Source organism: Citrus clementina, unplaced genomic scaffold (assembly GCF_000493195.1).
Source record: "Citrus clementina cultivar Clemenules unplaced genomic scaffold, Citrus_clementina_v1.0 scaffold_9, whole genome shotgun sequence".
NCBI classification, from domain to species: domain Eukaryota; kingdom Viridiplantae; phylum Streptophyta; class Magnoliopsida; order Sapindales; family Rutaceae; genus Citrus; species Citrus x clementina.
This window is the reverse complement of record NW_006261964.1, coordinates 674,563-744,920: the sequence shown is the minus strand read 5'-3', so window position 1 is coordinate 744,920 and position 70,358 is coordinate 674,563. Positions and strand designations below refer to the sequence as shown.

General features: G+C 34.1%; 9 protein-coding genes across 15 annotated transcripts in view; 7 read left to right on the top strand and 2 right to left on the bottom strand.

The window, feature by feature from the left end:
- LOC18031882 (calmodulin) overlaps nt 1-347 on the top strand; it is an 863-nt gene extending 516 nt beyond the window's left edge. Inside the window, exon 1 of the mRNA XM_006419301.2 lies at nt 1-347. This exon is cut by the window's left edge and continues 516 nt beyond it. Within this exon, the coding sequence (XP_006419364.1) occupies nt 1-126 (126 nt within the window). The 3' untranslated portion in view covers nt 127-347.
- Nucleotides 348-669: 322 nt separating this feature from the next.
- Nucleotides 670-3,137, bottom strand: LOC18031212 (DNA replication complex GINS protein SLD5). The gene is made up of 6 exons (XM_006419300.2): nt 2,931-3,137; nt 2,472-2,594; nt 2,243-2,325; nt 2,032-2,141; nt 1,314-1,389; nt 670-1,236 (listed from the first exon to the last, which is right to left on the bottom strand). The coding sequence occupies exons 1-6, from the start codon at nt 3,105-3,107 to the stop codon at nt 1,143-1,145; spliced, it is 663 nt and encodes a 220-aa protein (XP_006419363.1). The 5' UTR covers nt 3,108-3,137; the 3' UTR covers nt 670-1,142.
- A 4,933-nt stretch (nt 3,138-8,070) lies between these two features.
- Nucleotides 8,071-12,217, top strand: LOC18031611 (protein SINE3). 2 transcript variants are annotated; one of them, XM_006419299.2, is made up of 4 exons: nt 8,071-8,285; nt 8,363-8,464; nt 8,556-9,011; nt 11,908-12,217. In XM_006419299.2, exons 1-3 carry the CDS (start codon nt 8,190-8,192, stop codon nt 8,994-8,996), a joined length of 639 nt encoding a protein of 212 aa, XP_006419362.1. In that variant the 5' UTR covers nt 8,071-8,189; the 3' UTR covers nt 8,997-9,011; nt 11,908-12,217. The 2 variants fall into 2 exon arrangements, with proteins under 2 accessions (XP_006419362.1, XP_024044818.1); XM_024189050.1 differs by having other exon boundaries at nt 11,904-12,217.
- A 2,623-nt stretch (nt 12,218-14,840) lies between these two features.
- LOC18031671 (transcription factor bHLH147) lies at nt 14,841-15,813 on the top strand. Its single transcript, XM_024189949.1, has 2 exons — nt 14,841-15,004; nt 15,087-15,813. Exon 2 carries the CDS (start codon nt 15,128-15,130, stop codon nt 15,752-15,754), a length of 627 nt encoding a protein of 208 aa, XP_024045717.1. The 5' UTR covers nt 14,841-15,004; nt 15,087-15,127; the 3' UTR covers nt 15,755-15,813.
- A 12,410-nt stretch (nt 15,814-28,223) lies between these two features.
- On the top strand, nt 28,224-31,871 carry LOC18031205 (probable prefoldin subunit 3). 3 transcript variants are annotated; one of them, XR_002907298.1, is made up of 7 exons: nt 28,224-28,514; nt 28,651-28,708; nt 28,842-28,913; nt 30,196-30,315; nt 30,399-30,500; nt 30,750-31,442; nt 31,636-31,870. XR_002907298.1 is itself a non-coding variant. In XM_006419295.2 (6 exons), the coding sequence occupies exons 1-6, from the start codon at nt 28,339-28,341 to the stop codon at nt 30,831-30,833; spliced, it is 612 nt and encodes a 203-aa protein (XP_006419358.1). In that variant the 5' UTR covers nt 28,224-28,338; the 3' UTR covers nt 30,834-31,533. The 3 variants fall into 3 exon arrangements, 1 of the variants encoding a protein (XP_006419358.1); XR_002907299.1 differs by lacking the exon at nt 28,842-28,913 and having other exon boundaries at nt 31,636-31,871; XM_006419295.2 differs by lacking the exon at nt 31,636-31,870 and having other exon boundaries at nt 30,750-31,533.
- A 10,532-nt stretch (nt 31,872-42,403) lies between these two features.
- On the top strand, nt 42,404-44,135 carry LOC18032092 (probable WRKY transcription factor 48). The gene is made up of 3 exons (XM_006419294.2): nt 42,404-43,071; nt 43,161-43,304; nt 43,420-44,135. The coding sequence occupies exons 1-3, from the start codon at nt 42,575-42,577 to the stop codon at nt 43,895-43,897; spliced, it is 1,119 nt and encodes a 372-aa protein (XP_006419357.1). The 5' UTR covers nt 42,404-42,574; the 3' UTR covers nt 43,898-44,135.
- Nucleotides 44,136-47,390: 3,255 nt separating this feature from the next.
- On the top strand, nt 47,391-49,142 carry LOC112097849 (peroxidase 40). Of its 2 annotated transcripts, XM_024183448.1 has the most exons (3): nt 47,393-48,091; nt 48,177-48,368; nt 48,450-49,138. In XM_024183448.1, exons 1-3 carry the CDS (start codon nt 47,840-47,842, stop codon nt 49,011-49,013), a joined length of 1,008 nt encoding a protein of 335 aa, XP_024039216.1. In that variant the 5' UTR covers nt 47,393-47,839; the 3' UTR covers nt 49,014-49,138. The 2 variants fall into 2 exon arrangements, with proteins under 2 accessions (XP_024039214.1, XP_024039216.1); XM_024183446.1 differs by having other exon boundaries at nt 47,391-48,091; nt 48,177-49,142.
- Nucleotides 49,143-49,205: 63 nt separating this feature from the next.
- Nucleotides 49,206-59,701, bottom strand: LOC18031791 (flowering time control protein FCA). The gene is given in 20 exon segments (XM_024183442.1): nt 49,206-49,539; nt 49,777-49,822; nt 49,902-49,970; nt 50,423-50,461; nt 50,542-50,736; nt 50,820-51,023; nt 51,344-51,901; nt 51,992-52,057; nt 52,250-52,308; nt 52,311-52,411; nt 52,520-52,579; nt 52,733-52,797; nt 52,912-52,991; nt 53,466-53,532; nt 53,649-53,716; nt 53,928-53,979; nt 54,058-54,140; nt 58,323-58,401; nt 58,781-58,851; nt 59,117-59,701. Coding segments are annotated over 20 exon segments (2,100 nt in total). The 5' UTR covers nt 59,247-59,701; the 3' UTR covers nt 49,206-49,531.
- A 208-nt stretch (nt 59,702-59,909) lies between these two features.
- On the top strand, nt 59,910-63,709 carry LOC18031472 (GPN-loop GTPase 1). 3 transcript variants are annotated; one of them, XM_006419287.2, is made up of 7 exons: nt 59,910-60,049; nt 60,657-60,814; nt 61,130-61,268; nt 61,389-61,615; nt 61,889-62,179; nt 62,844-63,049; nt 63,155-63,709. In XM_006419287.2, exons 2-7 carry the CDS (start codon nt 60,719-60,721, stop codon nt 63,474-63,476), a joined length of 1,281 nt encoding a protein of 426 aa, XP_006419350.1. In that variant the 5' UTR covers nt 59,910-60,049; nt 60,657-60,718; the 3' UTR covers nt 63,477-63,709. The 3 variants fall into 3 exon arrangements, with proteins under 3 accessions (XP_006419350.1, XP_006419351.1, XP_006419352.1); XM_006419288.2 differs by having other exon boundaries at nt 60,643-60,814; XM_006419289.2 differs by having other exon boundaries at nt 60,496-60,814.
- Nucleotides 63,710-70,358: the final 6,649 nt, after the last annotated feature.

Here is a 70,358-nt window from a genome sequence, read left to right as displayed (position 1 = left end):
TGCGCTGGTTTTGCTGCTACTGATGACGATATCAAGGCCATGATTAGATTGGGCGGCGGGGATGAGACTGATGGCGTTTCTTTCGATGGCTTGCTCAAGATTTTGGCCGTTGATACTGTTGCCTGATAGTCAACTGCTTTGAATGTTTTGAATTTTCCTCTCGATTTTTATGTGCTGCTCAATTTTGCTTGGGGAAAAAAAAAGGAAATTTATTTATGGAATAATTAATTTATTAGGTCATTATAAGTTCATTTTGTTTGTTTAAGCGGAATGTATGACACAAATGCTAGGTAGTGTCGTCGTGAGCTCGAATAATAATTAATAATGATATGCAAATGTGCCGAAAATGATACAAAATTTAAAATAGAAGGTACAGACGACCAATTTTTGCTTCTTTAATTTTCTTCCTCTGACGTAATGTCGAGAATATTCCAGATCAGACAACGCAGCTATCTTTAACGGGACGACCTGGGATTGTTTAAGAATTAAATTCTCCCCAAGTGAGAATCAATTTGCTGGGTGCTCCAGACATTTGGTATTTATATTCTCTTCTCTGCATTCAATTATTGAATATTCCAGAACAAATTTGTATGTGAATGATATCATGAAGACAACAATTCAAATTTATTTTATAATCTCTCAACATAAACGTAACAACAGATTTGAATTGATCTAGAATGGCAAGATTATTAAACAGGTCAAATTTTTGCCACCCATTAAACACGAATCAATTTAAACAAATATTGCACTATTAATAACGAGCCAACCCACAATTGCCAGCTTAAGTATGGTCGCCAATAATTGAAAATGAGAGTTCAAAATCATTCTACATAAATAAAGTCAGCTCTAAATTTCTGAAGACTGAATAAATCTATAGAATCACGACACATTGGGCTTGTAAAATCCCCACCTGTGTAGAAGATGCAGAACCAAGTTGAGGTCGAGAAACATTTGTGATTTTCTTGAGAATGAGATAAGCTAACTGCTCTGACTTTGTTATAGTGAGTGCCAAACACATTCATTTCATGATTTTCTAATACGAGAATCGTCCGAAGGGAGTTTCTAATTAGCTAGTATAAGCTACGAGGACTGCTTGCATGGTTTTCGCAAAACAGAGTATGATCAAACAGATTGCAGGCTCTTCAGACCAAGTCAATGTCAGCACCAATTTTATCCTCTATTACTTTATAAAGCACAAAGGATACATCATGACGTTCCATCTCCAAGGGCCTTTCACTGAACCAAGGAAAATGCAAATCAATTAGATGATTGTTATTTAAGATCACAAAGCAAATGCAAGAACAGCTTATAACCTGTCAGCAAGCCGGAGAGACACAAATCTATTCCTGGCTTTGCAGGCTATGAACGTGTCCAATTGTGGCTCCGGCACTACAATTAATACAAAAAATAATTGTAATTAGTATTTACAGAGCATAAATTAATTAATCCTAAGTTGCAAAGTTGTGCCAGAGGACAAGATTTTAGATATGAGTCGACAAAGGCCAAAGCACAATGCAAGTAAACAACACCCACATATTTCTCAAGCACAAGAAAAATAGAGAATCAAAAAGGAAAAGGAAAAAAGGAGTTAACCATTTCTTAAACCTAGTCATAGAAACCAAATCTCAGAGAAATCAGTAAAACAATCCCATAAAATAATGCATATAGCTCTTAAGAAGCAGAAACAGTTTTGCTCTGATTCTGTCCAAATAGTAATAAGTAGCATCAATTTAAAACTTAAGAAAATAACAGACGGTCTGGCCATTATAATATTTTGAATGTGCCCGTGTTGAAGATTGCACAAAAGATTATGACTTAACACTTTTGAATAAGTAATGTGTAAAAGAGTAACTTCATTCACATTTTGCAGAGCCATAGAAGTTCAGCAAATACAGGTCCAGCATTCTGCAAAAATAGAGACATAATATGCACGAAAGGTAGAAAGAAACCGAGAAAAGACATAACAATGTAATGCTTAAGAAGATAAATATAAGTATTTGTAATTTAAATGTCATAAATGTAACCGATTACCCATGTCATCCTCTTCGCTTATTACAGATTGCCTTCTCACAGATTGATAATTATCTGGCAACTTCGAGAGCACAGTCTCTTCAAGATGCTTTTCCATATCATCAATACACCTGTCTTCATACAATCAAAAGTCAAAACATAACAAGCTAACAAATATCATGTACTATATTCATTTTTAACAACACAAACACAAGGCACATAGATGATTCACCTTTGGACAAACATTTTCTCTGGGTCAGAAAGCCGGCTCCATAAACTCTCGTTTTTCCAAATATAGAACATATATTTCTCTAGCTGTGACATACAACTACTTCAGAAACATAAGCATAAAATGTAATCTACGCATTTTATTAGAAGAAATTGTAGTAAGTCCTCCTCCCATAGAATAAAACCGATGGGTTAATTTAAACTTCCAACAACACAAACGAGCTAGTGGCTACCTTCTGAAGCCGAACCCGTAGATAGGATCTCAGCAAAAACTGAGCCCTGTCCAAATCCATCTGGTATAATGATACAGTAAGAGGATCCATTCCACTTTCTTCATATTCCTCCACAGTCTCTTCCTATTCAAGCATCAAATTTGTATTCAATAATAAAATTATTACAAATTAAAGTGCAGTTTAATTTCAATCTAATGCAAAAAAAAAAATAAATAAATAAAACATTCCTAATAGTAAGGTGTGCTCGTATTCTACTTTATACTCTGGCTTTCCGGTTACAGTTTTTAAATAAAATCCTAAAGTTAGCTTCAAATATAAAACAAATAAAAGTTCAGTCTGTTGTTTCCTATCAACTGTTTCATTGCCAGTCTGCTACTTCGAATATCACGAAACTGAAAATTAAAAATAAAAAGAAATGACAATGGACTTAGGGTTTTGAAAATTTTTTGGTTAAAATACCATTAATTGGATCTGCTCTTTGGCTCTCTTAACCAACGGAGCCTGAAACTGAAGAATCTCCGGCGCCGCTTTCTCGTTACGCCACGCCGTTTTGAGTAACTCCGCGTCGGTCGTCGACATCAATGTCTCGTAATCGTCCATCTCAGCCGTAGATCCATCTCCGATATCCTCAGCCATCCGATCTGATCAGTCCTCTCTCTCTCTCTCTCCCCCACCCTCCCTCCCTCTTTCTTGCTTTTGAGTTTTTAATTTGTACGTAATTTTTGTGGCAGGACAAAGAGAGGGAAAATCGAAAAAGTAACTGGAGTTCTGGCGCGAGAGATGGAGGAGAGATTGGGTGTATATCGATGGACAGATCGCGAGTTTGTGCGTGAATCTAACACCATCGGATGAGAGCGGGAAAGCGGACGGCTGTGATGGGGTTAGATTCACGCACAAACTTGAGATGTGCCCCCCCCCCCCCCCCCCGGGCCGTTTCAAGGAGTCCGTAAACGTGGGTTGATGATGATGATGGGTTTTGCGTTTGCATTTTATAGATAACATCTGTGGAACATTTAATTAAAGGTTAACTACGGACGTCGCGCGTAATTCTTGTGACTACGATGCGGACAGTTAATTGAAATAAGATATTATTATTATTATTATTAATTTCACTTAAAACGGAATTCAACAATAAATCAAATACAGCTCGTAAAATCAGAATTTTCATTCGGGAAAAAAAGAAAGAAAAGGAATTTGAAAAAAAAAATTATAAATCCGAATTAAACTATCAAAGCAAGGCCTGAAGGCCAGCTAGGTCTTCAGAAAGAGTGCTACAAGGCCGGCTCTATTTTAATTTTTAAATATAAAGTGCAAGCTGCTTCTTAACTGTATATTGGTACATTTAATGCATCAAAATTTCAGTTCAAGTCTTCAATAAATAAATAAAGTGGAAGGGAGATATAAAAAAAAAAAATTTATACGACAAGCTCCCTCCGTTGGAATGCATATAGCATCACTGACTATATTTTACTTACTGAAATTCTATGTATGTATGTATATACATTGGTATTCCTAGATAACATTTTATGTTAGTTATTGTAATATTTTGCCCACTTATTGTAATGTTTTCCCACTCCATTATGATTAAATATCATTGAAATATTATCATTTGACCATTTAATATTTCCTGACATATCACTTTATCATTCAATTTTTTTGACAATTATTTTTTTATTTAATGTTTTAATTTTTTATCATTTTACTACCAAGCCGTTAATTACGTTAATAAATTACATATGTCAAAAGAGTATTTTATGAAATTCAATATATTTAATATTTTGAAAATTTCACAAGGTATAATATTTGCTATTTTATCAGTTAATTATTTTAGATGTATAGAATAATCAATTGATAAAATTATTATTTCTTTGTTTATAATTAATTTTGTATTTTTTTAATTTAGATGGTTAAATTACGCCTACACATTTTATGGGCAAAATAAACTTTTACTATCATTTTTGTAAAAATTTTTGTTAACCTTAATAGTTTAGTAGTAAAATGATAAAAACTGAAATATTAAGTGAAAAAAAAAAGTAATTGTCGGAAAATTTTGGTAATAAAAAGATATGTTATAAAACATTAGATGATAAAATGATAATATCCCAATACCATTTATTGCTAAAAAAAAGACTAGTTATGTATGTATTAGTATGTACTGTCTTAAATATTAATCAACACAGTGGGCTTATATATTCATCGAGTTTGTTATTATGACTGAAGAGGTCTAGACTTTAAATTAACCTTAACTATTTAATCTATTTGGGCATCGGAATTTATCATAATAAGCATTCGTTTTTTGTAGTTTAAAATTTTATGATGTGACATTGTGAGCATATATAACGTGGCCGGGGTTATAGTTCAGACGACCAAAATTCTATGTCATGGACTTTTAATTTAGCTTCCACATATGGCATATATATATACTACAGGCCAGTAAGTGGCAGCAGAAAAAAATAAAAACAAACAGATTAGCAGCAAACGTACAAATCTCGATATTTTTTTCCCCCTTTTCTTTTGTGAATTTAATCAGAAACTTATTTACTCAAAGGAAACTAACGTCGAATCAAGCCAGGTGAGAAATTTAACCAAACTGAATCAAGTTAAACCGTTTCGATTTGGGAATATTAGTTGAGAAAATTCATCAAAGTTGATCGATCTCAGTTTGGTTTTGGTTGATTTTTCAAATAAATGAATTAAAATCAGAAAAAGTAAAATACATAGAATTAATTTTATTGCAAATAATGTGATCTAATAGCCATTCTCGATAGTGTTTAATTAACTAATTAAAACTCACGAGAGTGTTGGCAGATAGTGCTTAATTAAAAACTTGTATAATCATAATCTTACAACTAATAATTTGCATTCAACTTGACAATTCGGCTGTTCTTTTAACGGAATGAGACTGTTATTTTTACTAGTATTATCCTAGTATGAATATTAAAACAATATAAAGATATATATATATATATATATATATATATATATAATAATTACTCAGCTATGCAAAGCTGAGTAGAATTGCATAAACTTAATTATCTAATATAATCAAAGGCGTTTATCACTACAGATTAGATTAATGCTCCTGCAATGCCCGAGCGAGTCTCACTGATCAATGATTGAAACTTATAGCACTTTCTGGTTAATTTGCTTAACGAAATTATGAATGATCGATGAAAATTAATTTATGGCGATCGAAAATTGATGCATATCGTAAAGTCGTAGAAATTGAGTAACGTACAATATAGCTAGGGTTGCATGAATACCTGGGCTAATTTCTTTGATTTTGTTAATAAACCTCAACTTCAGGTTCTTGAAACGAATCATAAACTTAAATTTAAATTCATCGCTTGATAATTATATTATATATTGCATAAATTAAATTATATCCACCAATAATGATGATGCCTGCATGTACGTCTCAGTCCGTGTATGTATTATATATATAAGCAGAAACCACGCCAGTGGTGGTATATATGGATTAATTCATGCTCTCTTTATTTAATCATACAGTATTTTGGTACATGCAGCACAGGCCAAGCAGTACATTAACCAAGGAAAATTAATACATATTCAAGACCTTAACCCGTATATATATAGTGACAGAACAGAATATCAAAAAGCCACACCATTAGTATATATATATGTATATAATAATGAACTAAGCTCCATCAATACAATTGATAAGCTTAATTAGTTTTTGCTGGGGTTCTGGTCTTTGGGAAAATAATGGTGACTCCCAGGAGTTGATCCGTTTGCGTTTCCATATTTACCATAACTCTGGTTTGTATCATCATCATCATCATTTGAATCACTGCTGTCAGTTTTAGCTGAATACGCTGCGTCTTTAGCACCATTGTAATTGGCCTTTGGAACTAAGTTGCTGGGCTCGCCCCCGAGCTGATGCTGATCAGTCACCAGCTTGCGCTTGTCCTCATTGGCAAGCATCCTTGCATCAGCCTGCTGCTGCAGGCTTCCCAGTATCAGCGAGATGGCAACGAAGAGCACAAGCAACTTCTTCATTATATATAATTATATATATATCCTGTTAAGGAGACAGCGACTAAATTAATACGAATATAATTTTAAAAAAGCAGAAATAATGAAACTAGCGAGCTAGCTAGATAGGGTTTTATGGAACATACCAATTATATTGCAGCGATTAAATGTGAAGAATAATGATGGAAGGCAAGGTCAATTTATAGACGATTTGAGTTACTGGTGAAATGAACTAAAATTCTTGAGCACTAAAAAGATTCAGTGGTGAAGTGGAGGCATCACAATGTTGTAGCATTATTGGAAGAGGGATACGGCCACCGAGGAAGTAATTATAATTAATTAATATTGATAATTTATAAGGTGGTGTGCAATTAATCATGGATGATATGTAGGTTTCCCATTTGAGCCACGGTTTTGTATTGGGTGATGCCGGTGCATGCTAAAAAAGTAAAATTAAAACAGATATATTTTTACCCAACAATAATTATATGATCCCTTTTTCGTACAAACCAAGTGAATTAACCATCCATAAACAAATTTCACGTCAAATTCTACGGTCAATTAGCTAAGTGGTAAATAAAAATTTAAAAGAAAAAAAAAAGAGAGAAAAGAGCATCACTATATAAGGACCTACATTATTTATTGCACAATCAAATAATTAATCACAAAATTAAAATAAAAAAAGACAAATGAAGATATTTAATAGACAATTATAATTGTGAATGGATAAGTATGAAATCTTATTATAAGTTTGCATAGGTATCAAGCATTTTATATTTATTTGGTAAATTTTGTGGAAGGTATGGGATTAAAAAATTAATTCGGGTGCTACCCGCCCTTCTATTTTTTATATTATAATTTAATGAATATAAAAATAATAGAAAAAGTGTTGAGTATTTTCAGTACATCAGCAAACTCTGGTTTTTGACACATGTATCTCTCGAACAATTATAAACTATTAAATACATGTATGTAAGAATTAAACGGATAAATAACAGTTTTTATTAGATGCGCCAAATTTTTTTCTCTATATACTCCTCTTAGGCAATGAATATACATGGGATGATTTATCTCTCTCTCTCTCCCCCTTTTTTTTTTTTTTTTGGTTAGCTTTATATCTACTAAAAAATGTTAAGAATTATTTGATTTTTTATATTTATTATTTCACTATTCTACAGTTGATAATCTAGATTTATTTTTTTAAATAAATGATAATTCATATTAATATTTTATATATGCCAAGGCAATTAATGGTGTGAAGGGAGACCAAGACGTTGCTCTACTGGTTAATGATCAGATCAGTCTTACCAAGACCTTTCAAATCTCACATTACCTCATATACTATAATAATAAATTTCTAATAATTCAATATAAAATATTACCCAAAGTTAGTAAATATATATTTTTTTACATTTTTTTAAAAAGTAGGGATTGGGCTTTCTATATCCTCATTCGAACTCGGTTCAGCCGAAATAAAAATTCAATATAATTAATACGTCTATCATTATAATTAATTTGTCAGATAAATTTTACCATATAATAAATACTAATAATTTAATAAAACCGATATAATTTATCAATTTACTCACTTCTGTATCCGCTCTCAATTTAGTCACTTCTGTAGTCCTGTACCCGCTCTCATTTCACGAACTACATTTTGTGAAAAAGTAATAATAATAATAAATCCTCAAACTCTCCCGCCAAATTCAAAGAACCAGAAAGATGAAAGACTTTCAAACTCCACAGAAGGAGCAATCTCGACCGTCCGATGTCTCGAATCGCAGATCCAAAGAGACTCCGCTGAAGAAATCTCAAAAGGTAATCACTGTTCAATCCCAAAATCTCGCATTCAAATTCAATTTCTCACTATTTTTGACATCTCCTGTCCGACACAGATTCTTCAGAAGAGCTTAAACGCTGCGTTTAAGACCGCTTCTGAAGATTCCTCGCCGGAAAAATTCCTCAAGGAGCTGCCCGATCTTCCTACGGTGTCCGAGGTTCCAATATTATTTGCTTGAAAATTTGATTTAATTTAAATTTAATTTTTAATATGATCTGATCGTAACTGAATTTGTCACACACTTTTAGAACTTTTCGAATCCATCACTCTCCGGTTCACCAGAACCGTTGAATCTGTCTGATCTCACTCCATCTTCCACAATCTCTGTCAACAAAAGTGACGTCAAGGATCTCTCAGTCGATTGTCATCAATTCATTGTATCAAACTGCGCAACAATCGGATCCGTGGAGGCGGATGTACTCGCGAATCTTCTCACAGAAGCTCGATTACAAGTTTTGAACTCGGCCGATGTTAATACCAAGAACAAGAAGCTTCTGGATTCGTTGATTAAGATCGCCGTTGACGACTTCTTCGCAATTCCTCAAGAGAGAGATGGCGTCGTAGAACTTGTTTCGATGAAGCATCGTATTGTGTTTGCATGTTTCGTGGTTTGTATTCTTGCTGTATCGGTGATTTTGTTCTTTAATTCGGAGCCTCAACGCGCTTTCATTGGACCTCCGCCTACTTGATCGTTTACTTATGAGGTAATACTTCGCCATTTTGCGCTTTATGTTGAATATATATTTAAGTGTGAATGTGTAAATCTGGTTTTATATGTTTGAGTTTTAAGTGTTTGATAATAGACTCTCTAAAATACTAATCCTCTTTATTTTGAATGACTCAGACAAAGATTGGATGGTTAAATGTACACTCATATCATTTTGGCAGATATTTTGATCATATAATTGTTTTATTACTAGCATAGAAATGGTGATGACTCTCATTTTATTCAACAAATGTGAACTTTAATGAACTCTTGTAAGACAACCGGTGGATGCTAACAGTAATACATGAGGAAGAACAATTCTCTGTGCATCTATTTTAATTGTCTGTGGATGGTAAACGGAGGGGCCATTTCATGTTATTTCTGAGGTCCCCTGTTATGGAGTGAATGCATGCAATTGGATTGCTGAGTACTTCAAAAATAAGTGGCTATAATGCTTATCACATCTCTTTTGCTGATCAAGGAATGATAATGTTGAATTCTTTTCCACTTATACGGTGATGTCCCAGTTCAGAACGTCATTCATTGCTCTTCAGTGTTGCAACAATGTTTCTTAATCTTTTGTTCTAGTTATAGGTCTCCAAAGTGTTTGTAGTCTGCGCTTGATTTATCCCACTACAAATTGTCATTGACAGATTCATATTACCGAGTGTCATTCGTAGTATCACTAGTGAGCCATAACAATTGGTTCCCTCAGTGTTATGGTCTTGTTTGACATTCTTGTAGCTAAGCATGATCTTCTCCGAATATGCTAATTATCTTTATGGATCAACGAAGTAGGCTCATAAGTGTGGACTGAATTGGGCCTGACTTGAAACCCATGCCTAGGTGTTAGCAACTCTCAAGTATCCGGTTTCCTTTTTCAGTCCAGCAACAACAGGAATAGAGCCTTTTGCTGCAGGTTTCTAGTCCCATATCTGAACCCATCCTTAACTGGAAGAGGGATAACAGATATTGTTGTCTGAACACAGGGAGTGACCCTGATGCAAACAATTGAAGCAGTTAATTTGTAGAAATATAGCGTATAAAAAATTTTAGTGTAGAAGTGTACCTGTACGGAGGTTATGTAGTAACTTGGTTATATATTTCTAATATTCAATAGAAATGATGTCTAGAAAGCTAGGGGTCACAGAATCTTGAATTGTTATAATTTATACAGAGGAAATCGAAGTGATAGTTCAGAGACTCTTGACTCATGATGAAACAGAAAATAGAAGTAAATTAGTCAAAAGTGAATGTCAAGGAACCAAAAGTAAGCATGCCTTCATGGTTAAGGTTTTTGGTAATGGTAGAAGCAATGCCTTATAACAACCACAAGTGGGGTCTATCAGATCAGGAGATTTTCGACACTTTATTCCTGTCTTATCGCAGTTTCTATTCATGTAGTTATCAAACTAGTTTTATATCAGGGTAAAAAGACAATGGAGCGAGATGATAATATTTTTAATTGGATTCGTTGAGAGTTGAGAAGAAGAATTGAGAATGAATTGCAGGTTAAGACACCAAGCATGATTATATAGGCTCCTTGTTTGAAAGTGGTGTTATGAGGGGACAGGGAAGAATAATTTGACAGTTAGATTAATCATTAGTGGGTCAAAAAAGAAGCCTGAAACTCTTTTAGCATGAAGAGGTTTGCAAAAACTAATGATGCATTTGCTTTAAATAAAAATTACAGAGAGGGATCTTGTTTTGTGCAGATTGGGTGACCTATACTAAAAACAAATTATGATGTGCTGTAATCCTATAAGCTTTTGTTAGTTTATGAATAATAGTGTTACTTGAGAGCTAGCTGTATTAAAAGGCAAAGATTTGGTGTAATCCACAAAAGATATATCTAATTGTTGAATAAGAGTTAAAGTTCTTAATTACAGAGAGATAGTTCTACTTTAAGGCAAGGGTTTAGTACAATTAAAGGGAAATTTAGGGTTTGGGTTGCAATCATCGGATGTGTTACCATCAGCAAGTGTCTTTAAGCTAAAATCTGGTTTAATCAACGAGCAGGGCCAATTTTGGTGTCAAATGAAAATGGAATGATTTGGTGTTGTATCTTTATTCTTTAGCATTTTTTAGGACCTAATAGGCTCGGAACTTTGACCTCTATTACTGTAGTAAATCAATTCCCTTTGGACATTTTTTTTTCCTACAGCAGTTTCAGATATTTAGTCCAAAAATTCACAGGCATGCTAAGCACTCTGTCTCACATGGCCGGTTCATAACATATTCTTCTTGTGAGGTATTTAAAATGTAGTTTGATTTATTATTATTTTTAATGTCTGACCTAAATACAGTTAAAATATAAAATAGTTAATATATTTTATATTTTATTGGAGCTTGCTTCCTCATTCAATGTTAATTACAGCACAGGGGATCTTCTTGTAAATTTCTCTAGTATTTATTTTGCTCTTCTCTATCTACATTGTTTAATAATTTCTTTGAAACTGTCAGAACTTGTACTATTGGGACTGGATTAGATACAAACAGACATTACAGGTCACCAGATTTCAGGACATATCTCTCTCATGCTGGAGCAATTGACTTTGCAAATACTAATATATTCTTTTCATTTTGCTCATAGAAGTACGTATGAATATTTCAATATTAATTGCACATGAATGCATGAACCAATCATTGAGAGAATTGTTTTACGTTGCTAATAAGAGACATTATTAGATGGGAGGATGTAGTCATTTTAATGAAACACTATACTGCTGCCATATAATTTTGCCAGCAAGTTGCTATCTCTAAATTGGCTAATACATAAACACTGTATCATTTTTTTTAACACTGTTTAGAGGCTATTGTTCACAATCTTTGATTTAGTACTGAGTTTTTTTTTTTTTCCTCCCTTTCCTTCTTCTTCTTTCTGCACAAGTCAGCGTACAGATTGATATATTTTGGGAGATCATAAAGATAAAGGCCGGATGACTGTGATCTGGAGCTGGCGTGAAAAATGGATGGACTTGATTTCGACTCCCGGGTTCTTTTTTTTTTTCTCTCCCTCTTCTCTTGGATTTATCTGCATTATACAAGATTAGTTTAGTTCTTTGAATGGTAATGCATATGAAACTTTGGTTGCTATTGTTATAGACCTCCCCAATATTCACAACCAAATCTTTCTTTAGATTTGGTCATTTCACTGGATTTGGTTGCTAATGGCTTTAAACTAATATCACAGCTCACATGTTCACTCGCAAATAACTGATTGAGCCAAATTCAACTCATCTTCAATCACCATTTACCACCCTTATGCAATTAGTAGACCACTCTTCTGCTCCCGTTTATTGCTTTCTCCCTTTTTGGTGCTCACTGCTTAATTGTGTCCCATAGGAAGGCGGCAAGCTCTCTGGCACATCATTATGCCTTGTAGTATTTTTTTAGATTTTCAAAAAAATATTTTATGGTTTCCCTGTATAATGGCCACAATGTGCATTGGCACACACATGGTACCATGATTTTTGGTGAGAATTAGGATTAGGTTCATCATTATTGGTAGTATTCTAGACATATTAACGAATTCATAATCATAGCGGAATTTAAACATTGTTTTCATTATCCTAAAGTCAGATCATCAATCCCTATGTTCTTCAACTTTTATGTCTAGACCTAAATAATAGCTAAAAACTATTTTGTGAAACATGTGAAGTCTCCCATGCCTGCACGGTATAAAGTGCAAATTAGATCGATATACTATTGTTTTGCTCCAAAATAGAGCTATTGCAGTTGAAAAAAGAAATGCTTTCTCTGCTTTACTGCAAAACAACATTCATTGTCGTTTTTGGTTCGGTTTGTGTCTTCCAAAATTGAACTACACCCGAAAAAATAAATAAATAAATAAAAACTTGACAAACATAACCGAACTATACCTATTCAATTCGGATCTTGGGTCATGATTAGTTCAGAATTCTCTGAATAAACCTAAAATGCCCACCACTCATCAACGCCGTATAGCTTTGTTTTCCTGCACAACGGTGTTGCGTTACTCAAATTCACATTTGAAAAATACATGCGGCTGCTTGTTTATTATTGACGATTAGTTTGGTATAATCAGAGACGCATATTATTATTGATTTAATTTGTTCAAGTGGGCATTGTTTATTTGTTAGTAGTTGTTATTGGGAAGTGTCACAATGACGATTAGTTTTGATAATAATTTTACTTAGTGGAGAAGCCTGATTTTGTTTTCTTAAATGGTAGCCATCTCCGTCTTGATAAGTATGATTCAACAGGGATAATTGAATAAATATCAAACCCAATAGGTAAAGTGGGGGACCCATAAGCATGAAGTGTGGAGCATAACTGTCCACCGCACCTCACAAAGGCGAGAAAAATTCGAAAATCTCCTCCAACAAATACAAAACAAAAGCCGAAGATAGCAAAAGTGCCAGAGGAACAACCCACATTGCACATGCACTTCTCTTTTGTTTATTTATTTATTTTATCTTTTCTTTCACCTCTCCAATAATCATTGCACGGAATATAAACAAATATGTTTTTGTGAGTCAGGGACCCATAAGCCTAGTCAATTAGTGGATGCCAACACCATAGACCCATCACCCATCCAATCGGTTATCGCCACGCCATTAACCAACCTCTCCCTCTCTCTCTCTCTGTGAATTTTGAAGCATGGGAGGATGGGTGTCTGAATGACTGAATCTGTATGTGTCCGATTGCTTTGTTATGCTTGTGGTTGTGGGCTAACACCACAACAGTCGATCTAAAAACCCGGTCCGGTTCACTACTCAAGAAGAAAGGCTTGTTTCTTTTTTACTAGTAATATGAACCGATAAATAGTAAAGCATTCGTTGGAATTCTGTATAGAGCAGCATTGTTACAGCGGTTGTAGAAATTTCCATATGTGTGTTCGAGGCGACTTGTATCTTGAAAATTAATAAGTTGATGGTATGATTTTGGTCAAATATGAGTTTTTCAGCGTTGAAAAAAAAGAAAAAGAAAATGGATATTCCAATTATGAAAATTTCGGAAGCAGCCTTTTGTATTTTTCTCGTAGGCGGTAAGAAGAGTACAAGACTTTTTTTTCGTCATTCGTCTTAAGATCCTTTTGCGTTCGTTAACTGCCATAAACTTACTAAGAATCAAAACTTAGTAAGTTTTGTTATGGTAAATTTTGGTAATTACTTAAGGGGAACCATTCTTAGTGCTAAACCTTTTCCAATGTCCTTGAAGTGTCCCTTAAAACAGGATAATGCCATTAAAACAGGATTAAGCTTACTAGATCACAGCATAATTAGTAAAGAGTGTTTAGGAGGCATATTAATTGACAATAATCCTATCTTTACCAGGTTGGTGATGGGAGGTGGCATCATTGTAAATTATTTTGAGTTCTATAATTATTTTTTGGAGTTCTTCGTACATGAGAATTGCATATTTGTTATATAAGTTAGGATATAAATTTTGTATTTGACTTTTTTTTTTAATTATTATAGTTTCATTGCATTTTATCTCAAATTAAATATATATATATATATATATATATTAAACTCCGAATCATTCTCACCATGGGAGAGAGAGCAAATCAATTAGGATGTCACTTGAGAATATAAGCTTTCAATTCGGTCATTGCTACTTGTACGTATAAGATTTGGTTGTTGATTAGATAAAATCATAAAATCATAAAGGCAAGTAACAGTAAAAGACATGAAGGGACTCAACTCAGCACTCAAAAGAAAGTCGCACCAGAACCAAACGGACCAACCGACCACGCCCCAGCGGCACACCCACTCGAGCCTCGGACACGACGTCTCCACGAAACTGAAAAGCCAAAAAAAAAAATGAAAAAAAAAAATGTGGTTTTAAGGAAATGACGCGTGCTGTCTTTTGATTCCTTTATAATCATCCCCCTCCCAGCTCTCTCTCCTCTCGTCCTCCATCTATCTCTCCACTCAACCAAACGACGTCATTTCACCCACCCCGTTCCGTTTTCGTTCCTGATCTCCTTTTTTATTTCTCTCAAAGGTAATAATATTCTCTCCCAAAAATTTCTCAAAATTCCGTTTTCTCAAATCCAATTTCTAATAGGTTGTTCTCTCCTCAGCAGGTCTGCACTTGGAATATTTCCGAATATTATCCACCAAAACGATGTCGTCAACTCTGATATCGAATCCGGTAACGAACTCTGATCGCTCTAAAAGGAAAAAGAAAAAGAAGGCCTCACAATCAAAAGAGTCCAAGCAAAACCAAACCCAATGGAAATCAGAAACTCAGCAACAAATCTACTCCTCAAAACTCATCCAAGCTTTAAACCACGTCAACGGCGCGTCTCCTTCGGCTCCGCGCCGAGGGCGAGCCGTCCGGGAGGCGGCTGACCGCGTGCTAGCCGTGGCGGCCAAAGGGAGGACCCGGTGGAGCCGAGCCATTTTGACTCACAGACTCAAGCTCAAGTTTAGAAAACATAAGAAGGTGAATAGAGTATCGGCTCCTTCGGCAGCAGCTGCGGCCACCGGGAGTGGCCGGTCAAAGAAGGCGGGATTTAGCGTTTTGAGGCTGAAAGCCAAGAGTTTGCCGGCTGTTCAACGGAAAGTTCGCGTCCTTGGACGGTTGGTTCCCGGTTGCCGTAAGCAGCCGTTTCCGGTTATCCTCGAAGAAGCAACTGATTATATAGCTGCTCTCGAGATGCAGGTGCGTGCCATGACTGCCCTCGCCGAGCTCCTCTCCGTCGGCGGCGGCTCGAGTTCCAGCTCCTCCGCCGCCCCTCCCACCACCTGATGGTGACACTCTTGTTAATGACCTTGTGTATGTTCTATTTTTATTTTCATTTTTATCCCTCTTGTTGAATACATATTTCTCTCTCTCTTTCTTTTCTCTTTTCTTTCTTTTTTTTTTTTTTAATAATTCTATTTTTATATTTTTAAAATTTTTATTTCCCTTGTCTTGCTTGAATCAGTATTAAAAATTAATAATTCACCTTAATTGTGCTGATATATATTCATTCAATTCATTCATATGGGTCAGTATTAGAGAATGCTTAATTAAATACCAAAAAAAAAAAAAAAAATGTCTACATCCTGATCCTGTATCGGTTCAAGTAAATTTGAATCGGCTTTTTAGTGCTCTCAAGTCCTATTCAATTACTAATAGTAGTGTATGCTTAGAATGTTTAGCCATTTACGATAGATGAAAATTGCACTTTATGGTCAATATTGTCTTGGCATGATAATCAAATTATTGTTGAATACAAAATTCAGTTAAAGGGAAGGGCCTTATTATTGAGTGAATATCGATCCTTTCTAATAAACTCTCGTTTAGATTTAGCCAAGCCTTTCGGTTATTTGCTTGAAATCGTAAATGGAATTTGATTTCATTTGGGTAGATGGGAGGGAGGGAGGGAGACGAACGAATCATATGAATGATTCAAGAAGGTCGATTTTGTAATATATGCTCCATGTCCTGTCTGTCTGGGCTGCCAAGTGCCACTTATGGGCTAAAATTTATTTTATTTTATTTTATTTATTTCATATACTTTTTGTCTTGAATATCCAACCCCTCCACTGCTCAAAAGGTTGGCCGTAAACGCCAATATCACTCATGAGAATTCTGGGACCATATCATGTGGGTTTTGTCCCCACATTGACAAATGACAAACTCCCCTTCTTAGTTTTTTTGCACATGGGAGATACGAAAAAAAAAGCTTCTCTTTCAATAACGAGCGACGCATTATTTGATATTTAGAGAATTGTATTTGGGCAATTGCTAAGCGGTGTAATTTTACACCCCATACAAAATGTAGTAATTAGGCAGTGGGATCCGTATGATTTTTTAATACGAGATAGTAAGTTATAGCAGCTGTAATTTAGTAAGACCTATTCTATTTGATTAATCTGTAATAATATTTGTTAATTTATGATTGTAATTTGAATGTCATTGAACAATCGTTAAAAAGTCAAGTTAAAGCTCTTGCATGGCGGGTGAGGAGAGGTTGCTTATCAGATCTCTTTTAGCCTGCCTTCATTAATTATTCTCTCTGAAACTGATTCCCTTAATTTTAAGGGCAGGGGTCCTCAGGAGACAAAAGGGTCAAATTTCAATAGGGGGCCATTCTCATGTGGGGATAGATACGTGTCCCTTGTCTCAACCAAACAGCAGTCATTAGCCACCTCTCACGGACGGTCGTTTTCGGTGGGCGGACTCAACCGAGTCACACGAACGCACAAGTTTCATCGCTATCAGAAATCAGAATGCTTATAAAATTTTAGAAGCTAGTGCCGTGATGGTGAGTAGTAGCGTGTGACGGTAGAAAAAGGAAACTTGGATTGAAAAAAAAGAAAAAAAAAGAAAATTGTTCAAAATGGGAATTGAAAAAATTGTTGGATTTAATTTTTGGTTTGTTTCTATTTATTGAGCCATTTAGAGAGAAGCCTGTTTCCTTGCGCTTTCATTCATTCATTCATTATTAATTTATTATTATTGTTGTTGTTGTTTGGACATGCAAGCAACAGACTACACATGCACCCATGTGCTTTTATTTAAGCCCTTTTCCCTCTTTTTCAGCAGCAAAACAGTAGAGCAGAGATGCCTCATTATTTTTCTATTTCTATTTTCCCTTTTTCTTTTCTGTTTCTTCTTCCTTTTTTTTTTTAAAAAAAAAATACAAAATAAAAAATTTATTCACGTAATCATATACGTACTTGGGGATTGGCAGTGAGCTTGAAATAGAGCCTTTTTTTTTTTATAGTGATATTACAATTAGATTATTAATATTGATATTAGTTTATATTAAAATTTATGAAATATTGTCTAGCTTTTTACTCTTATTAATAATTAAGAAATATTTACTTCACTCATATTTCGTAAGATAAAAAATTATTTTTACCTAATTATCTCATAATTGAGGAAGGAATTAAGTTCTCGAACCAATACTCTCAACTTACAATAGAGTTAAGCTATTCATTTATAAGTATTATGTTCCGAAAAGTAAAATTACGGTGCAACTAGCGTATTCATTCATAAATAATCTCGATAAATTTGTGATATTTTAATTAAAATTTTTTAAAGAAAATATTAATATTATCGTAATACAAGAGAGTTCTTGAAGGATTTCTGTCCTAAACATAAGTAATCTCTCGGGGGAAGTTTTTTGTTTTTATTTTATTAATTTTTTGAATCTTTGACAAGCAAGGGAATGGAGGCAGTTTGACTAAGGAGCAATAATCTTGAACTGACTGATAAAAACTTGGATGAGTTTATGGTTGCTTTAAACCGGCGAGACAGTTGATCTGAAAGAGAGAAGACATTAAAGGATGTGCTTTTCTAGCTGTCAACATCCCAATCCCACAAAATACAGTTAATGGGGCTGCAAGAAAAGATCTAACAATTTGCATTTTTTCAATGCACCAGCTATTCAAATGCACATGCTTCAATCATGGCATGTGATGTCAGTTGTGTAAGTCATTGAAAAAATAGAATTTTACCACAATTACAAGACAATACATAAATAAGAGAAGAAGTTGGATTCAGGCTTCATTTAATTCAGAGTGAGTGTCTACATGTACAATAAGATGCAATATTGTTTAGTACAGCATTTTTTTTTTATTCTAAAACCTTTTATTGTTAATAACCTAAAATTTTATAGATTTTTACATAAAAGAATCATAAAACCCCATGATACAAAAATTTAAAAATGTAAAAGTACTTAAATGGAACACAACAACATTGTACTGTGGTCAATGGCCATTACTTTTCTATGTTTTGAGCTTGTGTTTAAGAGCCTTAATTGTGTGCCTCAACTCAAGAGAGGAATGGTAAGCAAAATTAATGTCGTATGATTCCGATTTGATTGATGTCCAAACTCCAAAAACGCCCAATAAATTACAAAGTGTCGTTGGTAGCAAATTATATTTTTGGTGCATGCTTGTTAATCACACTCCATATCAATTATTATTCAACAACCTTGATTGAAAAGCTAAAAAGCAACCATTATCTTTCATTTTCTCAATCTTCAATCATCCATTTGACATTACACGTTCAAAATAATCATCACCAATAATTGATCACATTTATTAATTAGGTCTTAAATTTTATAAACATAAGCATAATTTTTGCCACACCACTTTCGTTAAAGTGTTTAGCTCCAGTTGGCCAAAACGCTAGTAGCGTAGAATCATTATTATTATTTGTTGGTAGTATGCATATACGAGTAGCGCTACTATATTATTTATTCAACAAATTATTTCAAATGACGTGACATTCATCCATTATTTAATGAGGATAATATAATTAATTCACTTGAATCTTATAAATAATGATCAATTAATTAATCAATGACATATCATTTAAAATTGAATTTGGGATAAGAAATTTGGGATGTCTATCGTTACTTGTGTATATATATATATATATCAGAATTTCTCAATGTCTGAATTATAAATTTGATGAGACCGGACTAAACAATAAGAAGAACACGGACTCCAATACAATATTTTTATCTTTTAATGTTTGTAAGTTCTTTGTGTGTGTGCATGCTCGTGCGCATGTGGGCATGTGTGCGTGTGTGTTTTAGGCACAAAATTCATATTTGAACTATGTGCCTCACACACACACACACACACACACGTAGAGATAGTATGTTTCTGAACTAGGATCCATACAAATTTGAGAAAACTTTAAAATTGTGGAATTTAATAGTATTATGAAATTAAGTTTCAAAACCACACAGTTTTAAAGTTTTTCCAAGAGTTTCCCGCATTTTAAAATCTTGGATTGAAATTGTTTTTTCTCTCTCTCTCGTGCTATCTATATATATAGAGAGAAACTTTAAGAATATTTTTTAAGCAATAGGTTTATGGTTGTAATAGAAGAATTTTGCTTTGCCCTTGCTTTAATCCGAAGAGATAAAGATCATATTATTAGTTAGTGAGGTTGATGGATCTCTGTCCCAACTAATTGAAACAACATGAATCCTTCTCCATTATCCCTTTTGCTTTCAATTTATTCTACTCACACTGCATTATTATTCTTTGAAAACTGTATCGATTGCTCACTTATGCTTGATTTTCATCATTATATGGTCGTATTAATTAATCAATTCAGATATTTTGATTAAAATTTAATTATCAAATGACGATTATGTCCAAAAACTTTAGCATGGAGCAAAGGGTAGCCTAAGAGTTCTTTTTGCGAGTAGAAAAATTACACCTGTAAAATTTTAAGTGGCTAGGTGACAATAACTCAAAATATAAAATTGAAACGATGATTTTGCCCCATTCCCAGCAATGATAAGATCAAACTAATGGAACCGACAAAATTGGAACTGGCTGTGTATATATATATATATATATATTGAAGACTTCAATGGCGCAGAGTCACAATCTAAATCCAACAATTATTGTTACAAATTGGGATTATGCAAAAACTATATCAGTAGCCAGGTGATAAAAAGTCCTACAAATAAGAAAATTCTAAATATCTTGTCCAACTAAAGATTTGTAGTATTGTAATAGTTTCTTCAATAACTTTTAATTCTTCCATATTTTTCCCCTTAGGATTTGATTTCTTTTCTTTTCTCTTTTTTTTTTTTGTGAAATACACTTAGGATTTGATTAACTATCATTAAAATGGGGTATCAAATCCATCCACAATCAAAATTAATTTGTTTGGGGCAAAAAGAGGCAACAAATTGCATCAAGACCCAAATGTTTCTTTTTTCAATAAAATAAAATTAATTTGCTCGGGGCAAAAGGAGGCAACAAATTGCATCAAGACCCAAATTTTTAAGTTGTTATTGTACTGGTGGCAAAGATTCTATATTAATACATGATGTATGGCACACATAGATGATTGAATAAAACCATTGGTCCCACGTGTGACATGCCATGGCATACACACACACACACACACATAGAGTAGCTTTTTTGCCGTGTAAGCAATCAAATCTTTCTCTTCTCCATTCACCGATCGATACATATATAAATTCGTCTACTTTCTTACTTTATAAAATTTATTTATAAGGGTAAGAGCCCATGTGAGTACAACAAAAACAAAGAAAAAAGAAAAGGACGTGCATTAAAAAATTTGCATATTTTAACACTAAAGTATTCTCAAGACCACATGGAGGGGTCATGCTTTTACTCCATTAAGCTCCAAGAAAACAAAAGTTTAAAAGAAAAGAGAAAGAAAAGGAAGAGCTTTGTGGAGATAGATAGCCACCCCATATGCCCACCACTACTCTCTCTCTCTCTATATATATATATAGATAGATATATAATCGAGCTACATGTATAGCTAGGGTTTCACATATAATATATAGTCCCAACAAGCTTGTATTCTTCTCTGCCAGCAAACTATTACTAATAACATTATCGCTGAACAAGTTAATGACAGGGTTTCCAGCAGTTTTAATTATTTCATCCTTAACCCGATCTCTAGCTTTAGAAGATGTTGATTCATATCCCCATCTTTGATTGTCAGTTGTTGTAGGTTAAGGTCTAGGGTCAAATATCTGTAACCTATCGTTATTCATTACACTATTTGTTTGTTATTTTGCTGTTAGAAACAGATAAAAATGAAAATAAAACAACAAATCGGTACTAATTAACAGCAATGTATAAGTCAAGTTTATATTTTACGAGGCTTGCATATGTCCGCATTGAGAACAGAGTAGGCAAAGATTATTTATGGTAAATTCTTAAATAAGGATGTCCGTACTAAGCAAAATGCCATTATTTACATTGGTGTTTTATTGCAATGCATTGTTTTAATTTGCACAATTTTACCGAAATTATTATATTTTAAAAAACACTGTAGATATTGCAATATTTGGTTGAGGCAAATAATTGAAGAACAAGCTAGCCAGGTACATGTACTTTACTGCTGGTGACATGCATGCATTATTGCCTGCAGTAGTACCTGTCATGTCTATCAAAAATTGGAGCTTGTTGCCTTGATGAGTACATTGAATGAAACAATAATATTAAAAAGAAGAAGGAGAAGAAGAAGGAGAAGAAGAAGAAGAAGAAAGATAACAAAAAGTCAATATAAGAAATTTCAGGTAATATACGTTAAGCAAACAGCCAGTAGGTAGATATAGGCGTATAGCACGTAAGTAATGATGATGGTGCACATGGGGACCAAAAATTGGGGGACCTTGAGCGAGCTAGCAATGCAATTTAGCATATAATATCGTCTCTATTTGCCAAACCTGAGAGCCCCACTAGAGAAACGACCAAAATTCTTTCATGTTCGTAATCGGAGATATAACTATCAATCACAGTAAGAGGAAATATTTTCTTCTTTTCACGTTCATTGCATCAACTGTTTGCATCGATGGCTGTCGGTTTTTTTATTTTTAAAGAAGAAATGTCATTTTCATTTAAAAGAGATGAGGGACGTCCCTTGGGAAAATTTGAATCTATGTAGCCAGTGGAATATATTTGAGGAGTTGCGTGCCTGCTCGGGCAGGAATCAGCCTCTTTATTTTCTTTTGCTTTTAGTAATTAATTGCGCTCAAAGAGAAAAGTGAAGCTATTGATGCACTTTGTCTCTCCAAAATTTAAGTCACACGAATATGAAAAATTAAAATAAAAAAGTGAACAGTTGATCAACTTGGATCATGCCGATACCTCACCAAATTTGTAGTTTGGCATTGTCAGCACAATTGATTATTTTTACAATTGTTTCTAATAAAAAATTTGACTTTATCGTTAGTAATGTGATTATCAAACACCTATAAATTTTGTTTTGACAGCTAGAATTTTCATTTCAAAGTTGTTGTCCAGCTTAAACACTCCAAAACCTAATAAGATGTGATTTAATTTGTCTATATAGACTGTCTGAAAATAAATAAATATATAAATAATTATTTTCAGGTGCAGATGTTTCTATTCTTTTCATGCAAACCCGCTCTTAAGTGCTTTAATAAACTTACTTTTTAATGAACTATACAATCGTACGATTTAATATAATTAAAAATTAACTCTCTTAAATCACACAACTTAAAACCATGTCCGTATGAGGAAAAAAAATGAGGGTGCCCACAATAGAAAATAATTGTGTGTGTGTGTGTATATACATAAAGAAAGAGAGAGAGAGAGAATGAGGATTCCCGCACTCTATTAAAATGCAGAAACATTATTACACCATATAGTATAATAGTATAATAGATGGGAACCTTCATTTACCTTGAAAGAAAATGCATCCCTTTGAATTTAAATCTATGACCTCTTGTTTCATTACAAGAGTTAAGCCAACCTTTAGTAAAACCAGAGATCACCAATAGTAGAAACTTGAGCACAACAAGATATAACCTTATTTATTGGATTTTTCCATGGAATATCTTATAATCCAACTTCTCGAAGGACAAAAATTGAGATTATTAAGGAGCGATATGTATATTGATACCATGTAATCCTAAAGGCTAAAGGCCACTAGCTCCACTTCTATAGACAACCATCTTCTTTTGCAAATTGTTCGTAATTTGCATAATCGACACTTTACCTAATTTGGTGTGATTAGGAAATTATGATATGTTTGTCTACCTAATAATTTAAAATTGAATGTGACCATTACCTGTTGGCATTAATTGGCAGGCAAAGCAAGCTAGTCTATTTGTGGCTCAAAAATCAATCCAATTTTGCCATTCCATTTGTCTTAATATATTGTTAGAATATGACCCTCTATCAGCCCATAAATGGACATATTAAATTAAAGCATTCTTAAACTTTGTATAAAGCCTAAAGGCAACTATATATGTATGGATATACATATACTTCTAAAATTCTCTAGATTTATTCTAACCATTTTAGCACATTTGTTCTCCCAAAAACTGCATGCATGACTTTATCAGTTCCTTGCTTCATCTTCTTATTCTTTTTATGAGAAGATATTGAATTATAGGCTTGCAAAACCCTTTTTGCTTTAGCTCATATAAATTGCCAATATCATATACATAGCTAGCCCTTGGGTTCGTATAGGTTGTTAATGATAGTTGACTTATCAAATCAATAATTGCCAAATTAAAAAGAATAATTGCGTTGATTCTCTTCTTTTCAAGAGACATGTTTTGATAAAGAAATAAAAATGAGAATTTCAACCCTTTTTTCCTCCCTTTGAAAGGGAGAGTTTCAACTTTCAAATCAAAACACATGATAATTTTCTGTACGTGATTTATTTTTTCCAAGAGTGAAAAGATATGATTGTGATCAATCTCAAAGCAACTTGTATTATGAGCTGGTTTCATAAACTTTATTTTGTTGAATTTCATATCGATTTACTAACGTCAAATGAACATAAAATTATCGTTAACATTGGCATCTTAACTAGAGATGGATTCTTCTTGTACTATATCCCCATCGTCACTTCAACAAATTGATAGCAAGATATAGCCCAAAAAAAAAAGCAACTAGAGGTCTAGAATGAGGAGTCACCAATACGATTAAGAGAGGCTTTCTAATTACCACCCAATTTAAAATCTCAATTATAAGGTGAAGCGTCAGATTTAATTTAAAATTGCATCGTAAACACACGAAACATTAACCCACAATAGTAGTAAATGACCTTAATTGAATACTTCACATATGTTAATTTATCTAAAGTTGTGAGTGTAATTTTGAAGTAATAATCAATTTCTTAATCATAATCAAGTCCAATTTGCTGCTAATTAATTCTTTTAATCCTAGGCTGTATTATTTCAAGATTTGGCAACTCAGCCGGTGACCAAAAAAAAAAACATCTCTGTTTCCCATAGATAGTTCAATTTAAGGTTTTAATTAGCAGCATGCACAAACAAATTAACATGGACGGTTGGTGGAATTAATCGTGCTTCGAGCCTCTTAATTACCAACCAAACGCATTGACAAAGTTTCTCAAGTGCAATCCATTATCCATGTGCTGAGCCGCAACAATTCACATGGTGCCTCGCACTATTAAAGACTTTACTTGTGATGCAATAATCAATATGCTCACGTTGCCTTATCCACAATCAACAAAATGATTAGCCGCCGAGGATTTTCTGTGAACCTAATGGCTCACACTTAAACATGCAATGAACCAGACATGTCAAAACATGACGTAAAAACATATGAACTCAACAAAATATCCCAAGCAGAAGCACAAAATTTTGGATTCATGAATTTACAGATAAAATCTGATTTAATCCTTTTTTTTTTTAATTTAATTTAAAGGAATGATACTTAGATCCTCAAAAGTTTGTCTCAAAGGACGGTTAAATACCATCGGTGGTTTCAGAAATGAACGAGCAGATCCTGTTTGTTAGATATCCCAATTATTCTATCTATTTGAAGAAGTAGGGATAAGAGCATTAATCAACAATGATATCCACCAAAATTATTATACTACAAAGCCCTTATCTTCATTCAAACAGACATAATTACTAATGGAAACAGATCTGAATATCTATTTCTGAAATAGTAAGGGTTTAACTATCTATTGGGACATTTCGTGCGTTTAGGTGTTTCCTTTTTTTTTTTTGGTTCATTAGAAAATTCGTTAAAAATGTTTGTTGAAGTTAAGAAAAAGAATAATCCAGAGTGTATTTTCAATAAATTAAGGAGACGGGAAGCAGATCGGAAGCTAGGAATCGAGAGAATAATCCAGAGTGCACCGCCCCCGGTTTGCAGTCTTATTCCGAATTTTCTTCTGACATCAGAAACGACAAAACAAAAATCACTTTTGGAGTTTGGACCGCGTACTTAAACATCAACTTGTTCACTTATTCACAGCCTGAGAGCGGCCGAACCGGACTGGGCTAAAAAGGATCTGTTGTTGCTCCCCTTATGGTCTTTGGCCTTTTTTTTTTTTTCTTTTTTTCTTTTTTCTTTTAGAGTAAAAATAAATAAAATTATTTATATTTCTTCTTTGTCGTATGTTACCACATAAAAGATACCGTCTTCTTTGACGTGGCAGCATGTTGTTCGACCGATGCGCTCCCTTTCAAAATGTATTTTTATGTGTAGTACAAATACAATGTATCCGATCGGGCCGGCAATAGCCAATAGAATTGACTCCACGTTACGAGACAATCTCTCTCTCCCACACCTGTCTGTTAATACATGAATTGAGTGAATTCCTCAGCAAACCAAGAGAAGTGCTTTTATAAGAAGCCCAAAGAGGAGAAATAATGGAATCGAGAGGAGGATTAAGACCCTCGAAAAGCTTGTACCAAGTGATAAGTCTATTGGCTTGGAAGCGCTTTTTGGAGAAACGGCCGATTATATCAAGTGCTTACAAATGAAAGTGAAGTTTATGCAGATTATGGTCAAGCTATTATCACCGCCCGATGAGTAAAGTTGATCGACTGATTCATTTAATTATCTTTCTTCGCCATATAAATATTTATGATGTAAAATATTTTTGTGTACCCAATCAAGATTTACACTTGTATGTACTTATTTAGAACTGCATCCAGTAGCAGTGGCGTTATTATTTGTATGTATTTGAGTGTGAAAATACAATTGAGGGGAAAAGTTCTTTTAATTTTTGTTGACACTGAGTCCTCTTCCATGCATGCAACTCTTTTCTTTTTGGTTTATTTTTCATGCAAGTTATACCTTCCAACCATGAGCATAACTACGCGCAGTTTGCTGTATTGTTGGGCTTTCAATTGTTTGCTGGTCCATTGGGCACACTTTTCATTTTGCCCATGAGATTTCATCTGTAGGCCCAATCATGATTGAGGCTCAGTTTTGTGATTAAGGTTACGTTGCTTTCATGAGTAGAAAAAATAAAAAAAAAAAAAAAAATTCTCATGGGCAACTTCAGCAGCATCGCCCAGCGTCTCTCCATCGCCCATCACAGCCCCATCGTCTCCATGATGGCCCCCATTGATGACAGCGTGACTGACTTCGACTCAAATGTACAGCTCCCTTAGACTGCCACCGCAAGTTTCAATTGACTGGTGGATTATTATTGATAGAAGAGCAACATTAGGATAATGTATTGGTATGAACAATTCAAAATTTTCTTAAGATTAATGTTTTCAAAATATGACATTTGGGTTTTTATTGAAATGCCCGTAAGAAATGTTTTTCAACTATCCCAATAAATTTGTTGAGTCGCGTCCTTAATTATCCACTCTTGAAAACCGAAAGCACTAACTAAGATGAATTTTATACTTATGAATTTTTTTTTTTTTAACTCTTTTCAAAATCATACGTTGAACAACTCTTGCCCTCACAAACGAAAGTTGTACAACTCTCGTGAGTGATGGCAGGCGATGATAACTATTACCCGCGAGAGTGGGGCAGGCTCTTGTCCAACTCTCATAGGTAATGGAGACTATCACCAACAAGAGTTGAACAACTCTCGCGAGAGATGGAGGCTATCCCTCGAGCAATGGTCACCATCACCCGTTAGAGTTGTTTCAAGGGTAATTTAGTCAGAAACGAGAGTACGAGATTATTATGGTAAGAAATTTTGTTACATGCTAAATTTTAATTATGATTTTATGAAAATAACTATATAAGTAAGTTCTTAAGAAATAAAATGAAATAAAAAATCAAGTAATTGGTTCCTCATGGAATTGTTGGTGTTTTACTTTCTGCCTTTGCCATTATGTTTATGACCATGTTACCCAGCAACATCGTAAATAAGGTCATGATAGTTATTTTAATTGAGCTAACATTTCTAGTCTCTTGAAGATTTGTTTCTCAATCTCTTATAATTGACTATTTCTTGTTGATACAAGTTATCCAAACTTTAAATGATTCAATTTTTCTTAGGTAGAAGATTCCCACGGTTAAAAAAATGAAACTCCACAAACTCATATCAAAATGTCAAACTCAAGTGAAAAAGTTTGGGCAATTAACAAATTTCAATCAATAAACTAAAGAAATAGACTTATAGCTGGAGTGTGAATCAAAAGAAATAATGTGTATTCTAAAATTATTTGATGGAGCATGTTTATATCAGCGATTTAGAATAATGGAGGGATGCCAATGACTCATTTTTTTTTTCTCTTTTTTTTTTTTTTTAACTCTTGCCACTTTCTTATAGTTTCTCTCATTTATTTTTCCTCTTCCTTTCTCATCACAATACCGGTTCTTTGATGTCACATTTTGATCATTATTTTCACTTTACATTATTGATTAATTTGAAAATGTGCCTTAAATTCCTTGTGCTAGCTCATAGGTGGGTCCAATCAGAAAAACATGGGGTCAGAATAGCATCACTCACGAGGAATAGCATCAGCCCAACCCAACCTTACGACACCAATTGGACACACAAGTTTCGTCTTCACTGTTAAAGTGTAAACCTCAGTCGCGTCGTCCTCGTCCCAAGCAAAACTCCCTGCCGTGCTGGCACGTCCGTAGTATCTCCGTCGTTTAATTAGACAAAAAATAATGGCGTCAGCTTCAGCCGAAACGGCGTCGTCGTCGAGTCAAATAGCAACAGCAGCAGCATCGCCAACGACAGAGAGAAGAGGGATCCCGGCAGCTCAGTTCGTTGAAGATGTTCAAACTTTTCTCTCTCAATTAGACCTCGATGTCAATTCCGCCCTCGCTTTTCTCCAAGAAAGGTCTCTCTCTCTCTCTCTCTCTCCCCCTCTTTTTTTTTTTTGGGAAAACTTATTTTTAAACAAAAAAAAATGTGAGCTTTATTTTATTTTCATCTAATTAATTAAATAACTATTCAATTTATTTATTTTACTGAAGACTTCAGCAGTACAAGTTAGTTGAAATGAAGCTGCTTGCTCAGCAGAGGGATCTTCAGGTACTCTTTTTTTTTATATGTATTTTAGAAGATTAATTTAAAATTACAAATTTGAAGTAATAATTAGTTTTAATGTTAGATTTCTATTTGCATTTTTAGTAATTTTGGACAACTTGGTTATTGTGATTGCTAGGCGAAGATCCCAGATATTGAGAAGTGTTTAGATATTGTTGCTACTTTACAAGCTAAGAAGGAAGAGGGGGAGGTTCGTTTTCTTTCTTTTTTTTTTGCCCCATCTTTTGTTGCTTCTCTTTGGCATTGATACAAGTTATGGTTTTGGATTAATTATAACTGAATGTTTCAAAGAAATTAGATGCATTCAAATTCTTGCTGTCATTTCTGGTGATATTGAACCTAGGGATGGTGATTCACTCACCTGTCATTTGGGCATATGGATATTGAACCGTTGTGGTTTGCCCAACAGTTTATTAATAATTATAATTGAATGTTTAGGGGTGTCTGTCATGTTTGCATTGCTGTTTGTTTGTTGTGAAGTTGTCAATAATGCTCTTGTGGACTTCTCAGTTCGTAAATTTTTCATTAAGAGCATGGGTATTGCTTGCTTCTTTTTGAGCCATCCACGAGAGCCAATGAGGGGGGGGGGGGGGGGATGAAGACAATCAATCAAGGGATTGAGTATTTTGGTCCTTACAAATTTACTGACTTCCTACTGTCTCCCTTAAGGCTTTCTCTTTTTTAGTGTTTTTACTCCTTCCTCATCATCACCCTGCTTTCTTGTATCCGTAAACTTGCTTTTCTTCATGTCACTGTAATTTTATTCCATCTACACGATCTCAATTCAACGTGAACACAGAAAATCTTCATTTGTAAAATTTGCACGTATTCGTTTTTACTGTTTGCTGACTTGCCAGTCTCACAAAAGCAAGACTCTGTGCCAATAGAGTTGCATTCGGCAAGATCCTATCAGCTTTGGGCTTCTTTCAAGACTCTCTCTTTCAAATATGTAGCTGATTACACAAATGAAAATGAAAATGGATATATCCTCATTTTTTTTTCTTTCCTGGATTGTATACATACTGTTTTTATGAGTTTATTACTTTCTACCCATTCCATAACCTCTGGCTCCTTTTAAGTGGAAAAAGAAACCATATGTTGGTCTGATTTTCTGACTGCTAACCTTCCCGTACTGGGCCACTATGTCATGGCGAATATTTGGCTACCCACCAAGCATTGAATTAAGTGATCTTGGCTAATTACTTATATTTGGTGCAGAAAATTGGAACTTTTACAAATCTTCCGGCATTTTTGAGATTAACATCTTAGGTTTCTCTAATCTAAATAACCTCTGAGTCCGTGTCTCACTAAAACTCCCCCATGGATATAATTGAGAACTATTTTGGGACCAAAAAACTGTGAGCTGTCTTGTCATATGTTTTCGACATGACTTGGGAACATCAAAGATGAACGGTTAAGGGTCCTATATTCTGTCTGATTTTATATAATTTGCTTTTGTATTTTGCATACAGGCACTTACTGCTGATTTTGAAGTCTCTGAAGGCATATTTTCGCGGGCTCGCATTGAGGATACAGATTCAGTGTGTTTATGGCTGGGAGCAAATGTCATGTTAGAGTATTCATGTGACGAGGTCCATCTCTTTTATCCCACTTCCTGTTATCTTTTCCTGCATCGAGGATATACACATAAATTCTTTAGTGGCTTTCAATGCAGGCTACTGTTCTTTTGCAGAAGAATTTAGAGAATGCTAAAGCAAGTTTAGAAGTACTTATTGCCGATTTGCAATTCTTGAGGGATCAAGTTACTATAACTCAGGTAGTCTGCAATTAAAATATTCCTTTTGGAACTATTGTGACAGTATGAGTGTGGGGTTTTTATTTATTTTGTTTTCTAATAAAGTCTGCTCTTACATTGAATGACCATAATACAACACTAAAAAAAAAGAAAAAGGGGAAAATGTTTGAAAGTGTTAGTATGCATTGCAATAGTCAAGCCCAAGAGGCAAAGCTGTTGTGTACCAATTTGTATTAAACTATTAAGTCTTGAAAAACTGTGATTGGGCAGGTTACCGTTGCTCGTGTTTATAATTGGGATGTTCATCAGCGGAGAATTCGACAGGCTGCTGCTGCTGCTGCTAATGAGTCATGAAATGAACCTTATCTTATAATTTCACTTGGATGCAGAGGTGGGGCAGAATATGCACCTAACCTCTCTTGTTTCTTCGTTTACGCCAATGGATTGTCCTTGTATTATCCCGTGACTTAAATTAGATATTATTGTTTCTCTCCACATCTACACTTCCAATCCCCCATCATGGTTCAATGATGGACCAGTTTTGATTCATGATAAGATCTGAACTTCTGGGCTTGAGCTGCATTTTTTGGTGTGTGTTTTGATTCATGATAAGATCTGAACTTCTGGGCTTGAGCTGCATTTTTTGGTGTCTGTTTTGATCCATGATAAGATCTGAACTTCTGGGCTTGAGCTGCATTTTTTGGTGTGTGTTTTGCTTTGTGTAAAATTTAGAAATTCACTTACATGATCAATTTCGTTCCATCTTCTGCCCATTTTGTTGACGGTTACTTTGACATGGTCCAACCGGTTGTTAGTATCTCATAGTTGCAACTTTAGAAGTTTAAGATGTTGGGGTCAATGGAGGAAATGATGGGACCAAAAGAAGCTTCAGTGGGAAGATATCTGTCGGCAAAAGTGGGCAGATGCTCTTTCTTGATGTCAGCAGCCCCTTCTTATCCTTGGGTAAATCTGGATCCTTTTTTCTATTAATTTGTTGTGATTGGTGGTTAGAAAAGACATTTATCATTTGTTTAACATGATCGAGTCAATTAAACAAATGATTATATGCTTGAAGAAAAACACAGTAGTTAGGATTACACGTTTGAATTGAATTATTGCAAGGTTTTGTGTTTTTGACTTGAGTTTCATACGTTAGGTGGAGTTGCACTCGCGTTTCTTCTGTCAAATTTGAGCTATTTTTATTGCTTGGTAAGATGCTGAGCCTTGAAACCGCCTGGCAATTCGCCGCTATTGAGGCCTCGGCCTTGGGCCTGTTGGTAGCATCAACATCATTGGCAAATTTCGTTAGTAACCCCCCCTGCCTCCTCATCTTTTTCCCCTTCGAAAGCAAACGTAAACCAAACTTCCCCCAATTTTTTTTTTTTTCCAAATAAAACTTGTGCTGGCATATACGAGAAAATGTCATCTTTATGAAGATGAACCAGGGATTTGCTCGAAATTTCTGTAATTGATTTGGTCCTGTGTTTCAGTTTGATTCGAGCATTCTAAAACTGAATGCATGAATGAATGAATTATAATAATAAATACAAAAAAAAGTCAAGTAACTTTATTGAACTATTTGGGTTCGGTTTAGTCGTATTTTTCTATGTCCTTAAAAATGTCCATCCCTACCTAATAAGAGAGAAATCAAATACTTGGGATATGAAATAATACTCTCTTAATGAAGGTTTTGTGATACTATGATTATGCATATTTTTATTCATTACATACACGCCAAGATTTGTATACTTGCATGTATAACGTGGTACTTTCGATGTATTATCACTCTTTAGATTCACCAACAAAGTGTTGACTCCATTGGCAATGGAGTCCCCTTAAGTGGCTTGACTGGGTTTGCTCTCCAGTTCGAGTCGTAGGGAAGTCGCATTTGTTGGGAGAACTTGTACCTCCCGTTCGAGAAGAGACTTCTAGCCTGAGTTGTGGTATGGACTTAAAGGTGTTTCCCACAGTTGGAGTCCTCCCTGAAACACCTCGTGGTTAAGACAAAAAAAAAAAAAAAAAAAATTACTCTTTAGACTCGATGGTGCGTTAGTCTTGCACATCAGCCCATAACTGTCGCATTTATTGGGAGGCTCAATTCATTATTTAAACTTTAAAGTATGCTTTTTTTTTTATCAGGAATTCAAAGGCCATAAAAAATGTGTCCCCCATGGGCCACGGTTGCTGCTGTCACAATTCATACTTCTTTGTCTTCCAAAAATGGACCAAGAAAACTGATCTATCGAGCGAGTAATGCCAGTCAAGACGCAAAGATGATGTCGATTGTTGCATGTCTATTGAAGAACCAACAAAGGTCTCATTTCACGCTATGTTTGACCTTAGCAAACGGGACCCGTGCCTTAAATGAATGGTCCCCAGTTACCTCCGCCACGTAGCGTTTGACTCTTTGAAATAGTCAACAATCGAATGGCAAATTGAAGGGGGGAAACGAACATCTTCCCTTACTCTTCTGCCGTTGTTGTGTTGACATTCTCTATCTATTTCTTTTTTCACTTTTTTTTTTTTTTTAATAATAATAATTTAGCTTAATTTTTATGGATACAGACAGACATAAGAGTTTTTCTGTTTTCGAACCACATATAAAATCAAATCGGAACAAATTCGGTTTTTGTTAACCCTTGGTTCATTTTTTGACGATACAAATGAATGGGAACCAAAGGTTTTTGAACCGGACAGGAGCAATTAATTTCATTTTTTGAAGGTACAATCATTATATTTTTATTAACCCAAAACTAATAGGCTTGATAATGGGATTGTTTTTTTTTTTAGTAATTATTATAGTTGCTTAATTATAATAATGGAACAGAGATATTTGAAATGCCGGGAAAGCCGCTTTGCAGTCACGGGATTAGATTTCATCTACAATTTTTTTGAGTTAATTTATCATGATGCGAATGTATACCAACAAATTTAATTTGGAAATCTTTTGTGATTAATTTAATAATGATAGTGGAAAACAAGAATCTCAAACCGACTCATTATGATCAATAAAATAAGTTTTCAATTTGGAGTCTTTTCTTTAGACCAATTTTTCAAGATGCAATACGCTATACTAGTATTTTTCAACAAAAAAAAAACGTTTTTTTTTTTTCTTTCTTGATAATAGAAACCTAACCCTTTTTCTTCCTTTTATCATCGAATAATATAAACTAAACTTTTCTTCAATCTTGATGCGAGTACAAATTGAAAATTTGATCCTTTGATCTTAAGTAATTTTACCAATTTCTTTTTGCAAAATAATTCTTTCCCCGAAATAACAATAACTAAGAGGCAACAAGACAAATATGATAAAAAAAAAAAAAAAAAAAAAACCTTCCACCTTCAAGAAAACCCCAACAGTTAAAGTATAAATTTAGCCAAATGCATCCATCGGCTAAATACGAGCCCTCCAAATATATGACATAACTTGGAAATTTCACTTTAATAAAAGTAACTTAGCTGTAATTTATCTCTGAACTCCCAACGATAACAACGTCAATGACAAGACCAACTTGCCTTTTCTTAATTTCCTCCATGCTCCTTGATTTAAACTAACTTATATTTACTTTGTTAATAGTCCCTAACACCGATCAAAATCAAACCGTTTAAATGGAATTCATACCGCATAATTAATTAATTAATTAATTTGTGCTTCCTTCACGTGATATGCATAGACACATGTGTGTTAATTGATCCAACACTCAAATCGATCAAATTATTTTAAATTTAAACGGAAATGATTTAGCTTCTACCAAATTTTAAGTTAAATGTGGTACTTAAGATAGATGATTGCTTAAAATGGAAGCATTAGTAAAATTCTGATGGCGGAACGTATGAACTGGAAAACCCCCCAGGGAACGGAATCAAATTTTATTATTATATATATATATATATATATATATATATATATATATATATATACATATATATATATATAAAGACGTGCACGCAAAACGAGGCTGATTTGTCATCACTCCTCCCACAGAGACATGACACAGTGTCCCTGTTCTGTAATTAAAGTCGTTTTGTCCGTTTCCAAACGACGCGTTTTGCGCTTCCATTTCTATAATCATCTATTCTTTTGACTTTGACTTGTGTGGCATGTGCGGCGAAGATCCTAACACCCAGTCCTTAAAAATAATTTATAAAAATTTCAGAGTCGTATGATATAATTAATTCAATAAGGTTTCAAAGTCTTTTTTTTTTTGTTTGTCTATTAAAGTAACTTGAATTTGCCGCAATCACCGGTGAGTGTTTCCCATTTCATTTCATGAGAAACTGCGGGAAAATTTTGATTAAGTCAACGGTTTTTTTGAATTATTATTATTATTATTATTATTATTATTATTATTATTATTCCTACAAAAAAACATTTATTTCATGATGTTTACGCAACCACAATTTTGGGTTCGTTGATTTTTCTACTGTAAATAAAGAAAAAGGATTATCGAATCTCTAATTAGTTATGTAAAAGATTTTTAATGGGCATAATGCAACTTGTTGAATAATTGTATATATAAAAAATTAATTAAGAGGATGGTGTTAGTGTGATAATTAATGGGTTAATCATCATCACCGTGTTAAGTAAGTTATTTTTGCCCTAAAAAGTAACTGTTTTAACCTCGTAATCGCACATGACATAATCATAGCCATTGAAATTTGAAAGCCTTTCTTTCTATTGGAGTGAAATAATTGTGGAAAAATGTCACACAATACTTGAGACATAAAGTTGTAGGAGTGACTATTATTATTACTATTCCCAAAATAGCCTCTGTGGACTTGGTCCAAGGCATGGCTCTCATTAATTAAAATAAATAGGGTCTTAATCAAGACTTTGGTTTGTGTTTAATTAAATCTGTTGACTATCAAGACTGTAGTCTCACAGAGGGGGAGAGAGAGAGAGAGAGAGTCTGACCTCCAAACAATAAAATATTAGGGCTAAGATCAAAAGGATAAGTTTCGAGTATTAAAAAAGTTATTAGAAATACAAATTAAATAATAGCGTGATCATCAATAATATGACAGTTAATCCAAAAATGTTAAAGGGAAAATCTAGCAAGATCCTTGCTTATACAATTAAAAATATCAAGACAAAGAATAAACGGTTGTTCCTTTGGAATCCAAACTTTAATTGTTTGATTAATATTATACGTAACCACAATTCACAAGCAGCAAGCTAATTAGCTTACAACCGCTATTAGTGGCTTACTGATGTCAACATTCATCTAGAAAGAAAAGGAATCAGTAATTTCAAGATTAGGATTTAGTTAGCTACAATCAAAATAAATAATGTTTAATTAAAAGCCCACACACAATTAAACTACAACAATTAATTTGTTCATTTTAATTTACAAGTTCGACGTTGATTAAATTGTTCCATCTAATTGTTTGTTTAAGAATTTTTCAAGTGACGATATTTATAATTTTAAAAATATAAATTCGAGATTAAACTACGCTATGAATACACAAACATCCACGTTAAAAGAATGATTCAATATATTATTAAGGCGATTGCTAAAATAATTTATCAATCTTTTTTTTTTTTAAAAGAATTACCTAAGACATAATTATGTTGACATTATTTCACTATTGGGGAATCATAACGGTGACGAGTGGGGAAGTAAGTTGGAAGGAATATAAGATGATCAAGATCGGTTACTTGGACGAGAAAACAATATGCTTTCATATTGTGAACACAACCAAGAGGGAATGCATGAAATGAAATGGCCGGTTACATATAGAATATGAAATTCAAAAGTTAATTAAAAAATTAAGAACTTTGAAATAAAGTGCTTGGGATATTATATTCGCAAGTGATCAAACAATGATTCTATAGCCATATATGGTTTCTGAAATATTCTCTGCTACCTCTCCAAATTATAAATATATGTTAGTTTATTAATTGTGTATACAATTAATTTCAAGGTTTAAACAAGGCACTTGGGTTGTTAATCAATTGACTAGTTTATATTATGAATACCTGACAACCGCCAACCGATCAAATTTTATTTGCAACTAGCTAACCCTACTGATTCTTTTTTTGTTTGGCAGGTTAAAATTTGTAGAAGAATAATCTTGACCTTTTATTTGGTTATTTATTTATTTGGGTTTTTTTTATAAATTTGTTTCATGTCAACTTCACTAAGCAATGACATTGGTTCGTGTAGGAATCAAAATACATTTTGAAGAAATAAGAAATGGTTCAACAAATTGATTTTCTTCTCATTTTACGCAATAACGTATCATATATAGGACAAACTATTAAGGGATGGAAAATTCGAGTGCAGCATTAAACAGTAAAGTGAATGAAAAACTTTTGCCGAATATTTTATATATTTTCCTTTAAAACATTCTTTTACAAATAAATTATTTGATTAATTACTTATTTCGTATGTTCCTGTAGAATTTATGAGAGTGAGTTAATGTTGAGTGTCATAAAAAAGTTTTAAAATATTTATTGTTTGTTATTTTAAATATTTATAGCATGTTATACTAGAACGATTAAATATTCTTTTCATTTATATGATCAGGTCTGAACTCAGGTCTTTTATACTATCTCGAAAGGGATTTTTTTTAAGTTAATAATGTACTAGCTTACTAACGCCCATTACTTAATTCGGAAGCTATGAAGTTATATATATATATATATATATATGTAAATGATGATATCATGCTCCTACTTGACACATATGTAAATCTCACATATAATTATTGAGTCTAATTATTCATATATTTATTATTATTATTATTATTATGATTTTATGTTTAGTTAATTTGATGCATTTAAGCAAAGTTACATTCTTCAAGAAACCTAGAAAAAAGTTAACAAATTTCTTAAGCTCGTCATATTTGAATTTGCTGGAATTTGAATTAGTTTATTTATGCATTGGTACAACTTGGCAACTAAGAAAAATCAAATTAGGATCAAAGTACAATATATTTTCTAATGGAATAATTCTTGTAGCATGTGAAATTGTGCAGAACCATGTGCAAAGCTTAGCAAAATGATCGAGACCATACATACAATATTAATTACGAACAAAGCAAGAGAGAAAACAAGTAAATAACTTGTCATCCGAGTCTGTTTTGTGTCGCTGAACAAACAATGATTCAAAACCTTTGACTTTTGACTGCTGCGTTTCTTCGGATTTTATTTATAGATCCCAGAAACTTAGACATATATAATCGACCACCGCATTACATATTCTCTTTCAGGCCTAAGACTTTAGGACTCAGCCCTTAGACTTCAGGACTCAATTGCCTCTGTTAATTAAATATATATATATATATATATATATATATATATACTTTTCTCAGATGAGTCCTAAACAGTTAAATAATTTAATATGACAACGCGCAATTCTTTGTTTTAGTGTCCACACTTGATCGTCTATGCTTCTCTCTCTGTTGTGGGTTTTTTTTATGGTGATTACAACCTCCAGAACCATATATGCATAGTTTCATTCTTGATCATACTAATGAGTTGACCAATAGTTCTCCAATATGAAAGTTCCTATGTCTCTTTAAAATGTGAATTAGAGGTTGATAGATAAAAACATTTTACATTAACTAAGATGAGTTATTAGGCTAAGAAAATGAGTTTGAATAAAATCCTCAACTCACGTACGGGCCAGCTTTTGAGTATGACTATGTTTTTAAATAAATACTTTGATGATGTTAATTTAAAATTGTAATACTAAAGTTGCATCATATATATATATTATATAGTCTCTATAAATATTTTAAAAAATGTGAATGTTGGCAATAAAGAATGACCAATAAATTGTATATTTCTAACAAGTAATTAAGTGTGGGATGCTCTATATAAATGAAGGGAGAAACTACCTTGAAACAATTGTATGTTAAAAAAATCTAATGAAATTTGTGAGCAGCAATGGAAATCTTTCGATATATAGTTCTGATATATATATATACAATTACATAATATAAAGTAGACGGACCCATAAATAAAATAGGCAAATGGGTTTTTGCATCAAGCATGACATGAGATCACATTTAAAGGATGAACAATAAAAGAAAAAAGTTTCCCTCTGATTAGAATAAAATACCATAGCTCCTTACTTTTCTTTTATTTAGGGACATGCATCGAGCTATCAACTCTATATAAGTCCAAAATGTGAAAAAAGCAACTTAAAACGATCCTTGAAATCAAGATGGTTTGTAAAATCATGAGATCTTGATAGGCGAACAAGGAAAGAAATTGAAGAAAGAAAAAGAAAATGAAAAAGATAGAGCGTGTGGTAGAAGCAAACCCTAGGAATATACTAAAACCGCGTAAAGTGCATGTGCTTTTGGCAGACTTATTATATAACAAACCACGGCCGTCTGATTTGACACGTGGTACAGCTAAAAAGCATAAAGCATCAAGAGAAACAAAGATATCCTGTCACGTGTCAGTTCATCACTGGAAAATGGGGACCAAACTTTTCTCCGACCCCAGCAACGTTCATTACAAAGATGGTTCACGAAAAGGATGCAATAATTTAATTTTCAATTTTATATAAGAATATTATTGTTATTGTTATTATTATTGAAGAATTGGCTGTATCCCTCTAAAATCTTTTCGCTTGATTGAATTGACAAATATATATGTTTTTGGAATTTTTATTCCATTATAGCTTTTTATTTGTAATGATTATTTGTTATATATGCGCGATGCAGACTGAAGATTTAATATCCACTTGAAGAAGCAAAAAGTTCCCTCAATTATGTACGCTCTTTTAGGGTTTTTGATTTCTTCCTGTGATTCACTTCTGAAAAAGTTTTTGATGCCTAGAATTTGAATTTAAATAATATATGCTTTGATGCAAAAGCTTAAGTTAGTAGTTAATTAGAACTCTAGAGGTGTGGATTCTTTGAGTCATGTGGGTGTGAGATTAGGATAGGTGTAGATCATATGAAATTGAGTCAAGATTTTAATTAAAGAGATCATATGATTTAAAACAAAGACGTGAGAGTACAGACTTCATCACCTTTAATTCTAAATATTAATATTAAGTACGTGAAGAGTTAAATCTATTGCTATTAAGTTGGCAACGTAGAGTGGTTGACCCTATATCTCTTGCAAATTAATGAGAACACCTATGAATTTACATTATATTTCGAGAAATTAATATTCTAGAACGAACCAAGAAAGGCTTAATTAATTTGCAAATTAATTGATTATTCATTCAAATCTCATAATTAATTAATTAAATAAAAGGCCTCCTTCAACATATGCTAATAAATTTTGCATCAATCAATGCCATCTAGTTGTCAAATAGATGTAAATATTTTAATTTATCCTTTAAAAGAATTTAAAATTTTAAAATGGAATTAAGCGCTCGTACTTGCCAAATACATCATGACGGTGTTGGCTTTGTCGGAGGGGAAGAAGCTAAAAATCGAAATGCAGCTTCGCACGTGCCACCGAAGCTTCTTTCGCATGCTCGCATTAACGCGGTTAAATTATTTTCAATTTCCATCAACTTTGCATTTTTCTTCTTTTTGAGCACATTTGTATTTTTGTGCATGGAAAAGGCATAAAACTATTTTTATAATATTATTTGAGTGAAAGTAACCCCATCAAGGGAAAAAATAAAGTGACCCTTTGAAAATTGAATTAATATCAATTGAGAATGACCCATTAATGTGCGCTAGCTCCCATCTTGTTTCTTTTTCTAATTCTCTAGGGTTTATTTATGACGATTGATGATACTGGATTCTTGTTTGATCAATTGCAATTGGAATATGACGAACGCACAGGGGGTTGCATATATATATATATATATATATATATATATATATATGATGATGATGATTTTTGGCAAATTGTGTTTCAACATTTGAAGCAAATACGGTGTTAAATAGAATGTGATATATAATAACTTATTAAAAAACGAAGTTAGGAAAATGTGTCAATAATCATTTATGGATCATGCTCAAAGGTTCTAAGATATGTCACATTGGTATGGCACTAGTAATAACACCACTGGCTCTACTGTAGATGAAATCATTGGTAATTGATTGATTAGAAAAGAAAAAAAAAAAAGAATCATAATGATAAATTTAGAATCATATCTTCTTGTGCGAATAGGAATTTTTTTTTGGACATTGTGATGTTGTCGGTGTTTATTTATTTTTAATTTGTTTAATTCGTGCATTCATCCTTATATAATGAGCTGTGACGTAAACGTGACAACAATTAATCTACTAAATAATATGAAAAAAAGAAGTTTTTTTTTTTGTAAAGATAGAAGGGAAGGAAAAAAAAAAAAAGATTGAAAGCCTTAAAAATGTGAAACTATTAAAAAGGGTGTTGACATATTCTCATATTTTCAAAGTAATTTTTTTTATTTTATTTTTGTTTTTATATGTTCGGGTTGGACAAAGTCAAAATTAATTCTTTTAGTCCATACTTCTCCCAGTTTTGAATTGGAGTTGCTACACAGCTGCTTAAAAACCATTCGTTCAAGCTCTTAATCACAAATCAAGATGATATAATATTTAACTATTGGAATTATATGGATCTTTTAAATTACTAATATCTCACATTGGAAAAAAGTGATAGTAATTATTTTTGTGTTTGATTTGAAATTAGTTACATATTTGATTTAATTACAAATTAGAGTTGAATAAATCAAATTTACACGTGATTTGAATTATTCAAGTTGAATTAAATTATGAGATACGTGGATTAATAATCCAAATCCAATAAGAAAAGAGAGTGTCTAATTCAAATTGAACGACAAAAAAGCCTATAGATGATTTATTTATATAGAGAGACAAACAAGGCCTTTTATTTTTATAATACCTACTACAATAATAAAAATAAAAGAGAACAATAAAATTATTATAAGTATCAATATCGGGGTGCAACCTCATAATAATTCATTGTATCCTCAAGATTCAAACCGTATTATTTGTCATTCTTGCAATAGGAATTTTTTTTTTTTTTTAAGATATAGAATTTGGTCTCAGGGACCATACTTTTTTACATCTCAACAAATTTATGTTCATTTATCGAATAACAATTTTAGTGTTATGGGAATTGGGATGCAGCTTTCTAATTTATGGTTGCAAGTTTTGTGTTGCTGGGTACAATTGGGTTAATTAACAAGGATGCTAAATCAAGTCATTGTTCATCACCATTGGGTTTACCAGTCGATGTCGTTATTCCAATTGATTTTAGAGTCTAAAGAAGAAATACTAACTGATATTTCCAACACTAATAGTTATCAATTTTTTATTTATGATTTGACGATCAATTAATCAATAATTTATTAACCCAAATGTCTAAATAATTTTTTTAATATATGCATCCAATGTCATTCATCAAATTCATCAAAGTCAATAAAAAATAAATGAATTTAAATGAAATTGATGATAGTTTATGCTTTTTTTTTTCTTTAAAAAGTTAAATCAATCCAAACTCAAACCTAACTTTGATCCTGTCCCTTAAATTGCCAACACATTGAATGAATCTTGTCTAATAAAATGCACAAACCTCATAACCAACATACACAAAATTGAGCTTAAGAAACCGAGGGGCATTTATGTCATTGACTATAATCAATAGGTTTGCCATGCTCTCACGTAAAAACAAAAAAGTTATTTCCTGTTAAAAAGTTAAATAAAAAAAATGCCGCGAAAGAAACTCAAAAAAAAAAAAACTCTTAAATTCACATGCACGCACACGAGCAAAACAAAACCCCGTTTTCAAGGGCCACGTGTACACCCCAGAGCCCGTCCACGCACTACCGGCTAAATCGGTCAACACATCCGCGTACGCAAGCGTTGGGCCCATGGCGGTCCAGAGGCAATTAATGCCAACACCGTCCCCAGTTGGCATGGCTCCGTACGATTAGTGGACCGGCATCTGCCGGTGAACTACCAAATGGGAAACCTCCTTGGTCCAAGCTGTTTTCCAAAATCTCACAGGCACAAAAAAAAAGAGGCTCTCCTCTCTATTCACACTCCAAAAAACACAAGCAAAGGCTAAAGCAAGAAGACTGCAAGAGCGAAGCAAAGTAGGCCTCTTTTTACATAGAATTTGTTGTATTTTGATTTTACTATGTGGGTGTGATTGATTTTTAATGGAGAAACGAGAAGCTGAAACTTCAATCTCGATGGCGAATTCGACGCTACTTTCCGATGAGAATCCGGCGGGTGGGTATGGATTAGGAGGCATATTTGACATGTCATGTGAGGGTGATAAGTGGGATGCAGCTTCTTTTGGTTTCATGGACTTGCTCAATGTCCAGAACCATAATACTAATTATAACAATCAAGATTTTGGTGGTGATTCTTTTTTATTCAGTAATACTTTACATCCACCACCACCGGCGGCAGCACCGATTCTCCCACCACCACCACCACAGCCGTCGCCGGCACCGGAATCCTCAGAGGTGTTGAACAACCCAGCTACTCCCAACTCATCCTCAATCTCTTCATCATCAAACGAAGCAGCAGCTAATAATACCAATAATGAAGAGCAAACTGACACGAACAACAACAACAACAACAACAACAAAAACAGCAGCAGCAAAGCTGGTGATGACGATGAACAAGAACAAGATAAGACTAAGAAACAGTAAGTACCCATGAATCTTTTTTTTTTTTTTTGCCCTTTTCTCAAAGTAAAGTGACATGATTTTGTATGTGGGTTTCATTCATCATTAGGTTGAAACCCAAAAAGAAGAATCAAAAGAAACAGAGAGAGCCAAGATTCGCGTTCATGACAAAGAGTGATATTGATCACTTAGATGATGGATACAGATGGCGAAAGTACGGCCAAAAAGCTGTCAAAAATAGCCCCCATCCGAGGTGACCAATTAAATGATCGAATTAATTGAGTTGCATATATAAAATTATAAATACGTTATTAATTGATTTTCAAACAAACTATGCTTAACAAAATTTAACCTCTTGCATGGAGCAGAAGCTACTATCGTTGCACTAGTGCCGGCTGCGGAGTGAAGAAGCGAGTGGAGAGATCATCTGAAGACCCAACGATTGTTGTAACAACGTATGAAGGACAACACATACATCCAAGCCCGATAACGCCTCGAGGGAGTATTGGAATCATGGCCAATGATCATAATTCGACTGCTACTTTTGGTGCTTCATCATCCTTTGTGATTCCGCAGCCTCAATATCTTCAACTACATCACCAACAGCAACCCTACATATATAGTTCATCGCCTCCGTTGAATCTAATTACTTCTAATGCTACTAGTACTACTGCTAATTCTAGTTTCAATAATCCTACGTTTTCTAGTTTTGTTCATCATCATCAAGCAGAGAGACGTAATACGATGATAAGTCCTTCACAGGCTTCTTTGTTTCATGACCACGGCCTGCTTCAGGACATCGTGCCATCACAGATGCGAAATGAGCCAAAGGATGAGCACATATAACTAGAAAATGATCGATAGCCTTTTTTGGTTATCTTGTATTAGCATGGTATGTAATTCTCTTACTAACGAATTGCCCACTTCACAATTTCGATCATATATTGATTATTGCCTTTTTTTTTTTTCAATTGTGATGATCGAAGAATTTCTGCGTTTATTCTTTGTATGTAGCTAGAGATTATATATGAATATTATTAGTGGAGTTAAATGGGTACCTTAGTTTGGATCTTCCTTTTTGCATCTAATGATCTTTTGCTTCTTAATTATTCTTCTTTTTGCTGTTGGTTAATTTCGAAGCGCATGTGCATCGGTGCCAGTTAGCTAGCTAGCTAGCTAGCAAAGTGGCATGTGAGTCAGAATTAGGGTTAGGGTTTTCACATTTGAGGAATTTAAGTCGGTTTAAGATTTTCAACTTTATGGGAAAAAAGAGAATCTAGATGAACTTAGGAACTTGATGCTACGTGTTAAGGTGAAAAAGTGAAACCCTAGAGATGGGATAACGTTGCAAATATTTGCTTAGAGGACTTAAATGCAATATCTCAAAACATGCATGGGAAGAAGATGTAGCAATAAATATATAACTTGACCACCATGGCCAAGTCTCTAACTTTTTATAGCCTTTTACTTTCTCTTTAAGCTACACATTACAGATGGGAGCTTGAACATATCACTAGATGTCGGTGAATTATGTGAACGTTTTGGCAATGGATTAATTAAGAGGAGATCTTGATTGTAAGTGTGGTCCGAGATTTTGGGTGCGATATGGTATTTGCGTTATGCATTGATGATGATATATATGCTCATATTGCTAGATACTAAGCCATTCTCCGATGCACACTTAAAATGCATACTGGAGGCTACACGACGCTGGCTAGCTACAATAATGTTGTCCATATTTCTTTGACTTTGCTTATTATCCAGTGACCCCCAGAGTTATGTATGCAACTAGAGAGACAGTAATTTATGATTATGAAATGCAGTAGTTTGAATATTTGCACAATCGATCTCTATATTCAATTTTGAAGCAAGAAAAAAAAAATATTATACATGCATTTATTAATAATACATAAATAAATAAAAAAAGCGTGTATATGGGGCTTGTGACCATATAATATTGAATTATATGATTTGTAAAGCTTGTTTTGAGCTATCAAAATCTGCAACAGGAAGAACTAACAAAGGATCAAAACCACATGCTCCATTGAATGCATACCACTGGAAGCTGAATAAAGTGTGCTGGATTTACATTGACTAACTCGAAAAAGATAAAACGATAAGGTGGTCATCTTTCCAAAAAGTCTAATAATCACTATCCAATTTTTCCTAATTCCTCCCCATTTTTCAACTGTAGAAAAATTTGAATACGTATTGCTTTTGTCTTCATAAAAATCTATGTACAAACGCACACGCGCATACACATCTCAGTACACAATCTGTCAAGATTACCCAGTTTCTTTATGCTGATGTATATGATTAAAACTTGAACTCGTGATTTTAGAAGATGTAAATATTCAAAGAAATCCAGAAATTTAAAATGCCAAGTTATGAGTTTTACACTATAATTCCTTTTTGGAAGGCTTTAGTAATCTGAGATCTCGTATGAACATAGAGGCAAATCTTGAATATAAGTTATATTAACAAGAAGAAAAAGAACAAACAAGATATAAAGATTCTTGTATAGTATTTGCCTTTAAGCATATCGTTGGAAAGTGAAAATTTTGGAAAGCACTATCTTGTTTGTTCTTTTGAAAAAAAGAAAAGAAGTTGCTGTTGATTGTGTTAGCTAAAGTTGGCTTTTTATCCCAAACTTTCAAGCCACCGATTGAATTAGGTTTTCGTGTGAAGTTTATAAAGACCTTAACATACGGGAAAGTTTCTATGAATTAATATGCAAGCAATGATTCCTAAAAAGTCGAGTAAAATTAACTCGATAGTTTAACCCCATAATTGTGCTTTTGGGATTTCAACTTGATTCTTGCCGTTGTTTTGTATTTGAAAAAAGAAAAGAGAATCCTTAGTAGAATCTCCTTTTTTAACTAATGTGATACCAATTAAATTTATTTAGTAGATTATTTTAATGTGTATTAAAAGCGTAGAAGACTTTTGGGCACCAAGAATAATGAAAAATAGAAAAGACATGAACTTGATTGTTTATGAAACATCTAAATTTACATTCATACATTGAATGCTACTAAAAGATAATTAGATTCTTATTCTTTCTAATTAGAAACTCATCAAACTTAATTTTGTGTAGGTAAGACCCCTATTTTATAAATTAACAATATTTATGATTAGGTTTTAATCCACAATCTTATATTTAATACGAGCTAATATTGGAGGAGTGACCACACTAGGCACATGAAACATGATTGAGCATTTATGAACACCCAAAAAGGATACAATTTTTAGCCTGCTTAGGGGCCATATAGTTATGAAGCAAAATTAATTACTATTTCTGTTTTTGGAATTACACTAGAGGAATCACTACGCTTTCTTTTTTTTTTTTTTTTTAACTAAAAGCGTCCTGAAGTGGATTTATTAAGGAAAAAAAATATTTATTGGCTGGTACAAATTTTCTCCCTTTTTACTTTAAAGAACAACACATCGCTATCTTCATTTTTGTAACCATATAAAAGTTCCAAATTTCTCAAGCCACTACCAATTTACAAAATGGGCCAATCTCACTAGAAACCGAAAACTTTGTTAGTACTGGGCTTTCGGATTCGGCTTTAACCCGAGATGCATTTTCCATGCTAACAATACTTTTCACCTCCCCTAATATCCTTATACCACCTCACTTTTGGAATCACGGTTCTATTAATGCTTAAAATTACATAAAAAAGGGCAAATATAAATTTAATTACACTACAAATATCTTCACAAACCATGAATCCTAGCTATTTTTTAAAATCCTATCATATGATATAATTAATACTGTTGATAAAATCAAAATAATGAAGAAATAAATTATCGAACAACAATAATTTTATTATGAAATGACATGTTTACAAAATTTATCCTAATGATAGTGAAATTTAATTAAAATTCTATTGCAGTTTATGTTGTAATTTCATAAAAGAAAAAGAAAAGAAAAGAAAAGAAAAGTAGGGTTTCTTAAGAGATTGAAAGGAATATGAGAAGAACTATTCTTTGGAATTAGTTGACAGTGACACACTTCCCTCTATGCAACGATTCTTTTTGTTTTATAGTAGCTGTAAAATTTGAGTGAAATTTGTAGTTCCTCGCATTAAAGAGAAGCCAAAGATGTCACTGGGTTCATATCCTAACGCTTGGAGCTAACTCTTTCTTCTGAGAGTAGATCACTCTTTAATGTTATTAATGAGTGTAGATTTTCAACCTAGTCTCAATAAATTTTTGTGTTATATTAAAAATGATTTCTCTCGAATTGTGTGTTTAAATATTGGGAATAAATAACAAACAAACAAACGTTGCTTCCATGTGACAGCAACCAAATCCCACTACTTAATAATAGCAATGATTGAATCAGCTTTGCCCTGAAAGAGTTATCAACAATCAAAAGACCTACCAACTTCAAACAGACCCCTAACTACTAAGCTTTCAAATTCAATATGTGCATATATCGACGGATCGACCTCAAACATACTGCTAACTCTTTGTCTTTCACCATAATCTGAAAAATTTTCATCTTCTGTTAATACATAAGCTTAAGAAAATGTCTTGGAATGCTTGAAGAAGCACATGGAATTAGGTTACCAAATATGATCATGACCACTTCCAAGGCTTGAACTTGTCTTCCCTTAACCACTCTTCAGTACAAAGTATGAACTTGTCACAAGATCCCATGCAACTTCTATATAAGATAAATTTGTTTTCACCATCCAAACTCACTTGGCTTGTGAGCATTATAAGTAATTTTTTTTTTCCCAGTACAATTGTTAGCAATCCTAAGGCAACACACAAGAGATGGCCAATAATCACCTAGGCTTTTATCTTCTCATGTTACTTAAGATTGTAACCACATTTGCAATCCCACCAAAAACTTTGAAAGAAGCATGTATTGGGGAAATTGGCTTTGAATTGCAATTTAACATTTACAATGATAGCTGCCCAGAGGCAGAGGCTATAATCTTTTCTTGGGTTGAAAATGCTGTTATGGAAGATTCAAGAATGGCGGCCTCACTGCTTCGTCTTCATTTTCATGATTGCTTTGTCAATGCAAGTCGTCTCCGTATTTATTTATATTTCTGTCATCTATTATGTATATTGATTTATAATGTTATGGCATTTGAAGTTCATGCAGGGTTGTGATGCTTCAGTGCTGTTAGATGACACCGGGGACTTTGTTGGAGAAAAAACTGCACCACCTAATCTGAATTCACTGAGAGGATTCGAAGTCATAGATGCAATAAAATCTGATCTTGAATCTGTTTGTCCTGAGACTGTCTCTTGTGCTGACATTCTCGCAGTTGCGGCAAGAGACTCAGTTGTTTTAGTATGTGATGTTCCATCCACTTTGTGCTCCACCATAATGATAATATTTCCAGTTCCGCTGAAACTGAAATGTATTTTGCAGACTGCTGGTCCAAGCTGGGAAGTGCCAATGGGCAGGCGAGACAGCTTTAGTGCAAACAAAGCTGCAGCAACCAACGGCATCCCAGCTCCAAATTCTAGTCTCGCAGATCTCGTGGCCAAGTTCCAGAACGTTGGCCTCACGCTGCAAGACATGGTTGCCCTTTCTGGTGCGCACACGATGGGAAAGGCTCGATGCTCGACTTTCAGCTCCAGGCTACAAAGCAGCAGCAACACAAATGGGCCAGACAACAATCCAGACTTCCTTCAAAGTCTACAGCAGCTTTGCTCGGGATCCGACATCGATGCACTTGCACAGCTTGATCTGGTGACCCCCGCAACATTCGACAACCAGTACTACATTAACCTTCTTTCTGGAGAGGGGTTACTTCCATCCGATCAAATTCTCGTGAGCCAAGATCAAACACGCGAAATCATTAATTCATATGCCAAGGACACGTCCGTTTTCTTTGAGGATTTTAAGATTTCTATGTTGAAGATGGGAAGCCTGGGGCCTGCGTCCGGAAATGATGGTGAAATTCGTCGCAACTGTCGCGTGGTTAATTAATCCCAAGCTTGTTAGATGCTGCATTTCAGTTAGCCAGTAATCTTGAGTATGTATGCCTAACATTAGTAAAGTTTCAAGCAAAATTGCTCTAATAAGAGGTCTTGTGCTACTATCATGATTTCTAAAAAAAAAGTGCTACTATCATGATTAATATTTTCTAGACGAAAAACAACACCCGACTCGGATGAGACCTACAAAAGAGTTTATCACTTTATTGCTACAATGGTTAACGCTAAATATTTTGACTATAGCAACAGTTTATGTTACAAAGGAGGCAAGGGAGCAATAGAAGAGGTTATAACATTGTATTACAAAGGCATTGACTGCCTTGGGTATGACGGCACATAAGATATATTCATCAAGCCAGTAACTGCAAAGGGCGTACTTTCATGAGGTCTCAGTATTGAAAGTTCAAAGCAACTGTTTCTGCATGTCTGCCAGAAGTTTGCTATAATAGATCAGCATCCTTCAAAGAGCATACTTTTATCCCTTGTGGCCCCTGGCTCCACATTTCCATTTCAAGTCCCTGTGGATGAATTATGTTTTCAACATAGAGGACGAGAGGAATAAAAGATAACAGCGCATTTCAACAAAATGTGTGAAGCTACAACAAAAACTCACACCCTTCTAAACAACTTTTTTGACTTCTCCTTGCCTAGCTCTCTCCCCAGCACCCTTTTTTTTTTTTGTCCAAAAGGCAAGGGGATAAAAAGGAGTGGGAATGAGGGTTTGAGAAATTAGAGTGAGAGAAAATTGTTAGCACCTGATGGCTTATTCTTCCACATCCAATCTTGAGCAGCCTGAAGCCCCTGCAGTATATGAAGACCATAAGAATGTGTGGTAATAACAGAGAAGATGAGAAGATAAAATTGACGGCACTCTTGCTACCTGTTGGAAGCGTGTTGGATCATTAACTGAACCAGCTGCTACAGGAGGTAATTGAGTATAACCAAGCTCCTGCAAAACCCAAAAGTTTCAGCAAATAAAAAAACCATGTGATATTACCAACAGAAAAGAATGAAGCTTAAGCAAAAGCTAAGATGATAATCTATGGCACATATTCTATAAGCAAACACTACCCTCAGGTACTGCAAAATTCAAGCATATTTTATCATGAAAAGAAATCTGGGACCTGTGTTATCCGAGGCATTTTCTAATGACCGATATATTCCGCATATAAAATTGTCAATGCGTTCTATACACGTAAGTAGACACAGCAACTAGTAAAGTTGACCAAATAGAGGCTCAATTGATACAATCACAGAATTTGGTGAATATAGAACAATAATAAATACAACATGATTTCAGACAATCTTGCTCAATTAGACGAAATTTCATAATTTGAATAAGCCATTGTTAGAGTGTTGGTAAAAAAAAAAAAAAAAAACTATTTTCTTAAAGAATAATACCTGAGCATTGTGCTGACCCCTAACAACAGGAGCTTGATACTGGATTTCCACACCACAAGATCAGCAGTAGCAATCACATCTTATAAACATTGTAGAAAAACAATGAAGGGAATACTTACCGAAGAAGAAAAAGGATGTTGTAACTGCTGCTGTTGCTGCTGCCGGAGCTGTGTTTGAAGCTGCACCTGTTGTGTTTGTGGAATGTGCTGAGCAGGTAAAACTTGGGAGTGCAACTGCGATGGAGGCTGCTGTACTGGTGGTTTTTGTTGCTGCTGCTGTTGTTCGAATAATGTCAACTCTTCAGGTTTCTCCCACTACATTTTCCCAGTGAAATAATCGTCACATACATAGAAGGCCAAATGCAAAATTAAGCATGTGAATGGTTAAATTGTCTTACCTTGCTAACACCAGTTACACAGTTATAATAGTACTTGTATCCATCAGGCGAGGTATGTTCCGTCCAACTACTTTTTGCAGGAGCTACTGTCTGTGATGTCACAGGTGCAGCAGGACCAATAGATGTAGACACAGGCAGATCTGCAGCTGGTGCTGAAGCAGGAGCACTGGCAACAGTCTGTGGGGCAATCCCAGCCCACTGAGACTGCAAAATAAAATGCTCAGCAAACAACTTAAATGTTGCAAAAAGTTCAAATGAACTTTATTTTTTGTGCTTCTAAATATGAAGTATATGATTAACGGTGGTGCAGACAAAAGAAGACACGATTCAGTTCCAAAAAGCTTTGACATATTATCAAGCCAAAAGCCCTCTGTAATCCTATGGGGCAGAAACTGGAAGTGACAATCATTCACCATGTCAAGGTTCACAAAGAACAGCTCATGTCACTGATGCGCTTATAAAAAGTGAAGACAGCCCGGTATGAAGAAGTCTCAAATCAGAGAACTATTCTAATCCTGTCATACCTGCTGTTTAGTACCCTGAGAACCTTGCTGCAATGGTAGATTTTGATTTGACGGTTGCATCAGCTGTAATTGTTGCTGCAGCTGGGAGAATGCCTGCTGGGATGATTGAAAAGTTGCTTGCAGAGTCTGCGTCTGCTGTGACAGCATCTGCGCTAACTGAGATGGGGACTGCTGATAAGGTTGATGTAATTGCTGCTGAACAGGAGCAGGTAACTGCTGTTGATTTGTCCCACCAGGGAGTGAACTAGATTGGGGCTTAATATTTAGAGGAGTTGGTAGTGCTGTAGACGAAGAGGCAATCTGCTGACCCTGAGGTTGGGAAGCAGGCAAATTTCCACTCATACCAAGTAAATGCTGTGATGGTAAGGCTTGACTGAAAGATGTTTGACCAGGAATCTGTAGCTGCCTGAGATGGGAATTTTGTGTATGGGAGTAAGAAGATGGAACCTGAGGGTGAAGTTGAAGTGGAGGCATATGCTGAGGTGATTGAAGGGGCTTCTGTAGTGGTGATATTTGTTGACCAAGGGATGGAGCTTGGGACTCAGGTTGGCAAAAATTCTGAAAAATTTTATTGGAAGTTTTGTTACTCATTATGGTATGACCAGGGAAGACCATTAAGGCATTAAAATGTAAACAGATTTCACTTACCTGTTGTAAAGCAGATGAAGTTGAAGAAACAGCCAGTCCCGGAAGAGGAACATCAGCAGGACCACCCTATAGTAGTGAAAGAATGGTTAAGTAACTGTAAGAAATAAGAGACTCTTCGTGCATGTAAATAAGACTAAATATTTTGCAATTCCAAGCCATCGAGGCATCAACTATAGTTTGCATTTCACACATCAAAATGCAATACCATAAACAAATATTCAAGATATCGTGTTGCAGAATCATCAAATTTGTTCTTACTGGATTTAAAGGCATTCCCAGGTCACCTGACCTAGGAGGCAACTGATTCCCAAAACCACAATACCAGGATTAGATAGGGGCCCCATATTCCGGGGACTCATGGGATGCCAAGCATTCTGAGGAATCTGGTCGGTGATAGGGTCACCAAAATTCGGTGGGGGTCTATAGGAATATAAAATCATTAGTTCACCAGTATTAAAATCAGGTGAGAATTAAGAAAAAGGCAAAGTAATAAAGCTCATCACTAAATATGTTGGTGGAAGGGGATACCTGGGGCCGGGTGGTTGGAACCGAGGACCGAAACCTGGACCTCCAAATGCGGGACCACTCCTAGGGAAGAAACAAAAGTTATCACAATGGGAGATAATTTGCTCAATCAATAAACAGAAAGGCATAAACTGCAATCATGTTTCTTGTATATATCATAAACTAATCCTTCCTCATCTGTTTGCAATTAATGTATATTATGTCATAAAGAAAAACCTTGAATCTCCAGGCCTGGGCCTCTTAGGATCAGCAAACCGGACAGTTAATGGTTGATCACATCCCTAACGTGCAGAAAAAGATAAATGAATAACCTTCAAAGCTCTAATTTATAATCCAGTATATTCCAGAAGTAAAAGACTAGGCCTAACATTCTTCAAGTAACAAACAATGCTTACTCTCATTGTATAAATTCCATTAAGAGCATTTATAGCTGCCAACGCCATATCTCTGTGAGAGTATTTAACAAATCCACATCCTTGAGAAAGAATCAACGAAAGTATCAGGAATAGGAAGAACCAACATGATGAAAACAGCTTCCATATTAAAAAATGAGGACAGACGATAGATGCTGATATCAGAACAGCAAGAAGAAAAAACAATCCATGACCCTATTATTACATTGAAGATAGCCATTTGATTGGAGAACTACTTAACAATACTAATGATTTCAACCATATCATAAAAAATTTAGAAACGAAACTATAAAGTCAAAAATCATCAGGCCACTTTTACTCGTATATTCCCTACTCTCTCGCATTGCAAAAAGAAATGCACATATACATGGGCAAAACTAATAATTATATCATCTGCTTGGGTCCAATGATCTCTCAGCAATCAACTGTGATACAACATAGGAAATGCGAACAAGTGAAGCAACATTTCATCAATACTTCAAATCAAATTAGCAGATTGAAGTTTTTAAGATTAAAATAGGAGAAAAAAGGCATACCACGGCTCTGCTTCAGTTCATCACGCATAAGGTAAACATCTTCAACTCGACCATATGGTGAAAAGATCTGAGAAAGAAAATAGTTTCTCTCACTACTGGAGAAAGAAAGTTCCTATGCTTAGTATTTAATAACCATTAACAAAGACAGCAAAACTAAACACAGACAGTTGACATCTCACATACTTCCTCGACTTCTTTTTCAGTAGCTTGTTTGTTCAGCGAGCCTACAAACAGTTTGTATTCTACTGCACCTATAATAAACAGGAATAACATGCAGATTAGAAACATTAGTTATGTTAGAACAACATAACTATTTACATATATATTAACACCATTTCAAATGAAAAACTATATGTTTGAGAACAAATTTTCCCCCAGCAAAGCATTTGCCAGCAGACCATGCCCGTCTCTAGTAGCAAGAATGTAAATGCAATTGAAGGGAAAACAATCATCAATAATTACCAAGGCGCTCCCTTTCCCCATCCGCATATCGAACTTGGATAGGACCCACACCCTGGTAAACACATTTAAGCGTCAGAAACTACCATTGTTATCAAAGTACTAGGAAGTCAAGACCAGCAAGAAAACTGACCCCGGGTAGAGTATGTTGATTGTGCAAGGCTCTAATGGCCCTATCAGCTTCTTCTGAAGTCGCATATTTTATAAAACAACAACCTGGACAACCAAAGAATGTTTATCCTGATTTTATTAAGCCATTGACACCCTATGAATGATGGTGCAAATAGGTAGGTCGAACATATAAGTCAGTAGTATACACCCATGTAATACTATTTACTGTGAACATGGATATAAAAGACATAACTCCAAGACAAAATATATCATTGCCATTCACCTAAATCCATTCATTCAAGAAAGAATATTTAAATAAACAGAGAAACAACTAATTTGATAGGAAACTAAAGACTTTAAATTAAAATGAAAACAAAAATTGCGACCGGCACATTAAACATCAAAACATAATACAGCCCCCATTTGATACAAAATGTGCAGAAACATATATGCCTAAAAATGATTAATTTCATAAGCAAGTCCATGGGAATAACCTCAACGAGCAAGAGCACCTTGCTTCATAAAGTGTAAAAAGTATGATCATACACAAGTACCAGACCTCAATCTTCTAAAGAAGGAAGATGTGGCCCACTTCCTTTTGTACCAAGTTTTTCCTTGTGTTCTGCATGCGTGCGTGAATCATGTAGGCTTTACTTTTTAGTAAGAAACTAAAAATTGTATTAATGTGGAGAATCATTATAGGAAGTGGGCCACCCGTGCACTAAGAAAGCAAAAAAATGAAAACTTTTCTGTGCTACACAAAAGTATACCCAAACACCCCTCTACAAGGTTAGACCAAAGTAGCTCAAGTCAAAGGAAAGTACAAAGACAGAATATGCATAACTGGACAATCTCAATGTTTACTACCATTGCAAAAAGAACTGTCATAATTATAAACGGATTATCAATTATTGTTGAAAAAGAAGATGCCCTTTCCAATTCCAATAAAATATCACACGTACTGTTCAAAGATATGAGATACCCTCACATGGAATGAACGGTGCAACCGAATTAACCAATTAAAACATTTGCTACACCCGACATGGAGGCTCCATACTTATCAAGTCCCCTAAACATCAAATTGAAATCCCATGCAGTCATTTACAAGGAATTGAAACCACACGCTGAAATTCAAATAGACTAATTAAGAAGCACAATCCAATTTTCTTTCAAAAAAGAATAGGGAAGAGGGGCAGAGAGGGCCATTCCCAAACATCAAGCCAATGATTACATTCATCCAAAGCAGAATAGAAAAATGAAATGGTAACACAATCACACCTCCAGCTCATACAATTCTCAAAAGGAAACAGCCGAATAGCAAGTGCATGATGTAGACAATAAGAGTTGAACATTTGTGTATCTAAGTAAATCATGCACACTGGACGAGGGTTTTTGCAGCTTAGACATTGATACTGGAAGTGAATCATCAAAGTAAAAAGCCCACCACAAAGAGAAAACATACATCGCATCCAAAATGTGAGTCATTTGCACAGAGAATTAATAAACAGGCCAAGAAACTGTTGGCTGTGGAAAAATAACACGCACCATCAAAATAAAGCTAATATCTTTGAATGCCCATACACTTTGCAAGAACACATAACAATATAAGATGCTGGGGAGCCATAACCTAACATCAACTGACAAGCCACAACAGCTTAACCTCATTTATAAAATAGATTGAGGTTCTCCCATACTCTGAATAATTTCAAACTGCTCACATCACATCACATCACATCACATCACATATACTACAGATGAAAAAGAAACAATCAATGCTATGCATTCCATTCATAAGGCGTCCAATGTGAAACCCGCACTGACTAAGAAAACGTACCAAAAGCTTAAAATCATCCCCACAAATGCAAGTCCCAGTCTTAAATTCATTCCAAGATTAAGCATTCGGATATCTAATTAAAATCAACAAAACAAAACTGAAACTGAAATCTAATAAGCGCCTCCTTAGATGAAATTTCTAATGTAAAATTTATTTACATCAATATAAACAAAGCGTCAACCATATCCATAAATGTTAAAGCAATAAGAAAGAAAAACAATTTAAAAGTGACTATGAATGATCCATCCACACAAACATACTGAAAAACACCAATGCAAAAAATTTCCCGTTCACGCATAGTAAGTTGTTAATCGGCTACTAATTGATATTGCTTCATACAATATAAATAACGCAACTATGTCATGAAGAACCAGTAGTTGCCTTCTCTAACGTGAAAAGGGCAAAAGCCAATCATCCATCTCAAGAAAAAATTGACAACAATCATCCTGAAACAATTATAAAAAGGGAGAGAGAACGGAAGACAACACATATAATGCAGAATGCTTCTTGGCACCCACACAGAGAAGTTAATCGGCAATATGATCCATGGGATTGGTACTAGATATGCTGAAATCATTAATTAATTATCTCATGAAGTCTAGTCTGCTACTTCCGGCATCACAGAAGCTTAGCCACATGATGTGGTTATTCACAAATTAGCGTACCTTACAATTTTGACGAATAAAGTTAGATCTACATTCCTAAGCACATAACCAACTATAATTGCCCAAAATTAAAAACAGCTAATATGATTGATCGGAAATCGTAGATGTAAGAAAACATCCAACAGATGATTCAAGTACACATCACCATTGCAGAAAAACTAACAGGAAGGACAAAAGACCATAAGTAATCACAGGCCTGATATTTGCCTCCACAAATTGATTTTGTAGCAATATGAACTTGAGCATTCATTTCCACTGAACTAAAAAGCACCTGAACCAGAATCAATCCCTCCAGATGATAGAGGGTTGCAAGATTTGATTACTAACTGCGGCATTGACAGTTGAACAACCCCACATTTGACATCTTATAAATAGAGTAAGAACATCACACATTACATCCATAAGTATCCAAACTGTGATATCCCAAAAATCCAATCACAACACCCAGAAATAATTCCATTCGTATTTTACATCACATACCGAGGCATGAGGAACTAGAATTCAGCAAAATGCCAACCCATTAACAGATAATATCCAAGGAATATGATGAGCAATTAACAATGAACCCAAATTGTTCAGAGTGGTAGGCCCGAGGTCACGAGCAGCAAACAACAAGACAAAACTAACCAAAAACCAAGTATTGATAGCTGTGCATAACTTGTTATATTACATCCTCAGGCGTGCTTGGATGAATAAAACAGAAGCAAACTATCCTAAGTTAGTTCAGGCACTCAAACTTCCAAGCACATCGAGAACTTTGGAAAATGGCCCATAATTCAACAATTGCAATAACACATGGAAGAAAGAAAAAAACTAATAGGCCTTTATTAGTAAAAAAAAAAAAAACAGTAGGATTGACATCCCATGTTCTGATCATCCTTGAAGGAAAGAATGCCCAAAGACATATTTTAACATCATAGACCACAGACATATTTTAACATCATAGACCACATAAATGCACACTTGTGGTACATAATGGACAAAGCGTTCACATTTTCGACAAATAACATCAACAAAAGCCTGCTCAACATCAAAGGAGCTAAAAAGTATACTCTCTAATACAACCACTCTGGAACCACGAAGCACCGAAACATGCTTCAATTGCACATTGAAGCATATGAAGTCAGCCAGCTAGGCCAAATACATAAAGACAACAACCATAAATTTGCTACCCCCAATATCTATCCAACTGTTAGCTATATGGCTTCCAAATACTTATAAGTCATACAATCCAATTATCATCCATATCTAATCCACAATTAACTTCAAATCCATATCCTGTAGTCAATATGGAAATTATATAGTCATTGTAAGCCATCAAATATCTTTTAACAAAAATGAGATAAAAATCCAACAAGAGAAGGAAAAACCACAAAAAGCCTCCAAGTATAAAGTGATCAATAACCATGAAAAAGGAAAAATCCGTAATTACTATCTATGCTGTACAACAGTTGCACTTTTGAATATCCTGACATTATTAACCTACTCCCATTACAAATACTTGTTAAGTAATGCCCCACCATTGTAACTGACAAATTATTACAAGCAAACAATCTAATAGCAACTGCTATACAAAGCTTGTATTATATAAGCTCACATCTTGCCTCACGTATGTACAGACTGACAAATCAAAAAGAGTCGTAACAAAACCAACAAGCCGAAAACTTGTTGCAAAACTAACAGAGATGAAAGATGAGCTTAGTTTGCTCCCATCAGCCTCTCAGGGGAACCTGAAAAAAGATAGGTATAAATCACAGTTACTTCAGGGAAAATAACATTTGTACATACCTTGTTGTTGTCCTGTCTTCTTATCCTTAATCAAAGCCACCTCAATCACATTTCCATGTTCTTCAAACAAGGGACGAATCTGACATCAGATAAGTAATTCATTACAAAATTAGACTACATCATGACAAGAAGGAAAAATGAATCATGATTACAGGACACGGTTAGATGTATTAAGAGTCACTAGAAATCTTGTATTGACATATCTTCTTTTGGGGGGAGAAGGGGGGGGGGGGGAACTGATATAAAAGCTTCTAGTAATTGTGATAATACACACATCTCAGTAACCTACTTGTAAGTATAATATCCAGGTTGATAAACAGTCACTCAATTCCTAATCAGCTACAAATCCTAGATGTAAGGATGTACAAGCTTTTCAAAAAGGAACAGACAGGCAATCCTAGAAAGAAAATACTCATGAAAGGTATATTTCGACACAAGTTAGGCATCAATTTACTTACATCCTCTTCTCTGGCTGTCTTCGGAACAGACCCTACAAATAGCTTGGCAAAACTGCTGCCATCCGCAAGATCTGATAGGGTAGCAAAAAACATGTTAAGGTGCTGATGATAACAAACAAGACAGAACTCCAAAATAACAAGTATCGAGGAAACAAAATTTAAATTCTAGTCCAACTGAAGTATAAGTAAAAACAAAAATACAAATTAATTGACATTATCAATGTAAACCAAATATTTATCAATTATAACTGATACCCCAAGCTATCAAATTTTATCAAATACACCCCTGGAAGTGGAATATATACAAGGACGCAAACAAAATTAAAGAAATCTAACCAGGAGAAGGCCCTCCTCGGCCGGAAAATCCACGTTTCTGTCCTGAAAGTTGCGGAACAGGCAGCGACTGTGGCAAAGGATAATTCATCCCCGACCTGGGCCCGGACATCGGCCTAAAGCCTCCACCCATTGGCCTGAACCCTCCTCCGACTCCACCTGGCGCCCGACGTGGCGGGCTATCAAACGGGCGGTGCCCCCCATCTGCCCCTCCAACCGCACCACCCCCGTCAACATGAAAGTCGTTCGGACTACGGCAACGATTAAATTGAAAAGAATCTTGATAACTACTGTTGCCGCTGTTGTTGTTGTTGCTGTAGCGGTTTGTTAAAGGACCGTCGGTGAAGCGAGAGGGACGGTTGTGACGGTTGTTGTTATAGTGAGAGTCTTGATTGTTGTTGAAGCTGCTGGTGTAGTTGCTGTTGGGCCCATAATAACGGTCTCCTCTTTGTCTCTCCAGCTTTGCTGACTGATAGTTAAAACCCTAACCCTAGAATTCAGATTTTAGAATTTAGAGAAAACAAAGCAGAACAGTGTTTGTCAAATAAAAAAAGATGGCGGGGGAGAGACTGGAGGGACAACGAGACCGAGGCTGTAATAACAACATTGGGCCTAATATGAAAGCCCAATTGAACAACAGTACTGTAGAGTGGAGCTATCTTAAGGGACTCTTTGTTAAGCAAATAATTTATTTAAGTGTTTAATTAAATAACGCCCATCGTAAAGGACTCTTTATTAATTTAATTAATTTACATGAAGTTATTTAATTAATTTAATTTATCACATTGACCAAACCAACTTCTTTTTCATACTGATTCATTTATTCTTCTTCGCCCAAAGCCCTAAACCCCTCCCACAAACTCTCAAGCGCATCACTGCGCACGGCCAAGCAGCACAACCGCTGCCGGGGAATCGTCTCTGTTAAATTTTTGCACGGTAAGACATTTTTTTTCAATCTCTTTTGCGTATCCTCTCATTTGGTTACATGAAAAGTAAGTTAGTGGCTTGTTTGATCCGCTAGACCTAGAATTACATAGAAATGATATATCTCTAGAATATAATTGATTTTGAGCTTTAAGCATATGTTTGTATGCGGGTCTTTTGACTTCTCTTGCTCCTTGCTCGTGAAACATGTTGGGTGTATTTATATCCCAATCAAATTGATCTGCGTTTTCAGCACTTTTTTTTATGGTTTTTGATTTGAATAACAAAGCTCGTGTTCTTTACAAGTTATTTTTATGTACTACTGCTTCTAGTAGGTGTTATTGTATTGAAGTTGAACCAAGCTCCAGCTTCTAGGTTCCTTATTTTTTGTTCACTTTATAAACAAAGAAATTTTATATATTTTTTCAGATTCTGTATTTGTGATTGTCATCTTGCAGTGAAGTAACGCGAAGCCTTGCTTGTCGGTTCTTTGCTTTTTTTTTGGGGGGTGGGGGGGGGGGGGGGGGGGAATGGGGTGGGCGGTGTTACTCAAACAGCCTATGGCCTATTATTGAGTTTTACTGAGGTATTGTCAACATGGTTAGTTGTTGTGGAGCAGGGCAGATTGAACTTGAAGGTGGATCTGAGTTGCAAGTTTAGCATTACAGTGATTTTGAAGAAATGGATATTGATTCTGGCCTAAAAATTTTAAATATCAAATCGACGGAGGAAAGCGGGCATACACAAATGGAATCCGAGGAGTCTTCTGCACTGAAAGTATGATTTCCTTGTGTTTTTTTTTTTCATTCATAATTCCATTGTTTTGTTGCTGAGAAAATTAAGTAAAGAAAGATTGTTATATATGTGTTTGATAAAGTGTATGAGGGAAAACTTACCGCAACCAGGCTATATTTGATCGCATTGTTTTGATTTCTTAAGACCAAAATTTATGGTTACATAGCAGTTTGATTTTAAATGGAGTTCCTGTTTTCTTAAATTTTTTCAGCAGCCAAATGAAACGGTTAACTTGTTTGTTGTTTATTTCACTGTTAGCATCAACTGATTGCTCTGCATTTTGATTGTTATTTGAAGGCAAATGACAAAGAAAAAGAGGAGATTACCGAATCAATGGACAAATTACACATCGAGGAATCATCTTCTGGACTGGCAGGGTCTTCATCTATCAACTTCAAGAGAAAACCAGTCATTATCATTGTTGTTGGAATGGCAGGTAATCTGATAATTTCTCATGGGCTCTGTCAATTTTGTATCAAAAAAAGAAAATAAGAGCCCAAAATATTATTGATATTACAAGAGAATGACAATTTTGAAATATTTTAAATTCTCTTAGGAAGCGGGAAAACAACATTTATGCATAGACTTGTTTGCCACACACAGTCTAGAAATATACGGGGTTATGTTATGAACCTCGACCCCGCCGTCATGACCCTTCCATTTGCTGCCAACATTGATATAAGAGATACAATTCGATATAAGGAAGTGATGAAGCAGTTCAATCTTGGACCTAATGGTGGAATTCTGACTTCGCTTAACCTGTTTACAACAAAGTTTGATGAGGTAACAACATATAGTGGACTTAACCTTACAATTTTGTATTTTATTTTCTCACATGAGTTCCTGAAGCTATTAATCTTCTGTTCTTCTGAAGATGAGGCTATACATAGATTCTGGATTTTGTTGAATGGTTTATCTTCTTTCAATATTGTCAAGTCAACTGACATTGTGGACAAGTATTTAGATCAAATAATTAGATTAGTACACTTGTTTGGATATTAGATAGACCATCCAGTGTCTTGTCCGTCTTTCATCGTGTCCCATGTGAAATTTTAGGTTATTTCGTTGATTGAGAGGCGGGCAGATCATCTTGATTATGTTCTCGTGGATACTCCTGGTCAAATTGAGATCTTTACTTGGTCTGCTTCGGGAGCCATTATTACAGAAGCTTTTGCTTCAACCTTTCCAACTGTGGTTACTTACGTAGTTGATACACCTCGTTCGGCAAACCCAATGACGTTTATGAGCAATATGCTTTATGCTTGTAGCATCCTGTACAAGACACGATTGCCTCTTGTGCTGGCGTTTAACAAGACTGATGTGGCTCAACATGAGTTTGCTTTAGAGGTACAGTTCTTTTCCATGTTAGATTACTACTTTTGTGATTATTATCTTCCATAATTGGATGACTTCTTATGGGATGCTCCGATTCTTGACATTTTTGGAAAGATATAGAGCCAAAACAAAAATAGTAAAAGTATCATATTTTAATATTGAAAATACACACAAACACACACAAAAATTACTTTTGGACAATGTTAGTTTGGCATGATTGGATATACGACTGAGGTATGCACCTCAGCTAATTTCACTAATTTAATACATTCATGGATGTTGGCTAGCCTGAGTTTGGTTTTGCAAATTTCAGAGTTTACACAGTTATCCAAGTGGATGAGGTTATTGTGAAATGATTCTTTAAATGTGCTTTTCCGTCATTCCTTTTACCTCAGAATAGTCATTGCATTAGCAGGGGAAAGATATAATGGTTTCATGTTTAGGAAATTTTGCTACTTTTTAATGGGAAGACTGCATTGAATTGATTATTGGCTCAATGATAACTGAAAAGAATACTTTATTTAATTAGCATATACTTATTATAATCCTTTAAAAGGCCTTTTTACGCTGTTTCTAAAATCTGAATAACAGTTGAAGTTTTGTGCATTCTTTGATTTTGATGTAGAAGTATATGTAAGCATTGGTTCTTGGATTGTCTAATCTGCTTTGTATGCAGTGGATGCAAGACTTTGAGGTGTTTCAGGCGGCAATAAGTTCGGATCACTCATATACTTCGACTTTAACCAACAGCCTCTCCCTTGCGCTGGATGAGTTTTACAAGAATTTAAAGTCAGTTGGAGTATCCTCTGTTTCTGGTGCAGGGATCGAAGCCTATTTTAAGGCCATTGAAGAAAGCGCCCAGGAGTTTATGGAAACCTACAAGTATTGTTTACCTTTGATTAAATGTTTTCTCATTATTGCAGACCCTTACGATTGGTCAGTGTGGTCACATTTTCATATTTATGCTGCTTATTACTGTCTGTGTAGGGCTGATCTTGACAAGAGACGGGCAGAGAAGCAGCGTTTGGAGGAAGAACGCCAGAAGGAGAACATAAACAAACTGAGGAAGGATATGGAGAAGTCCAAGGGAGACACGGTGGTCTTGAACACTGGTCTGAAGGACAGAGAAGCTAGGATTAGGGCTGCCATGATGGATGAAGATGAAGTACAAGAAGAAGATATAGATGAGGATGATGATTTTGAGAGACTTAGCGAAGAGGAAGATGTTATCGATGAGGATGAGGATGAAGTTACACTTCATGAGAAAGACATAGGTGGGATGGTCCAGCCAAGAGAAACCATGAACTAGAGTAGAAGAGCTCGAGCCATGGACCATCCAATGAATTCATGCCATGTGTTTTCATGATTGCCTATGTGTGTATTTAATGGTTTGCCATACTCTTTAATTTGTGGCAATTGAGGGGAATTTTGAACCCCAGTGGGATTTTGCTTTGCCATGCTCTTCATTGCTAATAGGTAAATGGTGTTGATAACAAGACATCCCATTCCCATGTATATTTGTATGTATTTCTCTTTGCATGACACGTCACCATGCTTATGCGTTCAATCGTTACAAAAAGATGGCGAGGCAGCGTCCAAATTTGGCGAGCGGGTTACAGATTCTTCATCTGCGAATAAGTTCTTGAGAGCCTTATAGAAGGGTTATTTCCACCTAACCCTCAAATCTTTCAACATTTTTTACTGTGCAGCCAAACTTTTTGATATTTTTCACCGCGCATCTAATTTCGTTAATTTGACCGTTATTTTTAATGGAGCTATTTGAAAGTTAATAAAATGTCTGAAATACCCCTTATCTTGAATTAGAAAAGAATTAAATGAGACAAAATGTTAATCTAATAATTAATATTTACATTAAAAATTCTTAATTAAAAGTAATTAATAATAATCACATCAATTAATTTATCATTATCAAATAATATTTAAGATATGAACTTCCAAATTTACCCTTTGACCGTTAGAATAAATGGTCAAATTAACATATTTGGGTGTGAATTGAGCATTGTTGAAACATTTAGCTGTGCAGTAGAATATGTTGAAACATTTGGGGGCAAAACGGAATTAACCCCTTATAGAATCATAATCGAATGACTTGAAAGTGACAAATAGATACCACGTGCAGTCATGTGAGCCAATCTTCTTTTTATCTCCTGAAAATGATTAGAAGTTAGCATCGAGCCCGACTCCTCCATTCTGTCTTGCAATCTGACACATAGTCACACCAAGCAATAATGTTAAACATCACCGAGTTTCGGAATTTGGACCATCCGCGAACCGGAATCATGTGATTTCATTTTTTATTCCTTTAGTGCTTTTAATTTAGGATAATGATAATAATAATAATAAGGCTAGCACTGTGTTACGTTAAATGTAACATACACTCAAGAGAAATAATATCCATCAATACCCCTAACTTTCATGGAAATTACGTTATTTGAATTAAAATAAATATTTTTAAATCTTAAAGAAGAAATGAGAGAAATTAAACAAGAAATAAGAAAAATAAAAATAAAATTATCTACAATACAGATAAATCGGAAAAAAGATAAGAAGGTGGAAAAACTTGAAATAATAAAATCAGGAATAATAGGAACAATTTTTGAAAAACAAATAACAAAACCCCAACCAGGAAGTTATGATGATTGGTTTATAAAAACTCAATACCCAAAAATATTAAAGGAATCAGAGAGATTAAAAGCAGAATTAAAAACAAATGAAAAAGGAAAAGAAAAATTAGAAATAAAGGAAAACGTACCAAGTGATACAGAATAATGAAAAATACATTAGAAGAATTAATTGAAAAATTTAGTGATATAAATCTTAGCGATATAGAAGAATTTGAGAAAGAATATTGCATAAAAATGAATGTTGCTGGAGGTCCAGAACTAAAACCTGATATTGGAGAGTCAAGCCATAGGAATGGAACAAGTAAAAAGAAAAATAAACCATTTTTTGAATACTATCCTCCCATTAAAAATACCCCATGGAAAAAAAGAATACCAACCCAATAATGACCACTTAATGCCAATAAGCAATGCAGGCACATTTTTAGACTTAGATTGCAAAATAGATTCTCGAAAAGCTTTAGCAGAATGAGGAATGCAAATTAAATTATTTTTTATATTCAATGGATCTAGAGATGATTGGAATGTAGAAACAGAAGAAGAAAAAATAAACATATTTGCTGACATTCTAATAGCAAGTTTCACAGGAAATGTATTTAACTGGTGGAAAGGATTAAGTGATAATACACAAAAATTAATAAAAGATTCAACTAAAATAGCATTAGGAAGAGATAAAGGATTAGGTATAGAAAGAATAATCGAATATATTGCTAGTGAATTCCTAGGAGAAGATTGGTTACAAAATACAGAAAATGAAGCAAAACACGATAAATTAGACGCTAGAATGAAATTAATAAATTTGATGATTTGTAATATGTGTTTTGTAAAAGAATATACATGTGAATTTAGTAAATATTATTATACCCAATTCATAAGTCATGAAGATCAAAATATATATAAAAATTTGTACTACTCTAAATTACCATACCCTTGGAATGGATATTTCATTAATGAATATGAAAAATATACTAGTAGAAATGATAATAGACTCTCAGATACATTAGGAGCTAGGATAAGATTCTTAAATACAAGATTAAGTGAAATATGTATTCAAAGAAGTTTAATAAAAAAGAGTAAAAATATAACAAAAATATGTTGTGAGAAAACGGAAATGCCTACTCAATGGGGATGTTATGTACCTCATAAGAAACGAAGAAAATCTTATCATAAAGAAAAAAGATATAAAAAATATAATAATTTTAAAAGAAAATACAAAAAATAAGGAAGAAAATATTATAAAAGAAAATATAAAAAGCAAAGAAAGATCTTAGATAAATCCAAATGTAAATGTTGGAATTGCGGAGAAAAATGACATATTAGTACAGAGTGTACAAAAAAGAAGGTTAGACTCCTAAAAGAAGATTTTGAAGAAATAGAAAGTGACTTAGAAGAAATAAGTAATTTATCTGATTATATAGGAGAAGAAGTTTATATGGAAGAAAAATCAGAAAATGAATCAGAATAAAGAAGAATCATTAGATAATGAACAGATAGAAGAAATAAACGAAATAGAAAAAGAAGAAAATAAAAGTGGATATAGTCTTGTTGCCACTTTCAACAAAGAAAAATATAATAAACTTTTAAAATTAAATATGGAAAAACCAGAATATGGCATAATCCATAGATTTAGAGACATGTTTAAAAGAAAAAGAATCATATTACATGAATATTATGAACAAGAAAAAGCTGTAACAATTACACAAGCTGAAGGAAATATTAGATTTAGTTTAATTAATAAAAGATCTATAGATTTAGCATTAAGAAAAATAAAAAGTGAATCGACTAAGGAAAAAATCTAATAAGTATATTTAGCAGAAATACAAATTTTAGTAAAATCTCTTTTCAAAGAAGGAATAGATAGCCCTATAGTCTTATCGTTACATGACCAAAGATTTACAGACCCTAGCATAGGACATTTAGGAACAATAGAAGGAAATTTATGTTATACTAAATTATTATTTACTTGTCACCCTAGATATTGTGTACATAAAAAGGATAAAAACATAGATGAAACATTAAGCCTACATTTTAAATTATTAAAAAGAAATTTAATGAAAGAAGGTAATAGGATAATGACAATACATTACTCAGCTTTATATAGCTTTTGTAATTCGAATTATGGAGAAATATATGGTAATAAACCTTACATTGAAATAAACAAAGATTGTGAAGATATTGCAACATTTATAGAACCAGTAATCGAAGACTATAAAATCCCTATTAATTATGATTTAAGTATAGATGATAAAAAATAATTTTTGGATAATAATAATAAAAACTCCATTATCCCTATAAGTTTTGCTGGAAAAACCTTAATAAGAGGAAGTTCTTCTAGAAGAATAAGTACTGATAGACAAATAATCAAAGCTTTACCATCCAATAATGTAGTAAAAATACTTGGACAATACTTTAATGGAATAGATTATACAGCAAAGATACCTATCCTATTAGACACAGGTACAAGCCATAATTATATGAACCATACAAAAAATAAAGGACTCTTAGTAAAAGAAAAGGAAATTCCCTATGAATACACTGATTTCAATGGAAATAAACATATCTGTAAACAAGAAGTTAAAGTCCCTATAATAATAGAAGGACTTACAATAATTGTCGCCTGTTATATAGACTCATTTATGACTACAGACCTAGAAAAACATATAGTCCTAGGGAATAGTTTTTTAAATGATTTAGAATATTATAAAATTGAGCAAAATAAAATAACTTTCCTTATACACGGACAAAAAATAGTATGTGAAACATGTTAAAACAAGCTTATATAAAATATCCTATGTCTGTCTATATACAAATAAATATAACAGAAAAAGATATTGATACATGTGCTTTAATTGACACAGGAAGTGAAATAAGTATAATGAAATCCTTTTTATCAACAAAATGGGAACCAAATGGAAAATTAAAAATAATTGGCATCACAGGTGATAAACAACAAATCAACTTATCCTTGATAAACTTTGAAATACTGTTAGGCAGTAAAATTGTCCGTGTCAACCACGTATTCCAATATGATAATATGGATTGTGATATACTTTTAGGTAATGACTTTCTCCAACAATTTCAATATTACCAACAGACTAGTCTGAGACTACCCATATGATCACTTTAAAAACTCATTGTAATCATATTCTTCGTATCCCCCGTGAATTTAAACCATACAGAGTTCAGCCAGCCCAGCGTGGTGATAAGTATATTTATGAAAAATATTATTTAATATAAAAAGGACAGAGTTATAACATACAATTAGAAAAAATAAAGACACAACTTGAACAAGTTTATAAAGAAAACCCATTAGCATTATGGAAACCAGACCATCCTAAAGCAAAGATAGAGTTAACTGAAAATAGGATAATAAGAGTAAAACCTATGACGTATACAGAAGAAGATAGAGAAGAATTTAGAACTCAAATAAAAGAACTTTTAAATCTAAAGCTCATTAGAAGCAGTATTAGTCCACATAATAGCCCTACTTTTATGGTTAGAAAAAGAGCAGAACAGGTTAGAGGAAAAGCAAGAATGGTAATAAATTATAAAGAACTCAATAGATATACAAAATTTGATGGGTATTTTCTCTCAAATAAAGAAGTACTAATAAACCTTGTAAAGAATAAAACTTACTAATCAAAATTTGACTGTAAATCAAGTTTTTGGCAAATAAAAATGGAAGAAAATAGTATTCCTTATACAGCCTTTAACACCCCACAAGGACATTATGAATGGCTAGTAATGCCTTTTGGATTAAAAAATGCCCCACAAAATTTTCAAAATAGAATGGATAAAATATTTAGGAATTATAACTACATTATAGTCTATGTTGATGATATATTAATAGCATCCGAGACATTAGAAGAACATAGGCACCATTTAAAAGAGTTTGTTAACATATGTATCAGAGAAGGTATTGTATTATCCAGTAAAAAAGCAATTATAGAACATAAGAGAATAGAATTTTTAGGTATGATTCTTGATAAACAAGGAATCAGACTCCAAAGCCATATATGAAGAAAAATAATTGAGTTTCCTGACAAATTAGAAAATAAACAACAAATACAAAAATTTTTAGGATGTTTAAATTATGCAGAAGGATTCATAAAAGATCTAGCTAAGAAGAGAAATGTACTTCAAAAATTGTTAAGAAAAAATAATACGAGAGGATGGAATGAGGAACATACACAAGCCGTAAAAAATTTAAAGGAAGAATGTAAAAATCTTCCGGCATTAAGATTACCAAATGAAAAAGATAAATTAATAATACAAACAGATGCATCTGATTTATATTGGGGAGCAATTCTCAAAACAGATATAAATGAATTATGCCGATATACTAGTGGAACTTTTAACCAAGCTCAAGTCAATTATCCCGTACATGAAAAAGAACTCCTTGCAATATATAAAGGAATAAAAAAATTCTCATTATTTTTACTTCAAAAATCGTTTATTGTAGAAACAGATAATTCTCAGGTAAGTTCTCTTATCAATAGAATTTTACCGAATGAATCCCAATATAGAAGGTTACATAGATGACAAGCTTATCTGTCTTATTATAATTTTAAGATAATACATATTAAAGGTACTAACAATTTCCTTGCAGATTTTCTAAGCAGGAACATAGAATTTGGACAATGAATCCTGAAGTAAATAGAATCATTGGCAAAATAAAAGCCGAAATACAAAGGCTCAAAACTGAAGCATCTGACATAATTGATGCAATAAACTATTTGAAGGAGGCTTCCGAGGCCCATGAGAAAGGAGTAAATTTGTTAGAGTCATACATAGACGACATAACAAAGGCGCTCTCTATAAACACAAACCCAATAAACATCAACCCAATAGATGTAGGAAGCAGTAGTGGACCCTTCAGAGAAGATAAACCAATTTCTGACCCAGTTCCAAATAAAATCATATCTATAGAAGTTGAGTCAACAAAATCAGATCCTCCAAAAAAGTTTATCCAAATAAACAACCCTTATACAGAGGAGGAAGAAAAACCTCTAAATCCAAAAGAAGAAGAGTATAAACAATTCTCTACATGGGTATATTCCACTTGTTCTCATAATAATGCAATTTTTAAAGCCCCAGGGAAAAATGTATACCCCAGAATGATTGCTACCAAAGGAGCAGATCCACTCCTTGTTGAAAAAATAGCAAAATATGGATACTTAGACTTGGTATATCCAGATATAAACCTTCAAGAAATAGCCAGCTTTGATGACCTATTAGTCAAGGAAATATCAAGTTCGCCCAAAAAAGGCTAGTATACTTAAAATTCTACACCATAAGCCCAGAATACTATCAGAATATAGAATACCAAGCCTTTTACATGATTTCCGTATGTCACCTTACAAAAAATTTCAAAGTCGAAATTGGGACAGAATACACAAATGTTCCACATATAAACGAAGCTTGGATCCGAACATGAAGAGCCAGAGGAATAAAGGCCATATGGAGCATAGCTAAAGACTTGTATAAAAGGAATTTCAGAACTATTATCAAATTCCAGAATTACATCCTTATAACTTCCGAGGATGGCC

Bases quoted from the DNA above. Each gene is read 5' to 3' on its own strand.
- LOC18031212 (XM_006419300.2), bottom strand. From the start codon at position 3,107: ATGGCTGAGGATATCGGAGATGGATCTACGGCTGAGATGGACGATTAC. The intron at 2,326-2,471 runs GTAGCCACTAGC...TGTATGTCACAG, and splicing joins TACGGGTTCGGCTTCAGAAG to CTAGAGAAATATATGTTCTA. The intron at 1,237-1,313 runs GTTATAAGCTGT...TCCTTGGTTCAG, and splicing joins TCTCTCCGGCTTGCTGACAG to TGAAAGGCCCTTGGAGATGG.
- LOC18031611 (XM_006419299.2), top strand. From the start codon at position 8,190: ATGAAAGACTTTCAAACTCCACAGAAGGAGCAATCTCGACCGTCCGAT. The intron at 8,286-8,362 runs GTAATCACTGTT...TGTCCGACACAG, and splicing joins CGCTGAAGAAATCTCAAAAG to ATTCTTCAGAAGAGCTTAAA. The intron at 8,465-8,555 runs GTTCCAATATTA...ACACACTTTTAG, and splicing joins ATCTTCCTACGGTGTCCGAG to AACTTTTCGAATCCATCACT.
- LOC18031671 (XM_024189949.1), top strand. From the start codon at position 15,128: ATGTCGTCAACTCTGATATCGAATCCGGTAACGAACTCTGATCGCTCT.
- LOC18031205 (XM_006419295.2), top strand. From the start codon at position 28,339: ATGGCGTCAGCTTCAGCCGAAACGGCGTCGTCGTCGAGTCAAATAGCA. The intron at 28,914-30,195 runs GTTCGTTTTCTT...TTTTGCATACAG, and splicing joins CTAAGAAGGAAGAGGGGGAG to GCACTTACTGCTGATTTTGA. The intron at 30,501-30,749 runs GTAGTCTGCAAT...GTGATTGGGCAG, and splicing joins ATCAAGTTACTATAACTCAG to GTTACCGTTGCTCGTGTTTA.
- LOC18032092 (XM_006419294.2), top strand. From the start codon at position 42,575: ATGGAGAAACGAGAAGCTGAAACTTCAATCTCGATGGCGAATTCGACG. The intron at 43,072-43,160 runs GTAAGTACCCAT...ATTCATCATTAG, and splicing joins CAAGATAAGACTAAGAAACA to GTTGAAACCCAAAAAGAAGA. The intron at 43,305-43,419 runs GTGACCAATTAA...TGCATGGAGCAG, and splicing joins AAAAATAGCCCCCATCCGAG to AAGCTACTATCGTTGCACTA.
- LOC112097849 (XM_024183446.1), top strand. From the start codon at position 47,840: ATGGCCAATAATCACCTAGGCTTTTATCTTCTCATGTTACTTAAGATT. The intron at 48,092-48,176 runs GCAAGTCGTCTC...AAGTTCATGCAG, and splicing joins TTCATGATTGCTTTGTCAAT to GGTTGTGATGCTTCAGTGCT.
- LOC18031472 (XM_006419287.2), top strand. From the start codon at position 60,719: ATGGATATTGATTCTGGCCTAAAAATTTTAAATATCAAATCGACGGAG. The intron at 60,815-61,129 runs GTATGATTTCCT...TGTTATTTGAAG, and splicing joins AGGAGTCTTCTGCACTGAAA to GCAAATGACAAAGAAAAAGA. The intron at 61,269-61,388 runs GTAATCTGATAA...AAATTCTCTTAG, and splicing joins CATTGTTGTTGGAATGGCAG to GAAGCGGGAAAACAACATTT.